Consider the following 72,089-nt stretch of genomic DNA (forward strand, 5'->3'; position numbering starts at 1 on the left):
GACAAGAAGAAGAAGAAAACTCGTCGAGCTCCAATGCAAGCGGATTCACAAAAAGGTAACATTAAATCTCAGAATTCGTATGTTTTTAAGAATTTTTATTACTGAGGTAATAAAGGGAACTTGCAAAGGGGATGCAATATTCGTAAGATGCAGGATGCACTTTCCTTTGCATCAAACGAATTGGCTAAGATTGCTCCCCAAAGGAACTCAGATCGACATTGTCCAAAGTTTAGGCAAAAAAATTAATATAACAATAAATCATGTTTTGCTCATCGCTCGACAAGGACATCTTATAAAAGACCCTATTATAGAAAAAGAGATGACTTTTCAAATACTATGACAAGATATGATGTTCCAAATCGGAGAAAGGTTGTTTCTCAAAATATCCAAAAGGAAAATGATCCTAATGGTATGAAGGAGAAAGATGCTCATGCGAAACCTAACTCTGGATGGCTCCCAAAGTCCTCCATATCCAAGAAGGGACCAAAAGTTAGTCACAAGAATGACTCTCAACTATTAATTTTTGGTGACAATAATTATAAGAGTTTTCTAGAAAGACTAAAGAAAGACATCATGTCTGAAATCTCTTGCACTAGTGAACGTTGTGATAATGACACTCTTCAGCACAAGTGAAAGAAGAAAAACAAGAGATGGAACAAGAGAAAACAAACCAAGAAAGAGGTCAAGAATGATGATTCTATCTTAGTCACTCGTGACGAACAAGACAAGGATCAACTCAACACAACCTATTTGTGTTGGAATGTGCATGCTCACCTTTGTGCTCAATCTTTTGAAGGGTGGGGAAGCACGTGAAACTGAGCACATGATCTCTCGGTTATTATATGACTAATTAACATCTTTAGGGAGATTTATTTTATTCTATACTCATACTTTCTCTATCTATATTTGAGATTTTGATAGAAACGGTGATTTTGATAGAGACGGTAATTTTGAGTTAATGATGTTGATATCTATTGATCATATATGTGTAGCTCTTGTTTTTACGGTTAAAACGAGCCAAAAATCATTGAATTCGAACATCGTATGCAAAAGTTATGTCAAAAACAGTTTAATGTTGTGATCCATCACAAGTAACTCTTGTAATCGATCCTAGTAACCGGTCCTACTGACTAATAGTGATTTTGTAACTTATCTTAGTGATAGGTCCATACGAAGAAGTGTAAAACTGTTTTTCCCATACTTCTTCGTCCGAACTCGGAATGACCTCATTCTTTTTGCGTTGGTTTCACAATTCAATTCCCTTCAAGATAGAGGTAATTGCAATACTTGATTCTTTGTTGAATATTTATGGTGTATTGCATTTGTGTTATGGGATGTTTGATTTTGTGTTCCATGACCTTAATATTAGATCTCATATTGTGTGAACCCTTATGGTTTGGGTGACTTTTTTATTCAGCGGGATTGAGTTCTAGCCCATGTTGGTAGGATTTATCAAAGGATCATAAGGGGTTCTGGTTGAAATTAATATGTGAAAAAGTCACAATATGTACAATCGTTTTTGGTTTAGCACAAAAGCATATGTGTTTCGGGGTTTCAAATTTTGCATCGCATTAGTTAAAACCGATTTTCAACCTTTCTCTGGTAATTGTTGCTCTTTGTTGTGGTTCTATTGTTTCGGCGGGAGGATGAAAACACAACGGGGGAGAGTTCTATGTGAACTTGCGCTTAATGATATATATTTCTGGGGTGAAGAGGATGCGGAGCTTGAGGTAACAAATTTGTTAGTTAATTGTTTTCCTGTTTAAGAAAAGCCTGACGTTATTGCATATTTTCACTGCTTTTGCTTAACAAAATTTCGGTACACTTGATGTTTATTCCATTATTGTGTATGGATGTGTGTGTGTGATTCAATTATTTTCGGTTAAGAAAATCTATTTTATATTTCTTTATGGTTTGGTATCAATTGTTTAGGATTACGAAATTTCGGTGCAATGGTGGTAATATAATGTCTATGTTTGTTGCAATTGCTTCCAGCTGAGGTAAATAATTAAACAAGTTGATTAATTTAGTTTATATGAATTGTTTATGGCTTAAAAAAAGGTTTACATGATCAATTGTTTAGTCCAATTCGAATCCGGATAAGAGAAACTAAGTTAATTCTGAACTTAGTTAGACTTATCAAAGTGGAGGTTTCGGTTATTCAAGTCTAATCGAATGCCTTAACAAGAAATGCGAGTTAACTAACCTAGTACTTGTCTTGTTTAAAAGTGAAAGGTCTAAGTTACTATTTAAATAATTAGAACCTGATGAGAAAAATAGAGTTAATTCTGATCTTTATTTTGGTCTTATCGAACAAGCTATTGTATTTGTACAATCGTTTTAGCAAAATAACTAAGGTGCTTAGTCAATTTTTTTGATTTGCTATACTATTAGGGAAAATTGCTTCGAGAAATTGTTTCCTTGGTAAAATATCAAAACAAAATTACTTTGTAGTTTCGGTTTTGATATTGGTTATCTAAAATGGTGTTTGGAAGCCTCGTGCTTAACTCTTATAGGTTTTGCAAGTCTTTTTTTAAGATTTGTAAGATTCTTTCGATTTGTCTTTTATTTGCTTGTACCTTTGTCATTTTGTGACAAAAAGGGGGAGAAATATATGGAGTAAAAAAGTGATTTGGTATCACTAAGGAAAAGACAATGGTGCTTAAACGTTATATCTAACGAAAGAGTAAAGCATAGACTAAAGGGGAGTAACATATCATATTCTTACTTGTGGTTATCTTAACTACAAAGGGAATAACAAAGACGTGTGGATTGAAAATCTACCTAACTTACCTTTAGGGGAGTATTAGCTTTGTATCAAGCGTATGTGTAATGAATTCTTGTAATTTGTTTATCCATATTATGTAAGAGTTTTGTCACAAAAATTGACAAACGGGAAGACTATTAAAGCATAGATTGGTTGAACCCACCAAGCGTTGAGTTATTTAGCGAATCAAAACTCATTTAAAGAGTCGCTTGATTATTTACTAGAGTCAACTTCGTATAGGTTAGCTAGAAAGTTACTAGGATATGAGACTTACAAGTATTATGTGAAGACTTCAAGAATGTGAAGAAGTAAAGAGATACAACGCCGACATCATCCTTCCACTTGAGGTTAGTAATATTTGACTTGGACTGTTTCATTCCTAACGTATCTTTCAAGTTGTGCATATTGAAAACATAACTGCGAAGCTGTGAATGTTTATACTCTAGTGAGACATAGTATTAAGGAATTATAATACCAAGTATAACATCTATCTTTTGAACTTTGTATGTAAGACATCGACATAATCGTATGAATGCTATTGTGATTATGTATGGGTATGGGTGAAGATTTCGTTCTAGGAAACAATGTTTTACATCGTATAAAGGAAGTACAATTCATAAACTTGTTTTGTGAATCAAAATGGAAATCGCTAGTCTTACTGGTATTGTTATTCATTGCAAATTTTTGGATTACCAATATGTGTATTTAATATAACCGCTCATAACTTGTTTATGTATCTTGGTAAAACTATTCACAATGCCTGACTTTTGTATTGGTATGACTTTTATTAGTGAAACCGATCTTAAGTAATCACTTGAGATGGTATGATCGATATTTTATAATTTGTATGACCAACTCTAGATATTGGGGAACCGGTCCTAGTAAGCAGTGCAACCGATCACAAGTATGTGGAATCGATCATTGTAAGAGGTGCATCAAGTCTTAGTAATTGGTAACCGATCATATGACTTGTGCAACCGATTACAAGTTATATACCATAGATATGTGGTAATCGATCCTAGTACCTAGTCAACCAACTTTTGGTAACTAGTGTGACTGATCCTAGTACCCACATGGAGGTAGAACCGAAACTTGTTTTGGTAGAACCATTAAACCCATGATTGGTGATTTGATAGGATAATCAATCACATAGTTCATGGAAGACCGATGAACCAATTCTAAACTTGTTTGGAAGTGTGGGAAATAGGGTCAAAGGATGTAAATATGAAAAAGGATTTGCAATGTAAAGATGTCGACATACTTTGAACATGTGCAGTAATTCTTATCTTTTATTGTTCAAAGCTATTCCTTAATAACTAAAGGAGATTCCTGGATCGAAATAAATTGAGAATCTTTTAATTAAGGCTTTTAGTTTTATATGCTTTTAATTTTCAGCAATTAAATGCATATCTTTAGAAAATAAAATTGGTAATGTGCGTTCACTAATTGGAGATTTTCTACTAAGATTTCGGTCAATATTTTGACAGAGCATTTCCAGGAATTATGAAAACCGTATTTGGACTTTATTGCATATCTTTGAGAATAGTCGGTTTTGGAAATTCCTTGGGGTCCAAACTTCCTTGGTCTATAAATATTGAAGTTTGCATTTCGAGCAAACTAATCCTCAGAGCTAGCAAACTACCTAGCTGTGTTGTTACTAGTGGAGCCGTCTATTCGGAGAGGAAAGTACCCTAATTAGGAGAAATCTCTTACGACCCCTCGTTTTAAAGACTTTTTATGGATTGAGAAGTTGTACGAGTACCGTTGGTGGGAAGCTAGATAATTGCAGTTTATTATTAATTTTCGACTGATTTGATTGACTAACGGTTGTTGAACTTTGATTGCACCTAGTTTATTTATGCTTGATAATCTTCTCTTCTAATATAAGATTCACTCAAACTAGATCTAAGTATCGACGTGGATCTTTAGAATTGTTTGTAGATCTAAAGACGTCTTGTGATAATCCACCATTAACAGATTCCGTTCTGTATGTGATTGATCACAATAGATTCAAGTTGTTTGTGTGGAGGTGTTTATTGAAGATCTAAGAAGATTTGAAGATAAAGAAGATTTCTTATTTGAGTTCACAATCTTTGGTGTGCACAAAACTTGATTGGACGGAGGGATCAAACCATAATCGGTTTATCTTTGTGATAACCTTGATTGAGTAGTTGAGTAGATCGGCATCAATACATTTCTTTGTGATTCATAGTATTGATTGCATAGTCTAAACAATTACTTTGGTAGTTGTTGAAGAGATTGATCTAAGAACCCGACAAAGGAGTTTATTGGGATAAACGGAAGAGATTTTTGTCAAACTCAGATCACATTGTTTGAAAAGAGTTGTTACCGAACGGATTTTTTATTCCTTTACTGTTCGGAATACGAACCAAAGTAATTGTTCCAAGTGCGTGACTTATTACAAGTTGGAGGCACAGGGATACTGGGGTAACTATAGGTTTAGTTGCTTGGTCTCAACTATACGAAGTTGGTTTAGATTTTGTATAGCGGCTTAATTCTGAGAATATTAAATTCTGGATAAGGTCTCGGGATTTTTGTGCATTTTCGATTTCCTCGTTAACAAAATCTTGCTGTTTCTTTTACTTTTCTATTTCCGCAATTATAATTGTTTTTTTTATTATAATTAGAAGTAAAAATACACAAATGTTAATTCTGAAATATACTTGATATCAATCCTATAGAGTTTGATTAAGTCCGAACCTATTATCAAGTATCATATTTCGTTGTTGTATTGTCTCGATCTTGTATCCATAGACGATCACACGAAGTGTGAACCGATTCGTTATATTTTGTTGACCCAGTCCATAGACAATCACTTTCAGTAAAGGATTTATAGGTGGAAATTTTTAGATTGAGGTATATTTGGGTACCCTCGTCTTTTCACTTACATATTACTCAATAGTTTATAGTATCCTGCTTTTGCAGTCTTGAAATTCCAGATTGAAGACTGCAGAGTTCACCGTGGATGTCAATTGTTGTTCGTACTTTGCCTTCACAGCTGAAGCATGAAAATTTGTGATGTCAATTTATTTGTATCTCAATACGTTGTTGATCGTGTAAAGGTAAAAGAAGAACCCAACCATGAAAATGACACATCACAAATTCAAAATCTATTTGCTTATAAACAACTTAATTTAAGGCATATTTTAGGTAAACAAATTATTTTTATTTTTATTTTTATGGGCAGATTACCCAAAATGGTTAGTAGAAAAATATCTTTTTAATTTCCGTCTATTTAAACAGTATCAAACTTTACATGTCTTTTTCACAAAAAAATTGTTATTTTAGGATAAATTGACCAAATTTGTGTAACTAATTGTGGTAAAGATAACCATCGCTGATAAAGATAACTAATTAGTGGATAAAGATTATCATCCACAATGAAGATAACTAATTAGTGAGATAATATAATTGCAGAGCATCTGTAAGAGAGAAATTCTCTGATATTCTTTTGAATGATTTTTCTAGGATCAGAAAGGGAGATGATACACCCATTACCCACCCAAAAATTCTCCAGATACACATAATCCGTGTGATCCAACACCGTAGAATTATAAGGGAATGGGTTTTGCCGTTTTGGGTCCCACTAATTTATGTGGGGCGGGAGAGTTTTCTATAGAAACTCTTCCGGACGTGAGATTAGAAAAACAAACGCACGAAAACAAACGAGAAAATTCAGGGTCATGAACTTTGAGTCAACGAGGTGGGACGAGGTAAAATTTGAGTCACCGGTCTTTCGGATCGAGACGATGGTGGATTTTGTATTAAGCTACTTTGTGTTGAACATTCATGATCAAATGGGACTTTGACGTCGATTTATTCGACCATCAGCATGTGGTAGTTTCTTAATGGATTACAGTCGACTTAAGATGGAATCATGTGGTTGTTTCTGGATTTAATGATTTTACTATTATAATCCCCACCTGCTACCAACCAATACTTATACTATATGGTACTAATATTTAATCACCAATTCCTAATTTATGATTCTGCTGCTTCCAAATTCACGCGGAGTATTATATAGAGATGAGCTCTTACTACTAATTTTCATCAACATCAAAACAAAAAAATCAAGCTACATAACAACCTGTCATCGGAAACTACATATCCGGTTTCCAACAATTTCGTCACCGGAAACAAAACTAACGACAATATGAATATTGTTGACAACGATATTACTGTTACTAAGCACACCAAGGCACTTGAATTCATCGAAGAGGTTACAACAAACACAGACACAGTTCAGAAACAAGTACTCTCTGAAATTCTATCTATCAGTTCACATGTTGAGTACCTAGAGCGTTACGGTTTAAATGGTCGTACAGATCGTGAAACCTACAAGAATGTCATTCCGGTTGCCACCTACGAAGATATTAAACCCTTTGTAGAACGAATTGCTAATGGTGATATTTCACCGATCCTGTGTGGCCGTCCTATCAAAGGTTTCTCGGTCAGGTAAGTTCTAGGCCTCTATTATTCTTAGTTTTCTGTTCTAAAATTTGTCTATTTTCCGTTTGGGTCTTTGACCACCGGTTGTTTTTTGTTTCAGCTCTGGAACTTCAGGTGGCGAAAGGAAAATATTTCCATGTATAGAAGAAGAGATGGAACGGATATGGTTTACTAGAAATCTTGTAATGCCAGTGGTGAACAAATACATACCTGGTATGGACAAAGGAAAAGCTATGTTTTTTATGTTCACGAAGGAGAGAGCTTATACTCCTGGAGGACTACCATTCTGTTCAGCTTTAACGGTTTACTATGAGAGTTCACAATTCAAGAACAGACCTTACGATCCATTCGAAGATTATACTAGTCCAGATGAAACCATTTTTTGCAAGGATTATTACCAAAGTACGTATTCTCAGTGTCTTTGTGGACTCTACCAAAGTAAACAAGTTGTCCGAGTTGGATCGGTTTTTGTTAACGGTCTAATTAGGATTATACTTTTCATTCAAAAACACTGGTCTCTACTCTGTAATGACATCCGCACGGGAACTATTAATGCCCAAATTATCAAGGATGCATCAGTCCGGGAAGCTGTTCAGAAAATACTAGTAAAACCCGATCCGGAACTCGCTGATTTCATCGAGCTTGAATGTAAGAGAGATGAATCATGGAAAGGTATTATAGCTAGGCTATGGCCTAATGCCAAGTACATTGATTCTATCATATCAGGGTCTATGTCTCAGCATATTCCTTCCGTCGACTTTTACAGTAATGGACTCCCATTTGTTGGTGCTAGGTACGCATGTTCAGAATGCTTCTTAGGTATAAATCTCAACCCTCTCTGTAAACCAAATGAAATTACCTATACCATTATCCCTACCATGGCCTATTTCGAGTTCTTGCCAATATTTGATAAGAATCAACAGAATAAGAACAACCAGCAGGAGCAACATGATGCGCAAGAACTAGTAGATTTAGCTGACGTTAAGCTCGGATATGAATACGAACTTTTTCTCACCACTTATACCGGTAACTTTCTTCTTCTCTTATTTTATTTTTTTTTTGAATTTTTTTATACTGGAATATATTTCGAAGTTCTACTTATATTCCATTTCATCATGTCGAAAATTCCAATTATAATTTCCGAAATATCTATATGTGTGCAGGACTTTATCGGTATGGGGTTGGAGACGTGTTAAGGGTCGTTGGTTTCAAAAACACTGCTCCAATATTCCAATACATATGCCGAAAGAAAATACTTCTGAGCGTTGATAGTGAGAAGACAAGCGAATTGGAGCTTCAAAATGCAGTTCAAAATGCAATGAAACATCTCGTGGCAAAGTTCGATGTATCCCTTGTCGATTACACCAGTTATGCCGATACAAAAAGTACTAGTAACCAAGGCCACTATGTTATCTACTGGGAACTTCGACATCACAGCTTGGACAATGCAACAACTACAACTTCAACTACGCCATCATCATCTATTATTCCTAGGTCGGTGTTCGAGGAATGTTGCCTAATATGTGAAGAATCACTGAACTCTGAATACAAGGAAAATCGTACACTAGAAAAGGCAATTGGACCTCTAGAAATAAAGATAGTCGAGACGGGAACTTTTGACAAATTGATGGATTATGCAATTACCCAGGGTTCATCAGCTAGCCAGTATAAAACACCCCGATGCCTGAAAAACGTTGAGCTTCTAAACTCTTTTGTTGTTTCGAACTACTTCAGTCAGGAATTCCCACACTACACTCCTGGCTTCTGAATTTTGAAAAAAATATAAAAATAAATCGATATCGCAAGAAAATTTTAGGTTTCTAAACTAGATTTTGTACTTCTTTTCCTTGTTTTTGGGTTTGCTTTTTTACCTATTTATGTGCATCGTGGCGCCTTCTCTTCTTGTACTTGTTTTTACCTTTTCAATAAAACTACAGCCATTTTAAGTAAAAATGAAAGGAGCACATTTACCGTCGATGTAACTCAGAATATGAATATTGGAAGCCAAAAGTGGAAAAAAAAAACCTTTGCAGGAAGTATTCAAGCCACAAGGGCCACAACAACCATTTAAGACGAACAAAGACTTTAAAGTTTGCTAGGACTAGTTTCAGAAACAATTTACGTATCAGAAACATTGCATATGAGAATCAGGAATTGGTGGAAAACGAGGGCCAGCCTGTTGAAAATTATCCTCAACTTTTTTTTCTTCTTTGGGAAATAGAAAATCATAAAGTTCTTAACACACCTTATTTTTGGAATGTCAGGGCCAGAGAAGAGTTAGAAAAAATTGGGAATACGTCCCATTTTCACTAATTCGTTTAGGAATTTATCCTATAAGGAAGAAGAATTAAAAATCTATTCTAGAGCGAAAAAAGAAACTGTTGAGTGTTTCATATCCAACATGTGTGGGCTTACACATGCAGGTTGACATTTCTACCCTCAATATATGGATGAGCGACACATCACTTACAGATCCGACGAGCAGCACGTCACCTACATATACCTGATGGGCGGTGCGTCACCATGAACTCTTGCGGTCAAATTGTTACCATAGTATTTGAAATGACACTTATACCCTCATTTAATAGAAAATTCACCAAAAAATACTGTTAAATCATTTGTGATCTTCATCAGTGGCGGAACTAAAAAGGGGCTAACCCTGGCTGTAACTCCCCATTTTTCTCACAAAATCCTACTTGTTAGCCTTTCAGTCGAGTAAATTCGTTAGTTAGTCCACCACCTTTATTAAGGTTGTGAATAGTGATGAAAAAAAGCAAAAAACGACCAATATTATGAACCCGGAGGATGGTTGATGACTTGTACTATCACATAGTAGACTTCATTACTGAACCTGGCTCATAAAATTTTGTCGTAAAATTTTGCAGAAGTGAAATTTTTTTTGTAGAAGTGAAATTTTTTTTGCAGAAGTGAAAAAAATTAACCATCCGTTACAAAAATTGAACAGAAGTGCATTGTCATTATAAAATGTCTGTGATTGTTTACAGAGAAGGTTTCGCGCTGTTTGCGGCTCAGGTGACTGAGCCTTATTTTTTAACATCCTATTTTGTTATTACAACTCTTATAAAGGTCGTCAAAGGTTGACATGAAGTTCGTATAAAAAAAAAACCACAAACCTCATAGAATTGTGATAGTGTAGGCATGGTTGATGGTTGGACTTGCACGCAGGAGGCTCAATATCAAATCCCTGCAACCTCATTTTCCAACATCCTATATTTTACTTAACAACTCTTATAAAGGTTGTTATACATTGACATAAGAAAATAACATAAAAAACGAAAACTTGTGCAGTATAAGGATGGTTGATGGGTTAGACTAACCCATGGTTGGCTCATGTACGAAGCCCCTCAATACTATTTTTTATTATCATATTTTGGTTGTCTTCAACAACTCTTATAAAGGTTGTTATACATTTCCATTAAAAATAAAAGGCATAAAAAATCCAAACTTGTGAAGTGTAAGGATGGTTGATAGGTTAGATTAACGCATGGCAGGTTCATGTTCGAATCCCCTCAACACTATGTTTTATTTTCATATTTTGGTTGTCTTTAACAACTTTTATGAAGGTTGTTGTACATTTTCATACATAAACAACACAAAAACCCCAAACTTGTGAAGTGTAAGGATAGTTGATGCCAAATCTTTTTCTTAAAGACTTGTCGTTTGTTTTCTGGTCGCAATCCTTTGGTTCTAGGGGTGGGTAGTGATGCCATTTTACAACACTTCATTTGAAAAAGGTTGTAAAACATGGGACGTACTACGATCTTTAAAAAAAGGTTGTTTTTTTCCAGTTGTAGATGTTTATTTTTCCTATAGTGATTCCGTAATAAGAAAATGACATTGAATGAAATCCAAGAAATTCATACATCATGCGTTAGCTAAATCATAGTACGCAGAAACTATCCCGGTTGAAACTAAATATCCAGCAAAATAACATTTTAGGTCCACCATTGGCATTTATATTTCTGGTTGTAAGGGTGGGCCGATGTTTTGTGTCCGCCAAAACTGTGAACAGAAGTTCTGTTTCCAGCTATATATAGACAAGGCCGACTATGATTGTGTTTTTCTTGAGAGCCCTGGCTTGCCTACAATCTATTTAAGTATGTTTTTCATACTCATGAACAAATACATTTATGAATTATGGAATGCAATCTTTGCAAACCACGGCTTAATGTTCATGAATTGATTCTTGTATAAGTACTTTGTACAATTACGAATCAATCCGATTTTGATTCAATTTGTTCATATATATTTCTACGAGATAGTGAACAATTGAAAAACTCTATGAAATACAATTAGATTCATTTGATTATCATTCATGTTTGATTGATCATCATATTTGATCTATAAGTGTTAGATGAATGTGGTTAAGACAAAAGTGTTCATATGGCTAACTTCGGTTAACTGTTATTGAGCCAACTCAATATACACATTAAGGTACGGTTACCAATATCTAAATGAAGGTATATTTCATTTGTGTGTAACAATCTAAGACCATCTAAAGGTGGAGATTAATTGCTTTATTTCTAAGAAGACTTAGCTTGAATCTTAAATCAGGATTTCATCTAACGGTGAATATTGAATGCTTTGTTACTAAGCTATCTTAACTTTGATTGAAAGCAAACCCTGATTTGAAAGACTATATAAGGGAGAACTCTAGCAACTGGAAATCTTTTTCCCGACACTTTCTTGTGTCCTAGTTTCGTACTAGATTCGATTCTCCTTTAATTAATTTAGGTTTTTCCAAAACCATATTAAGTTAACGACTTGAAGACTTCATTTGGGATTCGTGAAGACAGATCCAACTATTTTCTCTGCAATTGCGTATTCTAATCTTAATTGTTCTATCATATTGAGTACTATCTTCTCTAAGACTTGCTCGAGATTTATCTCCGATAGGTAAGATATAAAAAGTAATCACAAAGTTCTTCGTCTCAGAGTTTGTGGTTCCGCAATAACTTTTTCTACTACCATATAGTTAAGTTATTTTGAGGTGATTGATATTTCTAGGATGCTCTTCGGGAGTATAAGACCAGATTATCAATTGGTTCCTGTTCACCTTGATTTATCCAAAGACGGAACAAAAACTTCGTAGGTACTTCTGTGGGAGACAGATTTATTTATCATAATAAACTTATCTGTGGGAGACAGATTTTTTTATAAGTCTTTGAATTTTGTTTGTAGCAACTCTTAGTTGTGGGTGAGATCAGCTAACGAAATCAGTACGCTGAATCCGGGCGTGGTTCTAGAGGCGTAAGGAACGAGATTGTACCTTAATCGGTGTGAGACTTGGTTAGGTCTCAACTAAATTCCAGTCCGAAGTTAATTTGTAGTAGGGTAGTGTCTGTAGTGGCTTAATACGGTTTGGTGTTCAAATCTGGACTAGGTCTCTGGATTTTCTGCATTTGCGGTTTCCTCGTTACTTAAAAAAACTTATGGTTCCGTCCAAGTAAATTGATTGACACTTGGGCATTGGTCTTTGGTACCGTTCGAGTATTTCTCATATCAATCAGGCTCATAGATTTCTATCTGTTTGATTTGCTAATTGATTTGAGAAAATGAGAAATAACTCTTTGATATCTTTCTTGGTTGAGTTCGATTTATAAGATGGTGGTCTCGAATAATATTGGATTTAGTCCATACAGATTGCCGAACGAATTATTGGGTGTAGTGGTTATACCCCGCTTTCTCAGACTCGGTAAATTCCACGGATGACCCATATGGAAACGTGCCTTGAGTATAGTTTTGAAGATGGGAGTCAAACTATCTAGATAAGTTCTACCAAGCTCGTGACTTTCTAAACTCATCCTCATAATCTTTATCATGAGCTCATAAATAGGAGAAGCTGGAGGAAAATTCCTTTCACTATGGATCCATCTATTGAAATATTCTGCAATACTTGATAAGTGTGTCCCATTCCTACATCTTACGAATAAAGCATTTTCCCAGTGCTTGGGATCGATATTTCTCAGGTACTTGGCAACCCAAACCACATCCAATAATACACATCTCATTCAAATAAGACTCATATTTAGAAACGCTGTAACAGTATACAGCTTTATGGAACAAATCCAGTACTTTTTTATACTTGTCATGTCCTTTCTTGATAAGGAGGTTATTCTTCGAATGATACAACAATAACTATGATGCGAGTTAGGAAAAACCTTAGGAATACTTTGCTTCAGCCCTTCATGACGATCAGTGATAAATGTGATAGGACGAGAGTGGACACAATACTGCAAGGTTTCCATGAACCATTCCCAACCTTCAGTGTCTTCTGAAGGAACTAAAGGGAACGCGAAAGGAAAAAAAACTAAAGAATGAAAGAAAACAAAAGAACTAAAACTGTCATTTCGATGAGAAAACATGAGTTGAAACTGTCAGTTAATTTAGAAAACTATCAGTTCATTTAAAAGTATGAACTAAAAGTTGTCAGTTCATTAGGAACTATGAACATAGCAATATGAACTAATCAAGAAGAAAAACAATCAGTTCGTTAAGAACTGTGAACTAGCAATATAAACTAATCAAAAGGAAACAGTCAGTTCAGTAGCAACTATGAACTAAAAATCAAAGAATGTAGTCAGTTCATTTTAGGAAATATATAAAACAAAAATGTGAGTTATAAAGAAAAGAAAGAAATTTACCTTGGTTCTCATTCACTCTAGTGGCAGCCATCAACGTTCCCTTGAATCTCCCAGTGGGTGAATGAACTTGTATCCTTCGATTCAGGCAAAAAAACAAATGAAAAGCCTCTCAAACCGTTTAGTCTCTTAATTAAATTCAAAATTAACATAGATTCCAGGATTGGTAGCCTTTATTGCTTCAACATACCAAACAAGATCTGTATAACTTTTTACATCATCACCATATATCTCTGGCTGAGATGCTTCCTTCCCTTTATATTAATGATGGTATTTTATGTTAATAGAGTAACAAGTCTTCACCTGAGAAACGATATCCAAAGGATTTATTGACGGATTTGACTGTATTTGATCCTTGAATAGATGTTTAATAAATTTCTTCTTCACAGGGGGATCCTTCAGCTTATGAGCACCACCTCATGTATGATTCCCACTGAATTCCTTGATAGCAAAGACACTTTTAGCGGTATCAATTGGAATAGTGTGCAGATACCAAGGATAATTTGCATTCCTACCACACTTGACTGTGAACCTAAGTTATATCATTCTTAACCTTTGCAACTTTATGACTAGTCTTACTGCAATATTTGTCGGCAGCTAAGCGCACCTCATCAACAACACCATGAAAAACTTGACCAGCACCTTTAAAAATATCCTCCCAACCGTTAGACAACAGTGGTTTTAATTTCTCATGACCTTCCATCAGGTATTTAATCTTTGAAGTCTCATTAAACTCACAACATGATTCAGTGTCACTGAGCGACTGCGTGGAAATACCAGATGAAGAGCTATAAGCACCACCATTAGAAGCCTCCTCAACTAACAAATCAAAATGTGACAATTGCTTTGAACAAGAAACAACAATTAGACCTTGAAGAGCAAAATCACAATTGATGAACACTTTATCACAACCTTCGCCATGACTAAATATTATGTTCTGAGGAGTCAAGGATCTCCAATAATCACAAACATATATTTTCAGGTCACGAAGCATCGACTGTAAAGAAACTTCCAATGGAATCCCATGTCCATTTTAGTACATAACTACATAACAACTTGAAAGAGATATACTGAACCAGAAAAATGAAGTACATAACTACATAACCAGAAAAATGTAGTTATATAGTTATGTAGTACATAACTACACACACCAAGATCAACTTCATTCCAACAAATGAACACCTAAAAATTCTTAATAAAAAAAGGAGTTCATTCCGACATATGAACAACTAAAAAACTTAACAAAATAAAGGTTCATTCTTAAAATGAAGACCTTCTTCTTAAAAAAATTACAAAGTAACAGATAAACAAGCAGCAAGAATACTTCTTATTTAAAAAAGAAAGAGTTCATTCTAAAAATGAAGCCTTAACAGAGAAACTACATTCATTAACATTGCTCTTAAAATCAAACGACAAACTAATCTACAATGCGTAAACTTAAACATGATTCGTAAAACACATTAAGCTTCGTTAGTTCATTAAACCTAATGAACTCCTGATAAAAACAAAAACACGGCCGATCTACAAAATTAGTTCAAATAAAAATATAATCAGAAAAGGAATTAGTATGAATACTCACCTGAAACGAGAAAAAATTCAAATCAACTCCAAATCAACTCCAATCTTCAAATATCAAATCCAATCTTCGTAAATTTGAACTGTAATTCCAAAATCAACTCTGTAAAATCAAATAAATTTTCGAAAACCAAAATCAACTCCGTAAAATTCAACTCAGATTTGTAAATGCCAAATCATTTTCGTAAAAATCGAATCAGTCTTTTAAAACCAAAATCAACCCCGTAAATCAAATCAGTCTTCTTAACAATGACTTCCTTAGTAATCTGCTATAAATCGAATCAATCTTCGTATCAGAAACAAAATCAATCTTCGTAAACCCTAGAAAAAATTGTTCTGCAGCAGCAGAAAAAAAAACACAGCATCAGATTTCGTAGGAGAGAGAAATTAAAACTGAAACTGATTCTGTTTTTCTGATTATATATGGTAGTGAAAGAGTATTTTAGTAACAAAAAAAACATATTCCGTGTGGGTGGACAAAATCGTAGGACCAAACGTTAATTTGCAGGACCAAATTATAAAATATATTTTTAAAATAGACCAAACACACAGTTGACTCAGTCAACTGAACTAAACTAACTTTAATATATTATTTCTAGGATTAATTGGTATTTCCTACTTAGCGAAAATCAGGTAATATAGAATTACAAATGGAAGTTCTCTATTGGTCCCCACAACCCCTTCCAAAATCGACCCCATCAAAAAAAGTTATCGTCTAATTATAGGTTCTACTTCAGAGTAAGAATAAGGTCTCACTTGATGCAATTGCATGGTGTTGTTAAACCTAATTTAAGGTTGCATATGGATTTGAAGGATCGGGAGTTTTGGAAGACGAATATGCCTGGTGTTCTCTAGTGGTAGTGGTGAGGGCCAATTCTGGAGTGCCATGTGGCAAACATATGGTGACGTGTATTGACGATGATCTGTACAGATCGAACCGAGTGAATCAGGAACTCAGCTATCTGAAGTAACCGAGTTACGCGAAAACTCAACGATTTTAAGGAATGAAGGAATAAAACGTCTTTTAAGATGAGAAGTTATGGACGGCTGGCAGATAACTTTCTGTTTAGCCATTTTTCATAATAAAAAACAGTCAAAACAGGCCTAGTTTAGTAAGAGAGAAAAAAACGGGCCTAGGTTTGGAAGCTGCAAAAAAAAGGCCTATTTTTGTAAATAGTCCTAAATTACTGTTAAATCTTCGGCAAAAAAACCAAAAAAAATAAAAAAAATATTCCATAATTATAATGGGAAGCGGAAAATGGATCATTTGTCCAAATATTTTTAAATCACGGTTCAAATGGACGAGTAAAAAATAGTTTGGGTGAAATGGACAAAAAAAATTAGCAAGGATGAAACTGGATTCATCCTAGCTTAAATTTAAAAAATAGCAAGGATGAAATTGGATACATCCTGTCTAAATTAAAAATAAGAAAAAAATATATTTGAAAATGGGCATGATGAAACTGTTTACATCCTGCCTATTTTTACATTTTTGTCCAATTAAACAGTATCAAAATCTAACTTTCCTTTTCACCCAGAAATTATTGATTTTGGTCTTTTTAACCAATTTTATGAATGGGAAATCGTTGTTCGAGTCTCTTCCAGTAATTGGTGTTATTGGTCACCCACCGTCTCAGTCGGTGGATAGTAGTGAAAATGAAGTTGGCATAAAGGACGGAAGGATAGAGCAAATGAAGTTGGCATAACCAGCACTAAGTAAGAAGATGAGAGGAGCGGCTTGGTAAGAACCTTGCATGCATAGACCAAGAACTCCCTGGCCTCTCAACATGACTTGTTAAAAACAAAGGTTGATTCTGCCAGTTCAATTCCACGTAGGAGACCAGCAGCTTTATTTTCACACTCCCTTTGCTCCCGATCAGGGTCACTATCTGCTACTATCCCTGATCCTACTTGAAAATGGGCTATCCATTCTCTTCTCATCTTCGGCGTACTATTATCATTGTCTTTGTATCCGTTAATCCCAGGAACATTGGGGAATACAATGGTACGTTTAGCAATTGCAATGTCCATATCCCCGGAGAACGAAACATATCCAAATCCACCACTATAAGGACCCCGTCTTGTGAACTCCAACTCATCTATTATTTCCATGGATTTCACCTTGGGGGCGCCAGTAACTGTTCCTAGTGGCAATTCAGATTCTAATGCATCCCAACAATTTTTACCATCGAGTAACTCTCCTGTTACCGTGGAACTGATGTGCATTACATGTGAGTAACGCTCAACATTCATAAGTCTTTCCACTTTCACAGACCCTGCCTTTGATACTTTACCAATATCATTCCTTGCCAAATCGACAAGCATAATGTGTTCAGCGCATTCCTTTTCGTCAGCAAGAAGTTCCTTCTCTAGCATCTTATCTTCCACTTCTGTCTTTCCTCTTCTAATTGTCCCAGCAAGTGGTCTGCTAATGATCTTCCTCTGTCCAAAGAAAAGCAAACAGCGAAACAGTTCAGTCGTTATGATTAGTTTTCTAACAACACTTTCGACGCATGTATTAATGCTTACTTGCGTCACGCGCGTGAGAATCTCAGGACTTGATGCAGCAAGAATACATCCGCCAGCCTGTATATAACTCAAATACGGGCTGGGATTGACAACTCTTAGTGATCTGTATACTTCAAATGGATCAGCCAAAGTACGACGTTCGAAACGCTGACTTAACACAATCTGAAAAATATCTCCGGCAACAATATGCTCTTTCGCTTTAACAACTGCATCCTTGTATTCTTCTGGTTTCATTGATGATGCAACTTTGAAAACCGGCACAACATGTGGAGTACTTAATTTCACTGAACCTGCCGAAAGCTTTGGTCTAATAAGAAAAACAAAATCGAAATTAAAAAATGTTACCGTGTCCCCAATAAATCTATTTTTTGCCCAAACCATTACGCGTTTGAATATTATAAAATCGTGGCACTATATATATATATATATACTCACGGTTCGATGTTGAATACTTTAGATGTTAAATCTTCGAGTTTCTCCATACCATCTTGGTAAGCTTTCTCAGTAGAGGAGTAATGATCTAACCGTACCCAATGAACTGCATATATTTTCTGAGTGGGATAACAATTGTTTAGATGCCAGTACAATATCTCCATTAGCCTCTAGTAAATAAAATTCAAAAATCATTCAAAATAAAATAAGTGGAAGAAAATTAATTTCTCTTTACCTTTTCAATATGATCAAAAATAATGACATCGTCATAGAGGCCTAAACTGATGTCTGGGAGGTTTCTATCATCTTTAGGTGCAGCGGAGAACGGAAGTTTCTTCTTTTCGACATATCTCACCGCATCATATGAGAAAGGGTTAAAGGACAAAATGCCCCAAAATCGACCCCCCAGGTTTGAAAATGCCCCGGACGTTAGGCAAGAAATTAAAATGCCACATTCTGTTAGTTTTCAAATTTTGGTCAAAATTGGGGCATTTTCACTACCTTTGACCAGTCAACTATAGTGTGATTTTTCATTTTTGCCCTTCGCAAGAAAAAATACCCGACACGTACTGATATGGTTCTCTTAACACGTGGGCATCTATTTCAAGGACACGTGGTCAAGGACTGACACCTGTAGCAAATGTGTGTTTCGTACGTGTGCTACAGGTATTATCTTCACCAAAATCGATTTTCAGCCACAGAAAGAAATCGAAAGTTCAGAGAGCGATAGGGTTACAGGCGAGAGAGATTGAGAGATTGATAGACGGGAAGGACAAAGGGAACTGCAGATCGATAAGATAGATGAGACGGAGTAGATAAGAGGCAGGTTTTCTCTTCCCGGTGACGAACAGGTAAGTTTTTTGTTCAGAAATTTGATGTTTTAGGGTTTGTGATTAACCATGTGATGAGTATCTTTCTACATTTGATCTGTTTGATTTGGTATATGCTTTACGATTTGGGGTTAGGGTTTGTGAAATTGGTTTGCGATTTAGGATATGTGTTAGGATATTTATGATTTTTGATTTTTCGATTCAGGGAATGTGATTATGAAATTGGTTTGAGATGATGTTGTTATAATCTGAAGTTAGGGTTTGTGACGATTTGAGATTTAAACTGAGTTGGTAATTGCTGCAGGGTGATTTGAGAAAGTAAAAATTAGGGTTTGTTTGTGAAACTGAAGAAAATTGGTATGATTATGAAATTAGTATGATTATGAAAATTGGTATGATTATGAAATTAGTATGATTATGAAATTTGATTGTGTTGTAATTTGATTCAGGGAAAATGAAATTAGTATGATTATGAAATTTTTGGTATGATTACTGTAATCATTAGTATGATTACTGCAAAACATTTCTGTAACTACCATGGCTGCTAACACCCTTGCTGTATTATTTTGTTTCATTACTGTAAAAAATTTCCTGTAAAAATTTGTTTCATTACTGTAATCATATTATTCAGTGTTTTGTTTCATAATATTTGTTTACAGTAATGATTACTGTAAACTTTGTTTCACTACTGTAATAATTATTGTTTTTTGTTGGGGAGTTGTTACAGAATGGGTAGCAAGGATAGGAATTTCTGGTTAACTGATATAGGTGGCCGGTTTAGAGACTTGCATATTCTTGGTTGTAAAGCTGGTACCAGTGGAGATGCTTTTATGGCTATGGTAAAGACTAGGTTGGTGAATGAACAAGGTATGAATTCTACACTTGAACTGTTTTTATTTAATGATGAAGAAGGGAATGCATGTGATAAGTGTGAATCAGAAGAAATGTTTATTTCATTTTGGAACAAAGGGAAAGTAAATAAAGATAATTTGGTCAGACTGTGGTTCACTCCAATTATACCTACTCCTTCAGTGAGAGAATGGGGTTATGTTTATGATGCTTCCAGTGTTAGTGGGGTAAGTGGTGTGACTAATTATATCAGCCCAGTGAGGAAGAAAACTGTTAGTAAAAGGGTAGAGGTTAGGAGGAGTCCAAGACTTAATAAGACTGCTACTGTTAGTGGGCTTAAAGATATGAACCAACAAGACTTGATTTTGAGCATGAAGAGCAAGTGGAATTGACACAAGCATCTGTTGCTGACAACCATGTTCATGAATCTCAAAGTATTCCTACACAGTCATCTGTTGCAGCAACCATGTACAGGGGTATGAAGATGACCAGGTGAATTTGCCTAATGTACATCAAGATGAGTGTCATCCTGATGACAAGCCTGACTTTCTCTTTAAGGACTATGATGAGGAAGAGGATGGTGAAGATGAAAGTGAGGATGAGAGTGGAGATGATAGTGAAGAAGAAACACAAGAACAGATGAATTATGAAGATTGGGTTTCTATGTGTGCTAGGGGTATAGATGTTGGTAATGACCCTGATGATTGTAATGAAGATTTCAATGTAGGTGGCTTTTATGAAGAGCAGAGTGCACCAGTGAATGCATCTTCAGATGAAGATCTTCCCAGCCAAGAAGTCACTCAAGAGGAAGAAGCTAAGTGGGAAGAAGATTTTGGTCAGCATTTAAATGAACCACAACGTCTAGAAATGATAAATGAAGATACTCCTGAGGTCACACCTGGTGAAATAAGTACTGGTATGGCTTTTGGAAGTATGCAAGCTTATAAGGATCATTTAAGAGAATATGCAGTGTTGAAACACAGGGATTTTAAGGTGAAGAAAGGAGATAAAATCAGACACTATTCTTACTGTGCTTACAGGGATGCCCAAAAGTGTGCTTGGATGGTGAATGCAAGAAAGGTACCAGAGAAAGATGATATGACAGTCACAGTCAGAGAATGCAACATAGAACACACTTGTAAAAATCCCAATGAAGACTACAGCAGAAAATGCAATGCAAAATTTGTAGCTAAGTACTTGTTGAAGACGATGGATGTTGCTTCACCAGTGGAGAAGGCAGATGATATAGCTAAGAAAATCATTAGACCTCAGTTGCAAACTGAAATACCAAAATGGGTTGCTCGTCATGCAAGGGTATCATGTTTATGCTTTGTTTTTGTTACCTTTTGTTTGTTTATTTAATAAATTTTGGTATATTTGAATTGCTAATTTTTTATCTGTGTGTGTACACAGAGATTGGTGCTAGCAGAAAGGGATGGAACATTTGAGACTTGTTACAAAAAAACACCACAATTGGTCATAGCTGCTACCTCATTGAACCCAAGGAGCATAGGTCATTTCAGCTGGTCCAGAGATGATAAAGATAACAGATTTGAGAGTCTCATTTTGGCGTATAATGCACAGATAAAAGGTTTTATGAATGGTTGTAGGATGGTTATTGGGTTAGATGGAGCTCACCTAACTGGTAAGTTTGGTGGTGTGATGCTTTCAGCAACAGGTATAGATGCTCAGAATGGGGTATTTCCTTTATGTATGATGATTTGTATGGGTGAAACTGAAGAAAATTGGTTTATGATGTTAAAAGAAATGAGAAAAAGGATACCAGATATGGCTGGACTGACCTTTATTTCTGATAGAATGAAGGGAATTCTTGAATCAGTAAAAAGATTGTATCCTTTGTCAAATCATAGATACTGCCTAAGGTACATTTAGTTTTGACTGGTAATTTTGTTTAATAATTTTTAAAGATAACAAAAAAATTTTAACAGTGAAATTTATTAATATTTGTCCTTGTTTATTATCTATTTTTTTCAGGCACCTATACAAGAATTTCTTGACCAAAGGATTCAGAAATCCAAGACTTGTACAGCTTCTTTGGCAGGCTGCAAAGGCATACAAATATCATCATTGGGAGGTAAGAAATGTTTGATTATATTGAATGTTCATTTTTTTAGTCAAGCCTTATTACATCAGATTATTTAACTTAGACACCTATTTGTAGGAGGCCATGCAAGAAATAGCAGAGATATCTCCAGATGCATACAAATACCTGATTGATGCAGAACCGAAGTCTTGGGCAAGGTCATGGTTTCCTCATGATGTTGCTTGTGAGCACATCTACTCCAACTTTTCAGAAAGTTTTAACAACATGGCCCTGAAATTCAGAGGCAAGCCTCTCACTCAGTTGGTTGATATGTACACACACTTGGTGATGGTGCTGTTTTCAAATAGAAGAAAGCTTGCTGCAACTTGGCAAGCTGGTGACCTTGTTCCTGCTGGGAAAGATCTCATTAAGGTGATGTGTGATCTTAGAGGTAACTATGAATGTGATCCTTCTGTAGAACACAAAGTGTATGAGGTGACCAACAAAGCTACTGGCAAAGTTTTTGTGGTAAAAGTAGAAGAAAAAAAATGTACATGTAGACAGTGGCAATTGAGGCAGTTCCCTTGCTTGCATGGTGTAGTTGCATTGTTTAAATTGAATCCTAATTGGTCCAAGTGAGTAAATCTACTACACCTACATAGTTGAATGTGGTTATGCAATAAATGAATGATGACTGATTCTATCAATTATTTGTGCAGGTACTGCAGTAAGTACTACACTGTAGATTACTATAGGACAGCCTACCAATGGTCAATAACACCTTTGGGAGACATTGATGAGTATCAGAATAAGGTTTGATACTCAAAAGGACAACCTAGATTAACTTTTAGCCCTTTACTTTTTCCATTGTCTGATTTCAAAAAAAAAAATTTGTTTTGAGAATCTTTTCATTGAATAATATTATCTACTTTTGTACTTTTACTTTATTGTATTATTATTATGGATTCTTTTTATTCTCTAGATCTGTGCATTTAAAGTTTACTAACTTCTATTTTGTTTGCAGACTGGTATCAACATTCTACATCCACACAGATTGAGAGATAAGGGAAGACCTTGTGTCAAGAGAAAGAAGTCTTGGTATGAGAAGAACAAGCAGCCCAAAAGAGTAACAAAGTGCAGTGTATGTAAAGGTCTTGATCATAACATCCTTACCTGTCAAGGTCCTCCAGTTGGTTCTAATCCAAAGAAGAAAGGAGTTAGAATGGAATGTTCTGTTAATGGAGATGAGTTTTGTATTACTGCTGCACCAACAAAGAAGATGAGGAAGGCCTTGTCTGCACCAACTACTGCAACAACATCTGCATCAAAGACTGCTACTGCTGATGTACCACCATTTTCAAAGGGTAAGGAAGCTGCTACTACACCATCTTCTTCTACAGCTGGTTCCCAGAAAAAGTGTAAGGCAACTGCACCATCCTCCTCCGCTGCAGTTGATGTTGGATCTAAAAGGAAGGTACCATCTACTTCTTCTACACCTTCTAGTGCCTGTTTTAACCAGATTTTTAATGGTACTGTTAACATTTCTAGCCAAACAATCAACATTACCGAACCATCATCAAAAAGGGTTAGAAAACCTAACTCCAAGTATCAACAATAGAAATGTTGGGTTCTTATTTTATGTATTTTTATGTCTTTGTCTTTTAGCATTTATAGACCTATGTCTTTTAATGGCATACATACTACTAGTTAGTTTATGTTGAAAGTTTTAGCAGACTTTTATTTATGAATCTATGGATTTCCAATATGATAACATTACATTAAGCTTTTCTGACATGAGTTTTGGTTGTGCTTTATCTTCTAATTGTGCACTTTATCTTTAGTTGTGCACAAATTTGATCTTCAATATTATCTAATTGCTTTTGTTTCTTCATAAACATTGCATCAGAAACCCATTGGAAATCTTCACATTCTAGGCATTTTAGGTAGCCAATACCATAATTCCATGATGTTTGAGCTATGTTTAAGATCCTCACCTTTGTTGAATTGCATTTGGGGTTGATACATCTAGTCTGTGACCAAGGACAATCAGAAAATTTGTGATCACCAAAACAAGCTTTACAACCTCCATTGTACTGAGGTGCAATGGATTTAATTGCATCATCAAACCATTCGAAGTATGAACACATGGGATTAGAGCAAGAGAAGAATTTCTTCCCTGAATTAGCACCATCTTTGACCTTTAAAAGTTTACGAATACCATTACAAGGAACTAATTTACACCTTGTGTAGATCCAATGACAATCAATTGATTGATGATTTCTTTCGTTGCACATCTCACATTCCTGGCTTGATGTAGCAGCCATTATGAAGAAGGAATTTTTTTTACTGATTTTTGGTTGGATCATCTTCACAATTTATAAGTCAGGGGAGACAAAAAAAAATGACCGTTATTACAACGGTCGGAATATCACAACGGTCGGAAAATCTAGCCGTTGATTAGCTAGGATGTTCCACGTGTCGCGATCCTAGCTAGTCATTTAAAAAAAACGGTACATGTAATGCCCCAAAACAGGACCCTAGATTTTCATCTTGGCCATACATAAGGGTATAAATGTCAAACGATTTCCACGTGCGGGCCACATGCTTACGCATTTGACCACTTAACGCTCTGAAACGGAAAACATAACAGAATGGGGCATTTTGATACGGTTTTGGGGCATTTTGATTTCTTGCCTAACGTCCGGGGCATTTTCAAACCTAGGGGGTCGATTTTGGGGCATTTTGTCCTTTAACCCTATGAGAAATATCCTACCCATCCACCTGTATATATTTGGTTTAACAGGAAACCTCCATAAATTAACCAACCATACATCGGCCGAACTTAAATAACAATGATTTTTTCGTTCTAAAAGATCCGCTACTGTAACTCCTTTCAGAAATGGTGCTCAGCTTTGTAGCTCGTTTACCAACTAAATCATGGTAAGAATCCTTATTTTTTTTATAAAGTGGGCCCAGGGGGCATTATAATTTTTTTTAAAAAAATGCTACTAATATACTATCAATTTGGAAATCAAAGTAAATACATACCGCAAAAGGCCCGAGGAAGTTCATCAAGTAGCTGTGGAGACCATTCTTCCATTAATGTCTTTGGGATTTCCATTGGATTCTCAACTATCTTCTCTGTTTTGATCCCTTTGATATGATTCATTATAGTTACAGAGGTCTCTTTAGCTACTATCTCCATTGTTGGCTGAGCTCCAACATAACTATATCGCCCCTATTAACACAAACGAACATTATTAATACTCCTAACTTAAATTATTTGATCGAACTTAAGAGATTGGATATCAGATAAGCAAACTATAAATGAAGCTTACAACTTGTGTATTTTCATAACCCTGTTCGACAGATTCCATAATGAAACTAGGAGCATCCCTGTCATCTTCTTCTTTAACTAGACATCTGTAAGCCTGTACTGGAGTCAATTGATCCGAGAATATACAGCGGTGGAGCGGTATCAAGTTGCCTTTCTTTGCCGCTTCCATAAACTTGAACTTATCATCATCATCTATTGCTGGAGGAGAAACAATAGTTGAGACACGGCATTTTAGTACGGTTGATGAACGTTGGTAGTGTCGGAAGAGACTCGGTTGATTATGAGAAGTACTAAACCCGGTAACAATGGGAACGGAGTTTGTAACTGGAAATGATACAGGTGATAGTCGATGACAATGACTATGAAGAGATGACGGATGAGCTGATAATGTCGTTGAAATGATTAGAGATTTCATTTCTTGTGTAAATGGATTTGCAGGGCTATTCTATTTTTCTTTCTTTTCGATGTTTTTCTTGTGCCACCTTCTTCAACTAATTTCAGAGCTTATATAGGGCTTACATTGTAAGTAGTGAGCGCGTGCGTTGCATGTCGGTAATACTATTTTTTCTGTTTTGCAAATAATTTGGTGGTTCTTTGACACCATATGTTATATTTTTTATCCCAAATTGATCGTGGTACTGTTGAATCAATTTTCTTTATAAAGTATTTCAATTTTTTTTGAAGGTATAAATCTTTTAAATTCATTTTAAGCCATGTCTAACATTTTAAAAGGAAAACATATAAAAATTTGGAGAAGCATAAAAAAATTAATTTTTTTTTATATTGTTATTTATGTTCGTTGCGTAGATAATTTAAAGGGCTTTTCAAATATGTAAAGTTCACCATAATATGAGGTACGGTTTGGAAGACGTGGAATTTTTAAATATTTATCTTTATTTTTAGGAAAATGACATTTTCGTAAATATAGAATTTCACGATAAGAATATTTTTGTAACGAGAATCTTTTTTAAAATATTCAGAGATTTAATGGCTAAGAATTAATATAGGAAAATTTAACGGTTATGAAAGATAATACTTCTATATTCTCTTATTGCCATTAAAAGGGGAGAGATATCAAAACGGGAGAGATATAAGAGATGATGGTCACTAGGTACGAGTTTATGTTGTCAAAGGCGAGCTAGTCACCCGTAAATAAAGGTGTAAAACGTGCCGGTCCGGCACAACCCAACCCACGAAGTCACGTGCTTAGCGTGCTGCGTGTTGTGCCGGACTATGTTAGAGATTTAGACGTGTTGTGCTGTGTTAAATGGCGTGTCGTGCTGTGTTGTGCCAGAAAAATAAACATGATGTGCCGTGTGTGTGATGTGCTGTACTAGCACACTTATTTTATGTTCTCCAAAATAATTATTTTTTGAGATATTTTAGTTAGTACATGTATTATTATAGAATTAAATTAACATACCGAAAATAAAATGTCAGAAATTGACTAAAACAATGATTTTTTTGTGAAATATGCATCAAATGTGATGTATTGTGTAGTATTTTATGCATGATGTGGCGTGCTTTCTTCGCGTGATTTGTTGTGTTGTGACGCGTGCTGTGTTGTGCTGCTGTGCCTATTTGTCCGGCACAACACATTAAACAAACATGTTGTGATGTGCTGTGCTCGAATTTTAACGTGCTTTGTTGTGCCATAAACGTGTTGGCCCGTCCCAATTTACACCTCTACCTGCAAAGGCGCCCAAAGCATACGATCTGTAAACTGGCGCTTCGGCAGTAATGCGCCTTAGGCACGCCTAACTAGGTGCCTGCTCTGTGAGGCGTCCGACTTGTATTAATCTAAATTAAATTTTCAATACTCCTTCTGTCGCTATATACTCAAAGGTTTAGGTTTATTTTTAGCCCAAAAATAGATGAAGGTTTTCATATTTTTTTCCTATCCTGCATTAAAATCAAACACTAGATACAAGAAAAAAAACTAGGAGATTTAAATAATTGAAGGATCAATAATAATTAGGCGATAAGATGACTTATAAGGGCGAAGATTGAGACTCATGAGATGAGCCGGCTCTGTACTTGTCAGAGGCATATTCCGTGCTAACGCATACCAAAGGTTGCAGCCCACCACAGTTATAATTCTTTCGTCCAGCACCAGCCAACCTAGATTAATTTGTATGCTTTCTAGTAAGTATACGAATGTGAAGAGTTCTTAAAGCGCCGAAGAAAAACTTCTTTATGCCTTGCTTGTTACGCTGATGTCATCGATTTTGGGCCTACTTGTGTTTTTGGGGAGAATTAGCGTCTGTCTTCTTAATCTGTGCCAAAATACCTAAATCTTCAACTAAATTTGGACGAAAGAAATCGTTTACGAAACTAAAGTTTATTATTAAGACCTAAACAAGGATTTTTAATTCAGATATTAAGTTTTTACGATTTTGGTTGCCTGTGATTATATTTAAAAATAATAGGAAAAAAACTTAATCACATGGAAATCTTAAATAAGGACCAGTTTTTTTTACTATGTATGTAGAGAGTTAGGCCAGGTGAAATTTAGTTCACCACTGGGTTGGATGCCCGTATTCTAACGTGATATCAGAGCATGTTATTTGCGATGAGTCATTTGACTGCGCTTTTACTCTGCATCACCCAATTTAATTGGCGTGTTAGACCCAACAAGATAACGTGTTCCAACTCAATTTTATTTCTTTTATTATATTCTATTATTATAATCCACATAATCTTCAAACGCCACTGCTTCGAAATTCTCAAGAAGATTGGATTGTGGATGAAAGATTGGATTTTAGACTGAAATCTGATAAATAACAAGTTAACAACCATTTTCTGATTATAAAATAGCTAAAACGTGTCGAGCTGTTTCATTTATTCATTGGCAGGCTGATCATGTGATGATTTTTTTAGTATCAGAAAATCAAATCTTTTGCTATACGAGTAGTTGTTGACCGAAAATCAAAACACATCGTGTGCCCAAACCTGAACGTCTTTTTCTCTGCGCTCATTGCTAATCGGTTTTGAGTTGGATACCCATATTCTAACATGGTGTCAGAGCATGTTATTTGCGATGAATTATTTGACAGCGCCTTTACTCCGCATCATCCGATTTAATTGATCACGTGTTAGACCCAAAGAGATAACGTGCTCCAACTCAATTTTATTTCTATTATTCTATTCTATTATTATAATCTACATAATCTTCAAACGCCACTGCTTCGAAATTCTCAGGAAGATTGGATTGTGGATGAAAGATTTGATTTTAGACTTTGAAATTTGATAAATAACAAGTTAACAACCATTTTCTGGTTATAAAATAGCTAAAATGTGTCGAGCTGTTTCATTTATTCATTGGCAGGCTGATCATGTGATGATTTTTGTAGCATCAGAAATCAAATCTTTTGCTATACGAGTAGTTGTTGACCGAGAATCAAAACACATCGTCTGCCCAAACCTGCACGTCTTTTTTCTTGTTCTTGGTTGTGATCAACAACAGTATTGCTGGAAAATTTTTGAGGCCTGATCGTTTCAATAATCCAAGGAGATGATGACTTAAAGTGTCTAGAGACAGACATACGGTTACGACAAGAACTAAACCCAGTATGCTGTATTAGAAGAAGAAAAATTTAGTAGCTGAAGTAACAAAAAATGTGGTGTATCTCATTTCGAAAGGACCCTAAAACCTTATCATATCACTCAAAAGCCAAAACATCCGTTCAGGAGGGGTGCATCATTTTCGTGAGATGGGACGACGGCAGTGCTATTCACCTCCCTATTTTTCTACCTATAATTTAAACCCCATATTAGGGGAATAGTGAACCTCACCTGGACCTGAATGCAAATCTCGACACATATGTGAGGCTTAAATTATAAGAAGATGAACAGGGAGGTAGACACTGTGGAGCTAAATAGCATTTTCGACGAGACAACACTCTTTTTTTTTTTTTTGTTATATATGGTTTTCAAGGTCGTTTTTTTTTTTTGCTAAAATTAAAATAAATAAGAAAACGATAAGGCAAGTCTAAGTCTATATGATATTCGCATTATCATCGATTGAAGATTTGATTTAGACTCGATTTTCATGTCAATACAAGAAAATAAAAATAAATTTTTACATAATCGTATAACGGTTAATTGGTTATAAGATACAACGTGGGATATTGAGTTCTTTCATCAGTTGCCAGCTTGATCATGTAATGATTTTTCTGACGTTTTGTATTAGAATAATCATAGGAGCGAACGTGGTTGACACGTTTCTTTTATGAATGGTTTGTGATAGACAACCTAACACCACTTGTGCCCTCCAGCGCAAAGATCGTGTGGGATAGAGAATGACAATGTGATGTTAATACATAAATATGAATGATTGGCTCAATTCTTATGAGCCCAGTAAGGTTAGAAATAAGTGAAAACTACTACCACATCCATTTTTCAGATTTTGATTACTGTCCAATCCACGCCCAGAATATTTCAGGCGTGCATCCATTTTTTCGGAAGAAATTTGTCACAGACCCATATTTTTTCAAAATTACGTTTTATCAAAGGAGACGAGATAGAGAGTGCAGAATTTCCAAAAAACTTTGTATCATCGCAGGGCAGATTTATCTTCAACCTTCTCTCGCACCATAAACACATCAACATCCCAATTTTCTGCATCACCATCACCACTGTGAGATTGATGGGGTTTACAGTGATTCAGTGAACGAGTTATATTGATTCGTAGGAGGGAGAGATTGATGAGGTTTGAGGTTGAAATAGAAAATTAGGGTTTGTATGTGATGCTCGAATTCAAAAAGGAAACTGTGTTTTCTGTTAAGGGTGTTAGAATTGGTTTTGATATGGTTTCGCTGTTGAAAGAGGAAATTCAAGCTTTTGATTGTTGAATCGAATATGGGTTTTGCTTGAAATCGAAGTATGAAAGAGGATGATGATTGAAATCAAGTAGGGTTTCGACAATGGTGTTTTGCGGAAGAGAAAAATAGATTTGAATGGGGTTTCGGTTTTGTAGATGATGATTGTGAATCTGGTAATATGGATATTGATTGCTAGACAAAGATGACGAAGTAATTGTTGTTGTTAGTTTTGATCAGTGGAGAAGGTGGTGGTTCTGCAATGGATGTTTAGATGAAGAGTTGGGTTTGTTGGTGTTGCAGTGAACAAATGGAAGTGTTGGAGAAGAAGATAAAGAAGATGATGGTGATGAGTAGGTCAAAGTGATGGAGGTTTTGTGGATCTGCGGTGTCTCTAGCAGAAATTTAAGGTTTATGGATGACGTGGTGTTGTCTGGTGGCTGAGATGTGTATGAACTAGATGAATGCTTAGGGTTGCAGGATATGAAGTTGAATTGCAAGAAGATGGAGTTGGTTCAGTTGGCTAATAATGCTTGTGTAGCTTCTATGTGGTAATGGGTTTGTTGTTCTGGTGTTTGTAATGGATTGGTTGAGCTGATGTCGAGGAATGTGCTGAAATGATTGGACTGGTGAAATTCATTTGAGCGTGCATTATTACCAAATGGACCAATTCATTTAGTTTGGGATAATGTTGGAGGAGGCTTAGTACTTTCTGTAGATGCTCGTAATCCACCTGGTAGTAGTGGATCGAAAAGTTACGGATGGAGGATAATGGTTGGTTAAGCTAAGCTTGAGGAGTTGGTGTTGTTGGTTGGAAAGCTATGGATGTATTGGTGTTGGTCATAATGGTTGAATAATCCGTTATGCATCTACGAAAATGGTTGCATAACATGTTATGCATCTACAAAACTTTTTATGCAGTCCCGAAAATGGTTGCATAACACGTTATGCAGCTATTATCTTAGGTGCATGACAAGTTATGCACCGTTTTTTTTTTCATAACGTGTTATGCAACTACGTTTTTGTTAGTATTGAAACCAACAAAAATAAAGGTTGCATAAGGCGTTATGCGCCTACAATAATATCTGCATAACATGATATGCAGCCGAAAAAATGGATGCATAAGCATTATGCAACCATATTTTTGTAAGCACTGAATTAAAAAACACTACAAAAAAAAGAAGGCTTCTTGGGACGGCCAGTTTTGAAAAAACCGTCCCTAAAGAAGGATATTTGGGACGGTGATGGCCTGACCGTCCCTAATAGTCATAAAATATTTAAATCAAGGCTAAAATATGTCTGTCCCAAAAAGAAAACATGACCAAATAGTATTAGTGACGGTGGAACAGGGGACGGTACATAAACCGTCCCTAATACCTCTTGGGACGGTTTTTTGTCCTCTTGGAACGTTTTTTGGCCGTCCCAAGAGGCCTTCTGTTTTGTAGTGAAAATTGATGCATAATCTTTTATGCATCCAAGGACATGGATGCATAACATGTTATGCATAAATTAATAGATGCATGAACCAAAATATGGTTGCATAACATTTTATGCATCTTTTGTTGTGTCTGCATAATGCGTTATGCATCGTTTTTGGTGGCTGCATAAAGGTTATGTACCAAATTTTGGAAAATTTTGCTTAAAAGAAAAATCACCTCTGATTTTTTCGCAAAAAACTTAAATTTGGTATTGTTGTTTGTACTTGTTGTGTAACTCTCTTAAAAATCTTTCCAACGATATAAAATTTGTAAAATTCCAAGGCACGGTTTTTTAGATATTTTATATCCAAGTTGAGTTTCCAATTATACCCCTGAAAAATTAGGATGCGTAACCCGTTATACAAACATTTTTCAAAATTTATATAATTATGGGTTTCACAGAATCTAAAATTAATTGTGGGTAGGGCTGGCAACGGATAACCGATATCCGATATCCATTTCCGAAATCCGACATCCTATAGGATTTAATCCGACATATCGGATATCGGAATCGGATATTCTATCGGATATTTCCTCTTAACGATATCGGTATCGGAATAGGCTGCTTCCGTTAGGTTAATATCCGATATCCGATAAGAAAGTTAATATTCATATTCATAAAACTGATAAGCTAGCCTTGGATTATAAACTCCACTTAGTATTACGCTCAAGAGAGTTGTCAAAATCTTCTTCTTCATCATCGTCGAAATATTCTAACTGGATGGAATGCCAACTAGGTGTCTGATTTCCTCTGGAGAATGCTTGACTGCGAAGAGGGATTGTGTTTCTATAAGGAGTACGGGATGGTGTTTTGACTTTACGAATTGGAGTCGCTGTAACTTGATCAGGTTCCATTCCTTCACTTTGGTAGAAAATGAGAGGATCTAGCCCAATTGTGGATTCATCATACTCTTTGATCACATCCAGAAGATACTCCATACTGTTCTCACTGTCAGGAACTGGCCTGCCGATTCCAAAGAGGTAGTTGGGCTTCCCATATACACCAGCCTACCCCTGCAAGTACATATAAACGCAAAATCATGTTCTTATAGCTGTAGTTCAAGAAAACCCAGTATTGGTTGCAACTTTAAAGTGCTGAGCATTTATGATTACCTTGAGAGAACAGTAATCCGGTCTAGGAGCATCTGAATTCTGAAAGAGGGTTGATGGATAGTCATAAGCACAATACTTCTACCTCGAGCAATGTCTTTCACCTTTTCGACTACACTGTAAGCACTGGTAAAGTCAAGACCTGATGTGGGTTCATCAAGGAATAACAATGAGGGTTTGTGAATTATGTCAACTCCGATAGAAACCCTCCTTAGTTATCGGATTTTATCGGATAAATGTCTGATATCCGATAGCTTATCCTTAACCTTATCGATATGGAATTTTTGATATCCGCCGGATATTATCGGATATCCGATAATACTTAACCTTAACCTTATCGGTACTTCCAATATCCGACGGATATTTATCCGTTGCCAGCCCTAATTGTGGGTCTGACAATGACGATATTATTATTTTTGGGCCTGCGCCTAATTTTCCCTAGAAAAAAAGTCGTGCAAATCAAATCATTTTGTCCTGCGAAGCTGTCAAGGTTGCGACAACGAAAATCGTCACACAGTTTGTTTTAGTGGAAATTTCTGAGAAACCAATGTTTGGTTACCCCCTCTTCTAAAAATCCATCATTACAAAAGTATATATCTAAAGCTCAAAACACAAGACTTACCCAGATTAAATGCGGTATACTTTTAAATGAACCTAATGCCCTTGCTAAAGGGTGGTCAAAATTGGTAATTTGACTTTAATACTCTTGAACTAATTAACTTAAAACTAAACCCTAAAATTAAAAACTAAAAAACTCTTAATCTTCCCTAATCTCTCTGCTCTTCCCTTTCATCTTCTTCCATTTCTTCCATCAACCGAAAATCTTCAACTTTGATTTTCCAAAAACATGGTTGATTCTAAACGATCAAGCAGCAAAAAAGATTCAACAGGTAATACCAAAAGATCAAATCAGAGGAAAAAGGTAAGGGAAAAGCAATGGCCAGTGAAATATGTGAACCCAAAAATGCAATCCCTGAGAATGTTATTCGGCAAGGTCGTAACATGCATATCTTGCCGACTTTTCATAATTGCCATGGCGACTGTATATTTTTTCAACAGCCGTCAGGGTATTTTTTTGAAGACCTTGCCGACTAAAATATGATTCCACATTTTTCTCAACAGTCGGTATGTTATTTTTTTGTAGACCTTGACGACTAATACATGATTCTACATTTTTCTCAACAGCCGGTAAGGTATTTTTTAACAGCCGGCAGGGTGTTTTTTTGTAGACCTTGCCGACTAGTATTACTCGTCTCCTGTGTGGCAAAAATAATAAAGTCGGTATTGTCTTCATTTAAATTCCTTTCCGGCCAAAGTTGGTCGGCATCGTCTTCATTCATCGACCTTATCGGCCAAGAACGTCAGCATCTTTTGCATTCGTCGACCCTGCAGACTTTTCATAGTTTTAGAATTGAAAGTGTTGATTTCTTCTTTAATTTTGAGTATGATTTCATATAAAATTAAAAGTGTTTGGATAGTATGCTTTCATTTCCGTTGCAAAAATTTCTCACAACAAATTTTTTCATCATAAATCTTTCCACATGAGTTCAGTCAAAAATAAAATTTCATAAATTTTAATCTACTTAATTATATTGGGGTCCCTTTATTTTTATACATGCATATTTTCCTGCCATGCTGGCTCCAGGGTTATCTTATATTGGGATACCTTGGTGCATTCTTATTTTGGCATGACTGTCTCGTACTTTAGTATGTATGGGGATATATGATACAAACAATTTTATTTTCGCCAGGCTATATCTTTTCCTATATTTTACTCCGATAGCAAGTGGTTGGAGGATGTTTTGCCTGGTGATATTTCACTCTCATCCCGATAATAGATGATACAGGATGTACACATCTAATTTTAAAATCGAAGCAGTATTTGTAGCCAAGGTGAAAGGTTGCATGACTTTGTTCAAGTTGAATGGATTATTTTAGACAGAAGCAATATTACTCAGAAATAAGAAGAATGTGAAGCCGCATCGTTCATAAGGAGCTGTAATCCACTAATGGCGGACGTATTATCTGTGTGACAGTCTGGCAGCTTCAAAAGCAATATCACTTAGAAATTGATAGAAGATAGAATTCACTAATATGTATCCAGCATCACAAGAAGATGGAATTTAGCAATGACAGAGTCATAACATCCGTGCAATAGTGAGCAGATTCAAAGTCCAAGGACATAAACTGCCTACACCATGAGAGGGACTTGAAGTAGAGATTGATATACTGACATATGTCCAAAGTTCAATTTTGTTTGCATTAAACCAGTAAACCCTCCAACTGGGTAAACATATATTTAGTTTATTTTTACCAAAATTTGCCCCGACCATTGCAGTTTTTTTTTTTAATTTAAAAGTCTAATGCAATGGAAATGTTTAAGTATAATGGAAATAGGAGACAAACATAATAGAAGCAAAAGTAGAGGAGAAGGAGAATTAGAGTGTTTCATTCATTAACCATTCTCATATAAATACAAGAAGGGGGAGAGCTTGTATTAGTACACTTGTAACAAAGAACAAGAGAAAGAGCTACATGTGTCTAGTAGCAAAGGACTAGTTCTACATGTGTCCAACATAAAGACATGTGTCCAACTTAAAGACATATGTCCAATATAAAGACATGTGCCATGCACTTATCCATAAGGAGTGGTCATCCATACCATGGACCATTTTATTACAACACTCCCCCTTGGATGACCATCACCACAAACTCATTGCTTTGTCAAAACCTTGCCAGAAAACGTTCGTTGATGAAAAACTGGTCGAAGGAGAAAGACATTTGAACTTCTGAGATGGCGTAGTTTTTCAAGATTTTTCTCCTTTGTGGAACCGTGTCAGGAAAAATATTTTACACAAAAACCTGAACATTTGTAAGGAGAAGAAGAACCTCAGCCAGAGTTGTATTAACAGTGTTTTTGTTGTCTCATTAAAAACCTTGCCGAGTAATAAAACCCTGTGGGAAAAAGTAACCTCGGTGAAGAAAAAGAGTACAACACACTTTGATGTCAGCAGTGCATTGCTAGATGCTCCCCCTGATGTCGGCATCTCCCCATGATTTGCATTTATGGTACTATTGTTGTCTCACTAAAAACCTTTCCGTGTAACAAAACCCAGTGGAAAAAAGTAACCTGGGTGAAGGAAAAGAGTTCAACATACCATCAGATGCTCCCCCTGATGTAGGACAATTTATTTAGTCTATATGTTCATGGGAGTCGACAGTTCCTTTAGTCCTATGGGATCATGGGAAGTTCAGAAAATTTCTTTAGTCCTATGCTTCTCACATGTTTTTCAAACGTGGCCTTAGGTAATGACTTAGTAAATAAGTGTGCCATATTTTTGTCAGATTTTACTTTACTGACTTGAATGTTTAGAAGACATTGTTGTTGCTGATTGTAAAAGAACTTCGGTGATATATGTTTTGTATTATCACCCTTAATGTACCCTTGCTTCATATGTTCGATGCAAGCTGCATTATCTTCATAAATGCAAGTTGGCTCTTCAGTGGTAGAACTCAAACCACAAGTCCCTCGAAAATGTGTAATGATAGACCTTAACCATATACACTCACGAACCGCCTCATGTAGGGAAATGATCTCAGAGTGGTTCATGGATGTAGCCACAAGGGTTTGCTTGGTCGATCTGCAGGATATTCCGATAGTGAACACGTATACAGTTTGTGATCGACCTTTGTGTGGGTCTGAGAGGTACCCAACATCAGCAAAACCAACCAAAACATTATTTGGGGTTCCGGTGTAAGTAGTCGCAATTACATTAGCATCTCTTCTTTCGTCTTCGTAGGGATAAAACAAACCCAAGTCAATGGTTCCCTTTAGGTATCTAAAGATATTCTTTATACCATTCCAATGACGCTGCGTTGGCGCTGAGCTATATTTAGCTAACAAATTCACTGATAATGAGATATCTGGTCGAGTACCATTGTGCTAAGTACAATAATGCGCCTATTGCGCTTAGATATGGACATCCTTCTCCCAAATACCTCTTCGTCACTTTCCTTTGGACGAAATGGATCTTTATGTACATCTAAATTTCAACCATTCATGGGAGTGCTAGCCGGATGCACTTTATCCATATTAAATTTCCTGAGTATCTTATGGACATATGCATACTGGTGGATTAATATTCCACAAGCTCGATGTTCTAGTTCAAGCCCTAGACACAGTCGAGTTTTCCCAAGATCTTGCATCTCAAATTCGGATTTCAAATAGCTTGCGGTTTCTCTTAGTTCATCAAGAGTACCTACTATATTCATGTCGTCGACATAGACAGCTATAATAGCAAATCCGGAACTTGTTTTCTTTATAAACACGCAGGGGAAAAATTCATTATTTTTATATCCCTTCCCAATCAAATAATCACTTAGACGGGTATACCACATCCGCCCGGATTGCTTTAATCCGTAAAGTTAGCGTTTCAACTGAACTGCAAACGCACTCCGTGGTTTAGAGTTACTTGATTTGGTAAATGAAAGGCCATCTAGCACTTTCATGAATATCTATATATCTATATCCCCATATAGATATGACGTAACCACATCGATAAGTTGTATTTCAAGCTCTTCTGAAAACTGCCAAGCTCATACAATTAGCATAACATTATGATGTTGACTACAAATAAATAAGAGATCCAGGAGTTTGTGACAAACCTCGCGCCACAAGGTGAATCTTTTTACTTTAAGACTTCATTCCTCTCACTACGCTTTGTGACAAATAATATTATATGTCCCTCAAGCTTTACACTTGGTGGGTTAGCACTACCATACCAAATACCTGTATATTTGTCAAAGAACTAAGTTCTTCCTTGATTGCGAAGGCCAAATATGCTCTTTTTGAGATTAATCAATATAGAGCATGGTTCGATCTCATTGTGCTCTACTTTTGGAGCAATTATGTATGAATTATATCATCAACATCCATGCATGATCCTTCCATCGACTCATGCATATTCTCATAATCTAATAAGATTTCATTGTACTCTAAAATCATCAAAAACTTCGGAGCGTCCTCCAGTATGATTCATGGACATATTTAGAGACAATATCATGAGATGATTGCGGATGATATAAATATTAGATTGTGCCTTACTCACCCACTTCCTTTCTAGGTGAGCATTAGTCGAACCTGGTGGTCTCTCCAACTTCCTTTTTGGAGCCACGGCCTTAACCACACTTCCAAAAAATGTAGTTGAAACACCTAGTTTATGGTGCATATCCTATACTAAGGATTTTTAACCTTGCAGGCATGCTTTCAGTCGGTATGTGTGATCTCGTCACTTTAGCGATATCAATAAATCCATCATGCAATAGAATCTTCCACATTCATAATATTGATAATTCTTTTCACTTCACTCCCACATTGTGGAGTGCGGGGATCAAGATGAGACAACGTGGGAACACACCACGATAATTTCTGTCGTTCCCTTTGGAAGTCCTTTTCCATACCTCCCCCTAACGACAGGAAGGTTGTCTCATCAAAGTGACAATCCGCAAATCTAGCGGTAAAGAGATCGCCTGTCAAAGGTTCTAAGTAGCGGATAATTGTTGGGGATTCGTATCCAACATAAATACCTACTCGTCTTTGTGGACCCATCTTAGTACGTTGTGGGGGAGTAATAGGCACGTATACGGCACAACCAAATATGCGTAAATGTGAAATGTCAGGCTCATATCCAGTTACCAACTGGTACGCAGAAAATTGTTGGGTAGCAGTGGGTCTAAAGCGAATTAGTAATGATGCATGCAATATGGCGTACCCCTAGGCAGTAATAGGCAGGTTGGAACGCATAACCAATTCTGTAGCTATCATCTGTAACGGTAGCTTCTGCGAGACCATTTTGAGTGTGTACATGGGGTACGGGATGCTCTACGTCAATTCCATTAGACATACAAAAATCATCATATCCTTTAGATGAAATTCTCCAGCATTATCAAGTTTGATAGACTTGATTAGATAATCAGGGTGGTGATCCCTTAATCGTATAATCTGTGCTGGGAGCTTTGCGAATGCAACATTTCTTGTGGACAACAATGTGTGACCAACGGGTCAAAGCATTATCCAGAACCATAAAATACCTGAATGGTCCGCATTCTGGATGTATAGGTCCAAAAAATCGCCTTGTATTCTTTGCAAAAATGGAATATTTTGTTTGGTATCTTTAACATAGGATGGTCTCAATCCTGTTTTTGCTAAAGAACAAGCTTTGCAGAATGAGCGATGTGCTTTCGATAAGGATAACGAAGAAGAATGGGACAATGGGTGCGCTTCAATTACTTTTGAAGACGAAGGTTGCGCTTCTCTTACTTTAGAAGGCATAAAATGTGCATCATTTACTTTAGAGTGCACATTGTTACTTTGCACTGTAACAATCTTTTGTCCCATTTTATTTTTCATTCTAAAGAAAGGATGTCCGTGTGAGTTCTTCAAAACGCGGATCATCATATCACGACCTGGGTGCCCTAGTCACTTCCAAATCTTATATAAGTCACTGGCCAACAGTTCATCGTTGGCAACCACATGGGATTCAATAATCCTAATAGTGGTGATATACAATCCACTAGAGTGACTCATTAGTTTCTCTAAGATGCGCTTCCTTCCGCATTCACTAGAGGTCACATATATGTACTCAATTCCATTTTCACAGTGAGTTTCCCAGTGATAACCATTTGCACGGATATCCTTGAAACTTAACAAAGTGCGGTGAGCTCTTGGTGCATATAGAGCTTCTGTGACTTTAATCATTGTGCCGTTTCGCAACAAGAATTGAGCAGTACCTCGCCCAATTATTACTTGCGATGATCCAATCATCGTAGTCACACATGTATTATAAGGAGTAAGATCGACAATAATTGTCTATTTCTTTGGATAGTGTGGGTGCTTCCACTATCACCTAGACATTATATTTCCCCGTAAGACATTCCTACAAGTACATTATGCAATAATGTTTATAAAAATGAACAATTTATCTCACTTTCTTTAGAGAATCTTGTTCTACTAGAATAGCGTCCTTTCCATTCTAATTGATATGCTGAACAATAGATTATCATAAACAAAGTAAAATTCTATAGAATAGAAAATAAGTACTTATAGATAATTCATACACATAACATAAAGATAGTAAAAACATGTTTAGAAATAACAACACCTACTTAAACCATGAAACAAACGATAGTCTAAGATAACATAAAAAGAGAGAGTCTAGCAAGCCATAAAACAAGAAACTAAATTCTTAGGCCCAAGCAAAATCAGGAACATCCATTGTTGGGGCAAAGTCCTCATTGCCCAGGGGCTACATCATTTTCTTCCACATAGTTAGCCTCTTTTTCGAGAGTTTCCCGGTACTTTTTGTAGCTCGCAGCTACATTGGCACTAACCTTGCAATGCTTATACCAATGTTCGGTAGATCCACACCTAAAACAAGGCGCACTTTCATCTGCGGCCCTTTTGTTAGTGGAATTTTTGGGTGTTTTCTCGAACTTTGGATCACCACCACTATGGCCAGAAGTTCCTTCTCTATGCCAAACATTAGAGTGACCGTTACGTCCTCGACCTCGATTATGTCCCTTACGTCCTCTTCCACGAGAGGTGTTCTTTCCACGTGTGTATGGATCATGGGGATGTGAATCAGAATGTCGAGCCCTCTTTCCTTTGGGGCCCTTTCCCTTATTTACCTTGCCATGGTTAGCTTCGGGAACTTTCTTTTTCCCGACAGCTCTGGCATTATTATTGACAAGAATCTCATTGTGCCTTTCGGCCACTTGCAGTAAGTTTATCAACCTACTGAATGTGGTGATTCTCTTGTTGTCCACCTCTAAACGATACTGGTTCGCTAGTATCATGGACGAGGTGGGAAAGGTCGATAGGGTTTTCTGAATTATTTCCTCATCAGTTAGTTTCTTTCCACAAAAATCCATACGTGCCTGAATTTGCAGCATGTCTTTTTGGAAATCATTAACTTTTACATAATCGAGGAAGCGGATTTCGTTCCACAGGATATTCAATTGTGGTATTAAGGAATCATGAATGTTCCCAAAATAGGGCATCCCATAGATCTTTTGGTGTCTTCAAGTGATGATAACCCAGCGTAGGTTAGGATCGATATGCCTCTTGAGGAACATAAGAGCATGAGCTTTGTCTTTCTCAGTTGCCGGAGCAGCGTTGGCAGATGGATTGATAGTGGAGGTGTAGTCCTTTTCCACGAAGGTGGTTTCCACATCAGATACCCAACGATGGTACTCAAGCCCTGCTGAGTCCAAAAGTTCGAATTCTGGTCGAATTGGGTCCATCTACATAGACAAAAATAAAGGACATTAATATGGTGCTCAAGTCCTTCTGAGTCCACGAAAAATTCCGGTATCATTTTCCCGTGACCAAATTTCTTTATGGTCAAACCAAATTTCTTTATGGCTTTGTGGGTAATGCGAATATGTCATATAGTCCAATCTCTGATCATAACGTAGTCCTCAAAATTAATTAACCAAGCTTTTTTATGGTTTTAACAAAGGGACTCTGTTTGCAAACCAAATTTCTTTATGGTTTAAAAATTGCAAACAATTTGGTGACAAGGTTGATAAAATAGTCAACTGAACATAGGTATGTACAAAAAAAATAAACTACATGCCCATTTATCATTTATATACGTATATAAGATTATTGGAATTTAAGTCGCAATTCTTTTGCAAATTTAATTAGTAGCAAGCCGTTTGCGGAATAAAAATAAATTTTGGTTAATATTTGTGACATGCATGAGTAATATCAAATTAAGATATAATACTAAGTATAAGGTCCATGTCAAAAATTTACAATTTTGAGGAAGGTCTAAAAAAAATAATATAACATATTAAAAGAATATGTATGGTAAATTATAACATATGGTGGGGGTAACATCATGTATGTATATATGATGAATATTTGATAAAAATAAATTACTAGCATATTCATGGGATAAAAGAAAAATAATTAACATATATACATATACATTATGGGTATAATATGCTAACAAGTAGAATGATATGATATCCTTCAAAGGTAATATCCATGCATGTATTTATTTATTTTATTTTTCAAAAAAAATGAAGGAGTGCTTTGAGTTATACCTTCTTTTGGAAAAAATCCTACTTGATTAGAATGAAGCCAACAACTTTATTTTGATTTGTGTTTGAAGGATTGATACTCAAATGGGTAAGCAAGGTGCTGATAACGTGTTTAAATATAATGGAAATAGGAGACAAACATAATAGAAGCAAAAGTAGAGGAGAAGGAGAATTAGAATGTTTCATTCATCAACCATTCTCATATAAATACAAGAAGGGGGAGAGCTTGTGTTAGTACACTTGTAACAAAGAACAAGAGAAAGATCTACATGTGTCTAGTAGGAAAGGACTAGTTCTACATGTGTCCAACATAAAGACATGTGTCCAACTTAAAGACATGTGTCCAATATAAAGACATGTGCCATGCACTTATCCATAAGGAGTGGTCATCCATACCATGGACCATTTTACTACAACAGGAAATATTTTTTCATAATTTATTTAGCACAAAATGGCATATGTCACATGCATCAGTTTAGTCGGTAGATGGAATGGAAAAACCAAATTGAGCCCGTGCAATGCACGGGCGCACCACCTAGTCAATAATGATTTTTCCCATTAATGGTTCTACAAGCCGAAACAAAGCAACTATCAGAGTTGACTTCCCGCTGCCGGTTCTCCCGACAATCCCAATTTTTTGTCCTCCTTCGAATGTGCAAGCTATTCCTTGCAGAAAAATTGGGGCGTTGAGCCTATATCTGATCTGCTTGACATCAGAGTTTTTTTAGTCCTATAATCTTCGTTAGAGAAAAAATTTAAACGTTATATACAAATTTCCCATGGCATTGCTTCTTATACCTTCAAATCATGGAACTCCACTCTACCCACATTAGGCCAACTTGGTACGGGCGGATTTCCTTCTATGACTTCTGGAGCTTTACTAGGAATGCTCATGTACTGGATTAACCTTTCCACAGAAACAATGTTATCTGATAGTTGGCACTGACATCCGATAAAAGCAACAACAAACTGACTCATGGAAAGGCCATATGACAGTGTCATGCCGACAAATCCTGCAAACAGAAAGATCAATTGGAATATTAGACAACCCTCCTAGTAAACCTGTTGCAGCTAAGCGTCTATGTTATTTTTTCCACTGTGACAACTCTAGATTATAAGATGTAGGATCGAGCAAGAGAAAGGAGAGCACACGCGGAAGCATAAAACGACTATATTGATAATCAATTCGGTGTACAAATTCTCATGGCTCAACAACCTATTTATATTGTTCACAAACTTGACGACCACTCAAAGCACTTTCTTAATAAAGATCAAACTCTAAACAAAGTCACTTTCCTAACATAAATCAAACTCTAAAATAAAACTCTTCTAGAACTCTCTAGAACCAAACACCTTGTTTCTCAAGTAAACTCGATTTCCAAAACCAAACTTCACCATATCTTGGTTTAACTTCCAACATCCTCCCTTAAACCAAGATATCATTCAACAATAATTCCATAACCCTTTTCTACTCCTCATCTTCTTCCATTAATCGACGTCAACACGTCTTTGTCCTTTCTCATTTTTCTGTTCCTCTTCTGCCATTGATAAACGTTAACATACAACACTATTAGAATTACTAATAGTGGTAGTAGCACATTATTGTCTTTTCTCATCTTCAAAGATACCACCAACTAAACCTTACTCATTGATACTCAATTATAGCTTATCCCAATTTCATGATCCCACCGGAATTCCGTCATCATTATCCAATCGACATACTCAATTCACAAACCGCAACACCAATTCCAACTCAGCTAACAACCCAATCTTCTTCTTTTGCTGAACAACAATCATCAAACACTCACTGCTAGAAACCAAATTTTGTAACTCATCACTAAGCATTGTAGCTCATCTTCTACTGTTTTTTTACCTACTTCACCCTTTGTCACTACTTCAATGATCCATCTCACCTCATTTTCTGATATTTCCCGGTATCATTGGCATCTACAACTCACGGGATTTTAACCCACTATTGTTGTTCTCTACAACTCATGGGATTCTAACCCACTATTGTTGTTTTCACTTCTCAAATTCCACACTGGAATTGATTCACTTCTCTTCACAAATCCCCACACTGGGATTTCTTCACTTTTCACAACTTTTTGTTGTTTCTTCTTTTATTTTCTTCTTTGTTTCTTCATATTTATTTCTTTGTTCCAGTCACTTCACACTTTTTTACCCTTCAAGATTCTCTCACAATCTTGTCGTCACGCTTCTGCCACAAGCGTACTTCTTTTACAAAGTATTCCACACTTTGTAGGTACTCCAATTTTCTGCCATAAACTCTTCAACCACCATGTTTGAGCTTAACATGATACCAAATGTAGGATCGAGCAAGAGAGAGGAGAGCACAACGGGAAGCGAAAATGACTACATTGATAATCAATTCGGTGTATAAGTCTTATGGCTCAATAGCCTACTTATAGTCTCACAAGCTTGACGATCACTCAAATTAAACTTGACGATCACAAAGACCAAACTCTAAATAAAGACTCTTCTAGAAACACAAATAAACTCTAAACATAGTAAAACTCTAAAACCGGCAAGCGGCACAACTTGCTTCTCAAGTTAACTCGACTTCCAAATATGACACGCTGTGTCAACTTCTCTTGTTGATCCAAACTGACTGCGTCAAATGCAGTAGTTGATCCCAAATCTTCTTCATACTGCGTCAACAATACTTGTTAATCCACTAACCAAATCACCATATCTTGGTCTAACTTCCAACATCCTCCCTTAAACTAAAATATCATTCAACAAGAATTTCGTAACCCTCTTCTACTCCTCATCTTTTCTTATTTTCTATTCGTCTTCTTCTATTGATAAACGTCAACGTACAACACTATTAAAATTATTAATAGTGGCAGTAGCACGTACTCGTCTTTTCTCATCTTGAAAAATACCACCAACAAACCCTTACTCCTTGATACTCAATTATAGCTTATCAATTTCATGATCCTACTGGAATTCTGTCAAACACTCAGTTCGTACTGATATCATACCATAACAACCATCACAAACTTCTTTTCACGTTCTTCTTCATCGCAGCAGAATACCATATTTAACAAGCTAGAAACATTATTGTTGTGATTTTTTCAACTTGCTAACCAAACAAAAATTCCTCACTGGAATTTCTTCACTTCTCACGATCACACCCTTGTGACGCCTCTTCTCTTCATTCTCTCATCACCTCCTGATGATAACTTCTCTTTCTTCACAACCTTTTTGTTGTTTCTTCTTTTATTCTTTGTTTCTTCATATTTATTTCTTTGTTCCAGTCACTTCACACTTCTTTACTCTTCAAGATTGTCTCACAATCTTGTCATCACACTTCTGCCACAAGCGTAGTTCTTTTACAACGTCTGCCAAACTTTGTAGGTACTCCAAGTTTCTGCCACAAACTCTTCAACCACCATGTTTGAGATTAACATGATACCATCCTCCCTTAATCTCAAACATAACCATCCAACATTCCTTGTCATTCTAAGTTTCTGAATTCGATCAACTTAATCAAATTATACCAGTCCTTCTTGACTGCAGTCACAAATTTGATCTTCTAATGCGTTTATTTAGAATTCATAACCTAACCCTTTGAATCAACCACTCACCTTAAGCTTATTTACCTTACCTTCTTAAAGAAACCAATGCTCTGCCACAACAACCCTTGTTTACTTCCACACTACCAATCACAGCATCATCAATTTCCACAAGAACCATAATAGTTAACTTTTTTGTTAATTGTTGAGCAATAGTATTTCATATCTGTTTAGGAAACACACGCAGTATTACATTACCGTGTCCATTTCCCATCTGTACATACTTCACAACATCATCTTCATCATTTTTTTTAAAGCTCCACCATCAACTTCTGGTAATGGTAGCATCTTCATTCGTTCAGGTTTTGTCCCATGTGGTTTTCCTGACAAGGTTTTAATGAGGCAACATCTCGTTGATGTTTAATTTTCTTTCAAAATATCGATATTTGTGCTCTTTTTGTTTCGTCCAAACTTTTCCCATTGGGTTTTATTGGCAAAGACTTAGTGAGGAAATTTATTTCAACATGGTAGTCATCTCAGGGGGAGTTGTATCAATTTTATTTGTTTGGTGGATTCTCACCATTAACTAGGTCATTTTGTTAAACCAAATCGACATAACAATCCCTTGGGAATTTGGAATTCTGATCCACATTAGGTATGACCACAAATAAAGTTCGTTCACTTACGAAAATGTATCCATATCTTGGCCCATTGTTGAAGAAACTACATCAACTACGTCTCCGAATCATCTCCGAGAAGCCAGGAATCTAAGATACAAGTCCACAATGTGTTTAAAGAATCATGAAGACCCGAGAACACTATTATTGGAAGAAAATACCAGTTGTGATACATAAAAGAAGACTTCATCAACTAGCAGATTCTTCACGAGAGAATTGATATCTCCTACGTTCAAGAAATTCATTCAACGAAATTGGGAAGTCTCGATTCAAATATTTGCAAGCTAAGAATTTTCTAAAGTACTCATCATGGGGAGGACCATCAAATAAGGTGCATTCTATTGGACTTATCGAGTTGTACTCTATTTCCTTCATCAAAGTTTTTTCCGTTGGGTTTTTCTTGTCAAGGTTTTAATGAGGCAACATTTGTGTGTCAAAATATTTTCTAAGTTTATTCAAAATTGTACTATTTTCCTTTCGATCAGGTTTTGTCCCTTTGGGGTTTCCTGACAAGGTTTTAACGTGTCAATTAGCTTAGACACAATGTCATCAGGAGGGAGTGTTATAAACATGTAATTATGTTAAGAATATATAGGATGAATCTCGTTTATTATTGGGATGCCCTTGTGTCTAGTCCTATAAATAGAGGCTCTAATGTTTGTCTATGATACACATCTAATGAGAATTCTTTCTATCTCTTCTCCCTATTTTCTGTCTCCTTATCTTTTCACAACAATTGTGATCGTAGTTTTGATGTTATACCAATATGTAGGTTTCCCACCCCCGAAAATTAGCATCATACTTAATTCTGCAGCACTATCTTGTTATTTGACAACTTGAAACACGAGATCCATGTTATTATTTTTTCATTGACAATATTTACAACCTAAATTTTGAAAATGTACCTTATTTGACAACTTTAATGTTACTAGAATTATGTTGCATATATATTGTTCAATGGTTTTTAAGCGCCCCTCAGCTTCCTTGCGATGTTCATTTTGAGGTCTTGTGGTTTAAAATGGACTTGACGCTTTCAAAGTGCTCTATATTCCATCAAGTTTGGAACATGGAATGTGGAGTCACCATGACTAAACTTGTTCTTACAGCCATCAGACACCGCAGTTATCTATCAATCCTTTGAATATCCTGAAATGATTATTCTATCGAGTCGGATACCTGTTTGAGTGTGTAAAATCTTCACCGAGTCGTTTTCTCGTTACGTAAACATATACATCCCCATCATCGTTAACTAGTGTCATCTTACATTTCTTCATCAAGGAATTCCAATTCATCCGGGAAACTAATCCTTTGGTAATCCATTTTGTTCATGTCATTGATTTTCTTTTTGATCGACCAATTTCATTGATATTGAAAAATTGTCTACATCATGTTAAGATACGTCAATAAAAAACTTCATAAAATGCAGATATTTTGTACCACAATAATACGTAAATTGGAATATCAATGTATTAAATACATGAATTTCAACGTATTAATTTCATAAAACTGCAGTAATTGGCATGGAATTGCATGTTCCATTATAGCCTCTCGTGTCATTTCCATCGACCTTCGGAACAAAGAACTTGAACATTATTTCCAAGAATTTGATTATGATATTTCTGATGTATGTGATCCACCACTAAGTACTTCGCTAACCCGTAAATATTACTTCCTTCGTACTACATATATAGGCGGAGGGACCAATTCTCTTAGATTAAGAAATCTTTTTTGATTTCACAAATATCTATGTTTTTTCCTTGTTTTGCTCTTTGTTATATCTATGTTTTGCTCTTTCTTAAGAAATCTTTAAGACATAAATTCAATCATGATGATAACCAAACAACATAAATAAGGATAAAATAGTTAAAAATCATCTCCGAATTGTCATTCCGCCTACATAGTAATAGAAGGAAAAAGTAATATTCCTCCGATAAAATAGGTATGGAGGGAGTATTATTAATTTATTATCCATGTTTAGATAGTAGAGGTGTTTTAGATTAGAGATTTGGGAGGGAATAGCACCTGTTAATGAATTTTCAATATAGACAACCACAATTAAGGCAAATCGTGTGGGAAACTGCAAATTGAAAATATTGATTCGTTCCCCGCAAAATCATATATATGCTTCATAAAGTTGGGCCCCACTCGAACAGAATGGATACCGCACTTCGCGTTTCCCATGTTCAACAATTTAAGGCACAATGAGATTCTTACTCAAAGAAATCATAATAATTATTAATTCTAATCAATTATCCTCCAACTGCTACCATGTGACGTGCCATCACATCATATTTGGTGGGAGACAAAAATTATGAGTTGATCGTATTCACCAACAAAATCCTGAATACACCTGCTAAAATCTGGAATCGTGGATAAGTGTAGAGAAAGTTGGCAGTGTAAATGACAATCTTAAGATGATTTCATGAAAAACTCTTCGGGAAGTAAACATAAACAATTCCAATACCACTTCGTCAAACAAAAAAAAGAAAAGAAAAATCATTCTACGGGAGAAGTGGTTTTGGAGTTTTTACTAAACCCGTAGTAGCAGCATTTCAAACCACATCCTTTAATTAAGAAAAATATATGAAATTTATAAATATCCATCTATTTTATTGTTTTACCCCTTGTTTTGATGAAACCCAGAAGTTGGATGGGCAAAAAAACTTCCATTATATGTTGGTTCCCGATTAAATTTATTTTGTTTCTTTCTCGAAGGATTGTGTTGTTTGTGTCCCGGAAAATGATCAGATTTAAGTTGATTGCGTGACTTGAGTCCGAGGTGTAAATTAGGATGTGTCAGCACAAGTGTAGCCCAGTTCAATCCATCACGCGATTTAACACAGCATGGCCCAGCACATTAATTTCGTGGGTTGTGTTGGGTTAGCCTTATCGGCGCAGTAGCACATCACAACACGTAGCATGGATAGGCACGTGGTCCAGCCCAGCACAACACGTTAATAAAGCATGTCATAACATGCACAAGTACACCATATAGCAATGCAGAATACATCACATTTTATGTATATTTCACAAAAGGATTTTTATTCTAACTAGCTTTTGACATTTTATCGTTGTTACGCTGGCTTATTTTTATAACAACACATATAATACCTAGATATTTGGAAAATATATTTCAATACCGTTGTTATAATATTATTCTTTGATACTAAACACATATAAAAAGAAGCTGGTCATTTTATTGGGACATAATGACGCATTAGTTCCCGATAACTGCCAGCTTCTTATGAGGGTCTTCCTGAGTCGATGCAAGTCAACCATTTATCAAATATTCAAACGCAAAAAAAAATGTCAAAGGCGTAAAAACAGAATGGAAGAAACTAAAGTGAGAGTATTATAGTACTGACTCGAGGATAAATTTTGTAATAGGACGACCACATCGGATTGGTCAAGTATCACTATAAGCAATGACGGTGACCAAATACAACTGTAACGTTCATATTTTTCATATGACAGATGCTCAAAGATGTGTCGTCATTTAAATGAGAAAAAGTTTCCTTTGAAAATTGTGTTGTGCGTTTAGAAAAGGTTGTCCAAGACTGAAATTACACCATTATAGTACATTACGCTTGTGGGATGCTGGCCTCGTGAAATATTACACCATTATGTTGCTAGTTCGCCAATGAACCAAAACTGGATAATGCACCACTATAGTACATTACTCGAAAGTCATTGTAGCAAAAGCGATTGAATTTGTCCTATGGCAGAGCGCTCCCCCATTTGAAATTATAAAAATGCCAATAGAACATGTATATGGAGGGGTAGTTGGTTGAAGGTACATTTGAGGTTCGTATAGCTAAACGTTGCACTCTAAGAATCTCAAGGGTGTGTGTGGATATCATAATTAAAGACGCGCCACCATCAACGAAGGCTCTCCTCAGTTGTTACCGATTGATAGTTACCGTAAGGTAAAGGGGTCTAAGGTGATCTTCGGTGTAGCAGATATCCTCTCCTGTGAATACGATCGCTCCCTTAGGCAGAGGATCATAGGGTTTTTTCTGCTGCGATTGCTGCGATTTCCTTTGTCGCCTCCCTAACCTGGTTTTCACTGAACCACATTGAATCGAAAAACTGTTGGGCTAGTATCTTCTGGCTACAACGTCTGTGGTTTCAAACGCCGGGATTTATGCCTCTTATACTTCCTCGGTATCCTCCCATGGCATCCATGTATCTCCGCTTGGGTAATGCAAGAGCATCATAACATAGTGTTGGTTCGATCCATTGTTTACTTGGTTATTCAATTCAATTTCTCCAGTCGCGTGCTTTCTATGGAAAATCCATCGGAGGTTGAAACACTTTGTGTCGGATGTTGTATCCTGCAGTGGTAGTGGAAGTATCTAGCATCATTCTGATCAACCGCACTGGGTTCTCCTTTGTTGGCGGCAATTGGATTTCCTTATTTGTTACCCATTGCTCCAGCAACCCTACGATTTGCTCTCGAATACATGGTAAGCGAGGCGGTTTAACGAAGTCTCTCTTTCCTTCCCGATTGTAGGACTAGATTGATTGCACTGTACATCCTTCTTGACCATTGTTTGCGCGAGTATTGTGTGGGGTCGTTGATATGGTATTGACTGAATGACGCCAAGTATAGTCTGTGTTGGACTTGTTTACACAAACAATGATCCTTGTTGTTGCTTCTTCTAACTCGACAAAAGTCTGAAAGCGGAAATTAACTAGGTTTCTTTTGAAATCGGGTGTCATCCCTCGTATGCATATGTCTACCAATGCGTCTTCATTGATGTCCTCATGACAGTGTAATGCATAGTGACAGAACTTGGTGATGTATTTTCCTATTTCTTCTCATATCCGCTTACTGCATATGCTCAGGTCTATTGATGTGATTTTCCTTTTGACTGAATAGAATTTCTGAGAAAAAGGGTTGACATGGCCGACCATGAGTCTATACTTCATGGCTTCGGGTTATCGTACCAGGTGAATGTTGTATATTTTAACGTCTTCGAGAATTACTTTAAACATATCTTCCCGACGGTTGCTCGATCGTTCATGGTCGACAGGAATCGGCTAAGGGGTTCTCGCGCATTCCCTTGCCCGCTGTATATTTTGAACTTTTGTAAGGTGTAGTCTTTAGGGTATTGATACCCCGCGACTTGAGAAGAATATAGACTGTCCATGAAATCGTAGTTATCCTATTTTACCACTCGGTATTTTGTTTCCATATAGTTTTTTATCGCGTCTTCTGACATGAATATGACCGCTTCCACCCCATCACTCAGATCCTCTGTCATTTCATGTTATTTCGTTCGACTTCAGCCCCCTTCAACAACTTCCTTAATTCTTGATATTTCCTAGTATGATCCCTTCAGAGAAGGTCGCGCGGGTGGCATGCCTCCGGCTGCTTGTTGCTTTTCCTTCTCTTGTAGCGCCTCCGCCCTTCTTCAATGTGTAATCAGCTTTGTTACTATTCCTACTCTCTCGTCTTCAAGGTTGACCGGTTTATCGAATGGATGCTTCTCCAGCGCGCCTGTGCTAGTGCCTTTTTGGTGTGTCAAAGACTCAAAGTGGACAATAGACGATCCTTCAGGTGTGGTCGCGAAATTTTGAGGGGTGAATATGAGATTGGTCTTACAAGTCCTGGTCACACAATGACAACACATTTTCCTAGAATAGTATGAGAGAGATCTTACTTTACATTGTACTATGTCCTTCGTTATATATGTTTTTCCGAAAATCCTTCTTCCCATGACCTTCTTCTTCTCTATTAATTCCTCCCTTATCCTCCCTACTCTATGAGTTCATTCTTTTGGACTTGGGCTTTAGTCCCCAAGTCTCCCTACTTTATGGATTCATTCTTTTGTACTTTGGATTTAGTCTCCAAGTCCCCATGTCTTATAGTGGATTTATCCTCCTTTTAAAGGATCCCTATCTCTATTAAGGGGTGATTATTTCATGTATCAACATTTACGATGCATGGTTGGAGAAGGCCAATGTAATACTTTAGTTTCTGCCAATTTTTGACAATTGATTAAAGTAGACCAAATAATAGGATTAGTGCTATGTAATATGCGGTTAACCTTTGTATGGCGTGAAATTAGTTGATTAAGGTAGACAGTTTCCGGAAGCCCATAAGCGTAATGCATTGTAGTGGTGTAATTTCAGTCCTGGGCAACCTTTCCCTAAAAACTGGATAATGCACCACTATGGTGCATTACTCGAAAGTCATTGTAGCAAAAGCGATTGAATTTGGCCAATGGCAGAGCGCTCCCCCATTTGAAGTTATAAAAATGTCAATTGAACATGTATATGGAGGGGTAGTTGGTTGAAGGTGCATTTGAGGTTCGTATAGCTAACCGTTGCACTCCCAGAATCTCAAGGGTGTGTGTGGAGATCATAATTAAAGACGCGCCACCATCAACGAAGGATCTCCTCAGCTGTTGCCGATTGATAGTAACCGTAAGGTAAAGGGGTCTAAGGTGATCTTCGGGGTAGCAGATATCCTCTCATGTGAATATGATCGTTCCTTTGGGCATTGGATCATAGGGTTCTGCGATTGCTGCGATTTCCTTTGTCGCCTCCCTAACCTGGTTTTTCACTGAACCATATTGAATCGAAAAACTGTTGGTCTAGTATCGTCTGCGCAAACTGGCTGGCTACAACGTCTGTGGTTTCAAACGCCGGGATTTATGCCTCCGATTCGTATACTTCCTCGGTATCCTCCCATGGCATCCATGTATCTCCGCTTGGGTAATGCAAGAGCATCATAACATAGTGTTGGTTCGATCCATTGTTTACTTGGTTATTCAATTCAATTTTTCCAGCCGCGTGCTTTCTATGTAAAATCCAGCGGAGATTGAAACACTTTGTGTCGGATGTTGTATCCTGCGGTGGTAGTGGAAGTATCTAGCATCACTCTGATCAACCGCACTGGGTTCTCCTTTGTTGGCGGCAATTGGATTTCCTTCTTTGTTACCCATTGCTCCAGCAACCCTACGATTTCCTCTCGACTACATGGTAAAGGAGGCGGTTTAACGAAGTCTCTCTTGCCTTCCCGATTGTAGGACTAGCTTAGTTGCACTGTGCATTCTTCTTGACCATTTTTTGCGCGAGTATTGTGTGTGGTAGTTGATAAGGTATTGACTGAATGAAGACAAGTATAGTCAGTGTTGGACATGTCTACACAATCAACGGTCCTTGTTGTTGCTTCCTCTAAATCGACAAAAGTTTGAAAGTGGAAATTAACTAGGTTTCTTTTGAAGTCGGGTGTCATCCCTCGTACGCAGATGTCTACCAATGCGTCTTCATTGATGTCCTCATGACAGTCTAATGCATTGTGATAGAACTTGGTGATGTATTTTCCTATTTCTTCTCATATCCGCTTACTGCATATGTTCAGGTCTATTGATGTGATTTTACTTTTGGTTGAATATAATTTTCTGAGAAAAAGGGTGGACATGGCCGAGCATGAGTCTATATTTCATGGCTTCAGGTTATCGTACCAGGTGAATGTTTATCTGTTAGCGGCTTCGAGAATTCCTTTAAACATAGCTTCCCGACGGTTACTCGATCGTTCATGGTCGACGGGAATCGGCTAAGTTGTTCTCGCGCATTCCCTTGCCCGCTGTATATTTTGAACTTTTGTAAGGTGTAGTCTTTAGGGTATTGATACCCCGTGACTTCAGAAGAATATAGAATGTCCATGAAATCGTTGTTATCCTATTTTACCACTCGATAGTTTGTTTCCTGATATTTTTTTATCGCCTCTTGTGACATGAATATGACCGCTTCCACCCCATCACTCAGATCCTCTGTCATATCATGTTATTTCTTTCGACTTCAGTCGCCTTCATCAACTTCCTTAATTCTTACTATTTCCTATTATGGTCCTCCAACTATTTTTGTAATTCCTGCAGACAAGGTCGCGCGGGTGGCATGTCTCCGGCTGCTTGTTTCTTTTTCTTCTCTTGTAACGCCTCCGCTATTCTTCCATGTGTAATCGGACTTGTTACTATTCCTACTCTATCGCCTCCAAGGTTGACCGGTTGATCGAATGGATGCTTCTCCAGCGCGCCTGTGCTAGTGCCTTCTTGGTTTGTCAAAATGGACAAGAGACAATCATTCTGGTGTGGTCGCGAAATTTTGAGGGGTGAATATGAGATTGGTATTACAAGTCCTGGTCACACAATGACAACAACTTTTCCTAGAATAGTATGAGAGAGAGCTTACTTTCCATTGTACTATGTCCTTCTTTATATATGTTTTTCCGAAAACCCTTCTTCACATGACCTTCTTCTTCTCTATTAATTCCTCCGTTATCCTCCCTACTCTATGAATTCATTCTTTTGGACTTGGATTTAGTCCCCAAGTCTCCCTACTTTATGGATTCATCCTTTTGGACTTTGGATTTATTCACCAAGTACCCATGTCTTATAGTGGATTTATCCTTCTTTTACAGGCTCCCTATCTCTATTAAGGGTGATTATTTCATGTATCAACATTTACGATGCATGGTTGGAGAAGGCCAATGTAATACTTTAGTTTCTACCAACTTTTGACAATTGATTAAAGTAGACAGAGTAATAGGATTAATGCTATGTAATATGCGGTTAACCTTTGTATGGCGTGAAATTAGATGATTAAAGTAGACAGTTTCCAGTAGCCCACAAGCGTAATGCATTGTAGTGGTGTAATTTTAGTCTTGGGAAAACTTTCCCTAAAAACTGGATAATGCACCACTATGGTGCAGTACTCGAAAGTCATTGTATCAAAAGCGATTGAATTTGGCCTATGGCAGAGCGCTCCCCCATTTGAAGTTATAAAAATGTCAATTGAACATGTATATGGAGGGGTAGTTGGTTGAAGGTGCATTTGAGGTTCGTATAGCTAACCGTTGCACTCCCAGAATCTCAAGGGTGTGTGTGGAGATCATAATTAAACACACGCCACCATCAACGAAGGCTCAGCTGTTGCCGATTGATGGTAATCTTAAGGTAAAGGGGTCTAAGGTGATCTTCGGGGTAGCATATATCCTCTCCTGTGAATACGATCGCTCCCTTAGGAATAGGATCAGAGGATTTTTTTCAGCTGCAATTGCTGCATTTTCCTTTGTCGCTTCCCTAACCTGGTTTTCACTGAACCATATTGAATCGAAAAACTCTTGGGCTAGTATCGTTTGCACAAACTGGCTGGATACAACGTCTGTGGTTTCAAACGCCGGGATTTATCCCTCCGCTTCGTATACTTCCTCGGTATCCTATCATGGAATCCATGTATCTCCGCTTGGGTAATGCAAGAGCATCATAACATAGTGTTGGTTCGATCCATTGTTTACTTGGTTATTCAAATTCTCGTGTCACGTGTTTTCTATGGAAAATCCATCTGAGGTTGAAACACTTTGTGTCGGATGTTGTAAGCGGTGGTAGTGGAAATATCTAGCATCACTATGATCAACCACACTTGGTTCTCCTTTGCTGGCGGAAATTGGATTTCCTTATTTGATACCCATTGCTCCAGCAACCCTACGATTTGCTCTCGACTACATGGTAAAAGAGGCGGTTTAATGAAGTCTCTCTTGCCTTCCAAATTGTAGGACTAGATTGGTTGCACTGTCCATCCTTCTTTACCATTGTTTGCGCGAGTATTGTGTGGGGTCGTTGATATGGTATTGACTGAATGACGCCAAGTATAGTCTGTGTTGGACTTGTCTACACAATCAACGGTCCTTGTTGTTGCTTCCTCTAACTTTACAAAAGTCTGAAAGCAGATGTTAACTATTTTGTTTTGAAGTCGGGTGTCATCCCTCGTATGCATATGTCTGCCAATGCGTCTTCATTGATGTCTTAATGACAGTCTAATGCATAGTGACAAAACTTGGTAATGTATTTTCCTATTTCTTCTAATATCCGCTTACTGCATATGCTCAGGTCTATTGATGTGATTTTCCTTTTGGTTGAATAGAATTTTCTGAGAAAAAGGGTGGACATGGAAAACCATGAGTCTATACTTCATGGCTTCAGGTTATCGTACCAGGTGAATGTTGTATCTGTTTGCGGTTTTGATAATTCCTTTAAACATACCTTCCCGACGGTTGATCGATCGTTCATGGTCGACAGGAATAGGCTAAGGTGTTCTCGCGCATTCCCTTGCCCGATGTATATTTTGAACTTTTGTAAGGTGTAGTCTTTAGGGTATTGATACCCCGTGACTTCAGAAGAATATAGACTGTCCATGAAATCGTAGTTATCCTATTTTACTACTCGATAGGTTTTTTCCAGATAGTTTGTTATCGCCTCTTGTGACATGAATATGACGGCTTCCACCCCATCACTCAGATCCTCTGTCATTTCATGGTATTTCGTTCGACTTCAGCCGCCTTTAGCAACTTCCATATCTCTTGCTATTTCCTAGTATGGTCCTACAACTCTTTTTGTAATTCCTGCAGAGAAGGTCGCGCGGGTGGGATGTCTCCGGCTACTTGTTGCTTTTCCTTCTCTTATAACGCCTCCGCTCTTCTTCCATGTGTAATCGGCCTTTTTACTATTCCTACTCTATCGCCTTCAAGGTTGACCGGTTGATCGAATGGATGCTTGTCCAGCGCGCTTGTGCTAGTGCCTCTTGGTGTGTCCAAGTGGACGAGAGACGATCCTTCGGGTGTGGTCGCAAAATATTGAGGGGTAAATATGAGATTGGTCATACAAGTACTGGTCACAGAATGACAACACCTTTTCCTATAATAGTATGAGAGAGAGCTTACTTTCCATTGTACTATGTTCTTCCTTATATATGTTTTTCCGAAAACCCTTCTTCCCATGACCTTCTTCTTCTCTATTAATTCCTCCCTTATCCTCCCTACTCTATGAATTCATTTTTTTGGACTTGGGCTTTAGTCCCCAAGTCTCCCTACTTTATGGATTCATCCTTTTGAACTTTGGATTTAGTCCCCAAGTCCCCATGTCTTATAGTGGATTTATCCTCCTTTTAAGGGCTCCCTATCTCTATTAACGGGTGATTATTTCATGTATCAACATTTACGATGCATGGTTTGGAGAAGGCCAATGTAATACTTTAGTTTCTGCCAAATTTTGTCAATTGATTAAAGTGGACAGAGTAATAGGATTAGTGATGTGCAATGTGCGGTTAACCTTTGTATGGCGTGAAATTAGTTGATTAAGGTAGACAGTTGTTGGCATCCCACAAGCGTAATGCATTGTAGTGGTATAATTTCAGTCCTGGGCAACCTTTCCCTAAAAACTGGATAATGCACCACTATGGTGTATTACTCGAAAGTCATTGTAGAAAAAGCGATTGAATTTGGCCTATGGCAGAGTGCTCCCCCATTTGAAGTTATAAAAATGTCAATAGAACATGTATATGGAGGGGTACTTGGTTTAAGGTGCATTTGAGGTTCGTATAGCTAACCGTTGCACTCCCAGAATCTCAAGGGTGTGTGTGGAGATCATAATTAAAGACGCGCCACCATCAATGAAGGCTCTCCTCAGCTGTTGCTGATTGATAGTAACCGTAAGGTAAAGGGGTCTAAGGTGATCTTCGGGGTAGAAGATATCCTCTCCTATGAATACGATCGTTCCCTTAGGCATAGGATCATAGGGTTTTTTTGGCTGCGATTGTTGCGATTTCCTTTGTCGCCTCCCTAACCTGTTTTTCACTGAACCATATTGAATCGATAAACTGTTGGGCTAGTATCGTCTGCGCAAACTGGCTCGCTACAACGTCTGTGGTTTCAAACGCCGGGATTTATGCCTCCGCTTCGTATACTTCCTCGGTATCCTCCCATGGCATCCATGTATCTCCGCTTGGGTAATGCAAGAGCATCATAAAATAATGTTGTTTTGATCCATTGTTTACTTGGTTACTCAATTCAATTTCTCCAGTCGCGTGATTTCTATGGAAAATCCATCGGAAGTTGAAACACTTTGTGTCGGATGTTTTATCCTACCGTGGTAGTGGAAGTATTTAGCATCACTCTGATAAACTGCACTGGGTTCTCCTTTGTTGGCAGCAATTGAATTTACTTATTTGTTACCATTTGCTCCAGCAACCCTAAGATTTGCTTTCGACTACATGGTAAGGGAGGCGGTTTAACGAAGTCTCTCTTGCCTTCCCGATTGTAGGACTAGCTTGGTTGCACTGTCCATCCTTGTTGACCATTTTTTGCGCGAGTATTGTGTATGGTCGTTGATATAGTATTGACTGAATGACGCCAAGTATAGTCTGTGTTGGACATGTCTACACAATCAACGGTCCTTGTTGTTGCTTCCTCTAAATCGACAAAAGTTTGAAAACGGAAATTTACTAGGTTTCTTTTGAACTCGGGTGTCATCCCTGATATGCAGATGTCTACCAATTCGTCTTCATTGATTTCCTCATGACAGTCTAATGCATAGTGATAGAACTTGGTGATGTTTTTTCCTATTTCTTCTCATATCCGCTTACTGCATATGCTCAGGTCTATTGATGTGATTTTCCTTTTGGGTGAATATAATTTTCTGAGAAAAAGGGTGTACATGGCCGAGCATGAGTCTATACTTCATGGCTTCAGGTTATCGTATCAGGTGAATGTTTTATCTGTTAGAGGCTTAGAGAATATCTTTAAACATAGCTTCCCGACGGTTACTCGATCGTTCATGGTCGACTAGAATCGGCTAAGATGTTCTCGCGCATTCCCTTGCCTGCTGTATATTTTGAACTTTTGTAAGGTGTAGTCTTTAGGGTATTGATACCCCGTGACTTAGGAAGAATATAGACTGTCCATGAAATCGTTGTTATCCTATTTTAGCACTCGATAGTTTGTTTTCAGATAGTTTTTTATCGCCTCTTGTGACATGAATATGACCGCTTCCACCCCATCACTCAGATCCTCTGTTATTTCATGGTATTTCATTCGACTTCAGCCACCTTCAGCAACTTCCTTAATTCTTGCTATTTCCTAGTATGGTCCTCAAACTCTTTTTGTAATTCCTGCATATAAGGTCGCGCGGGTGGCATTTCTACGGCTGCTTGTTTCTTTTCCTTCTCTTGTAACGCCTCCGCTCTTCTTCCATGTGTAATTGACCTTGTTACTATTCCTACTCTATCGCCTTAAAGGTTGACCGGTTGATCGAATGGATGCTTCTCCAGCGCGCATGTGCTAGTGTCTTCTTGAGGTGTCAAAGTGGACAAGAGACGATCCTTCGGGTGTGGTCGCGAAATTTTGAAGGGTGAATATGAGATTGGTCTTACAAGTCCTGGTCACACAATGACAACACCTTTTCCTAGAACAATAAGAGAGAGAGCTTACTTTCCATTGCACTATGTCCTTCCTGATATATGCTTTTCTGAAAACCCTTCTTCCCATGACCTTCTTCTTCTCTATTAATTCCTCCCATATCCTCCCTACTCCATGAATTCATTCTTTTGGACTTGGGATTTAGTCCCCAAGTCTCCCTACTTTATGGATTCATCCTTTTGGACTTTGGATTTAGTCTCCAAGTCCCCATGTCTTATAGTGGATTTATACTCCTTTTAAAGGCTCCCTATCTCTATTAAGGGGTGATTATTTCATGTATCAACATTTACGATGCATGGTTGGAGAAGGCCAATGTAATACTTTAGTTTCTGCCAACTTTTGACAATTGATTAAAGTAGACAGAGTAATAGGATTAGTGCTATGTAATGTGCGGTTAACCTTTGTATGGCGTGAAATTAGTTGATTAAGGTAGACAGTTGCCAGTAGCCCACAAGCGTAATGCATTGTAGTGGTGTAATTTCAGTCCTGGGCAACCTTTCCCTAAAAACTGGATAATGCACCACTATGATGCAGTACTCGAAAGTCATTGTAGAAAAAGCGATTGAATTTGGCCTATGGCAGAGCGCTCCCCCATTTGAAGTTATAAAAATGTTAATAGAACATGTATATGGAGGGTTAGTTGGTTGTATGTGCATTTGAGGTTCGTATAGCTAACCGTTGCACTCTCAGAATCTCAAGGGTGTGTGTGGAGATCATAATTAAAGACGCGCCACCATCAACGAAGGATCTCCTCAGATGTTGCAGATTGATAGTAACCGGAAGGTAAAGGGGTCTAAGGTGATCTTCGGGGTAGCAGATATCCTCTCCTGTGAATACGATCATTCCCTTAGGCATAGGATCAAAGGTTTTTTTCGGCTGCGATTGCTGCGATTTCCTTTGTCGCCTCCCTAACCTGGTTTTCACTGAACCATATTGAACAGAAAAACTGTTGGGCTAGTATCGTCTACGCAAACTGGCTGGCTACAACGACTGTGGTTTCAAACGCCGGGATTTATGCCTCCGCTTCGTATACTTCCTCGGTATCCTCTCATCGCATCCATGTGTCTCCGCTTGGGTAATGCAAGAGCATCATAACATAGTGTTGGTTCGATCCATTGTTTACTTGGTTATGCAATTCAATTTCTCCAGTCGCGTGTTTTCAATGGAAAATCCATCGGAGGTTGAAACACTTTGTGTCGGATGTTGTATCCTGCGGTGGTAGTGGAAGTATCTAGCATCACTCTGATCAACCGCACTGGGTTCTCCTATGTTGGCGGAAATTGGATTTCCTTATTTGTTACCCATTGCTCCAGCAACCCTACGATTTTCTCTCGACTACATGGTAAGGGAGGCGTTTTAACGAAGTCTCTCTTTCCTTCCCGATTGTAGGACTAGCTTGGTTGCACTTTCCATCCTTCTTGACCATTGTTTGCGCGAGTATTGTGTGGGGTGGTTGATATGGTATTGACTGAATGACGCCAAGTATAGTCTATGTTGGACTTTTCTACACAATCAAAGGTCCTTGTTGTTGTTTCCTCTAACTCGACAAAAGTCTGAAAGCGGAAGTTAACTAGGTTTCTTTTGAAGTCGGGTGTCATCCCTCGTATGCATATGTCTACCAATGCGTCTTCATTGATGTCCTAATGACAGTCTAATGCATAGTGAGAGAACTTGGTAATGTATTTTTCTATTTCTTCTCATATCCTCTTACTGCATATGTTCGGGTCTATTGATGTGATTTTCCTTTTGGCTGAATATAATTTTCTGAGAAAAAGGGTGGACATGGCCAACCATGAGTCTATACTTCATGGATTCAGGTTATCGTACCAGGTGAATGTTGTATCTGTTATCGGTTTCGAGAATTCTTTTAAACATAGCTTCCCGACGGTTGCTCGATCGTTCATGGTCGACAGGAATCCGTTAAGGTGTTCTCGCGCATTCCCTTGCCCGCTATATATTTTAACTTTTGTAAGGTGTAGTCTTTAGGGTATTGATACCCCGTGACTTCATAAGAATATAGACTGTCCATGAAATCGTAGTTATCCTATTTTACTACTCGATATGTTTTTTCCAGATAGTTTGCTATCGCCTCTTGTGACATGAATATGACCGCTTCCACCCCATCACTCAGATCCTCTGTCATTTCATGGTATTTCGTTCGACTTCAGCCTCCTTTAGCAACTTCCTTAATTCTTGATATTTCCTAGTATGGTCCTCCAACTCTTTTTGTAATTACTGCAGAGAAGGTCGCGCGGGTGGCATGTCTCCGGCTACTTGTTGCTTTTCTTTCTGTTGTAACGCCTCCGCTCTTCTTCCATGTGTAATCGGCCTTTTTACTATTCCTACTCTATCTCCTTCAAGGTTGACCGGTTGATCGAATGGATGCTTCTCCAGCGCGCTTGTGCTAGTGCCTTCTTGGTGTGTCAAAGTGGACGAGAGACGATCCTTCAAGTGTGGTCGCGAAATTTTGAGGGCTGAATATGAGATTGGTCCTACAAGTCCTGGTCAGAGAATGACAACACCTTTTCCTAGAATAGTATGAGAGAGAGCTTACTTTCCATTGTACTATGTCCTTCCTTATATATGTTTTTCCGAAAACCCTTCTTCTCATGACCTTCTTCTTCTCTATTAATTCCTCCCTTATCCTCCCTACTCTATGAATTCATTCTTTTGGACTTGGGATTTATTCCCCAAGTCTCCCTACTTTATGGATTCATCCTTTTGGACTTTGGATTTAGTACCCATGTATTATAGTGGATTTATCCTCTTTTTACGGGCTCCCTATCTCTATTAAGGGTGATTATTTCATGTATCAACAGTTACGATGCATTGTTGGAGAAGGTAAATGTAATGCTTTAATTTCTGCCAACTTTTGACAATTAATTAAAGTAGACAGAGTACTAGGATTAGTGTTATGTAATGTGTGGTTAACCTTTGTATGGCGTGAAATTAGTTGATTAAGGTAGACAGTTACCAGCAGCCCACAAGCGTAATGCATTGTAGTGGTGTAATTTCAGTCTTGGACAACCTTTCCCCAAACACACAACACAACTTTGAGATGAAAAATTTAAATGACGACACGTCTTTGGACATACATCATTAGTGAAGTATAGGTGTTACATTTATATTTGGTCATCGTCATTGCTTATAGTGATACTTGACCAATCCTATGTGGCCGTCCTATTACAAACTTTATCCTTGAGTCAGTACTACGATACTCTCACATTGGTTTATTCCATTTTGTTTTTACGCCTTCAAAAAATTAATTTGTTTGCGTTTGGATATTTGACCAACGGTTGACTTGCACCGACTCAAAAGACCCACGTACGAAACTGGCAGTTATTTAGAACTAATGTGTTATTGTGTCCCAATTAAATGACCAGCTTTTTTTTGTTTCTTTATCAATGATTGGTTTGTAATTTCACCAGAAGACCTGCGAGCCAGGTGATATCTTTTCAAAGTTGTAATGATAGTGGTAAACACGTGGTTCTTTCGAACTTGTGAAGGGAATAATTTTTTTAGATTTAAACATATTTTATAAATGAAGTGAAAATATTGCAAAATTGATTTCAAGATATGAGAAAATAACCAAGACTCTGATTTCACTATTACGCATAAATGATGATGATAATTATTCAAAACTCTAATTATCTTTTAAGTCCCTTATTTCTTAATCCACATATAATCAGGCAAATTCTCAAAAATTAATTGTATCCCCTAAGCATAGATTATCTAGTCAAAGTATAACCTATCTAATTGAATAACAACTAATGACGAAAATTATGCAAACAATTGAGAACTCTGCACAAACAGTGATTGAGTGAATTATATATTATAAATTAGAGAAAATAAAATGGTTACCACTCATTCATGCGTAAATAGCTTCCTCATTGCCTTGGTTGTGGGAGAATTAGCTCATCATGGTGCAATTCATCTCAAAATATATTATTATTGCTCCAAAGTTGATTACAAATGAGTAAACAATGCAACAGAGAAATCGCAACAGCAGTTCCTGTTGCGAAGACGATGTTGGACTGTTACAAAGAAACAAATGTTGACGGAAACTAAAGTTCTGTGGCTGAATATGCTGTTGCAAATCGGTTGAAGAAACTGTTGCGAAGATGAAGAAACCGTGGCCGATTCCTTGTTCTTCAGAGCAGCAGCAGCAGCAGTTTCTCTGTCAATTTTTCTCTAAATTCTTACGGCTTCTACACTCCTCCAAAGACTCCCAAACTCTCGACAGACCTTCTTACTCGACCCAAGGGGTCCTTTTATACCCAACAGTCGCGTTTAATCTCGCCATAACTCGAGATAATCTTCATTATTGCCGCTGTCCAAAAATAGGGAATAATTGCCAAAAATAGAAGATTCTTACATAATCTTGCATCCTGCACACTCCCAATTTCCTTCTCCACGCCTCAGCACTCGTCCAATGCTAGTAGAACTCCTCCATGCACGCTATAACTCCAATTTTGCTTGCTTAGAGTGCGTGTTGCTCTGTTTTGGCTTAGTAAATCGAACCAGGAATTCTAGCCAAAATTGACCAATTCTGTCACCCATACTGTGTTCCTCAACCTATATCACATCTCTATACCAAAATTCAGCCATTGAATCGACCTACAACTCCTTCATTTTCTCGATCGAAATCTCTCCTGAACTGTGAACATTTTCCCGCCAATTTTCAGAATTTGAATTTTGAAGAAGGGTGTCCCCCTATCCAGTTCTGGTGTCCCCTTAGTAATTTGGGCTGAAATAGTAATTCTTGGGTGGAAATAGTAATTTTCCTGGGTTCTTCCGGGACATTTCTGGGACGATTCCGGTGCATTTCTGGGGTGCCTTTAGTACTTTTCTCCGGGGTGTAAATCATCACTTTTTGAGCAACAAGGGTATTTTCTCCAAAAACACCTAAACAAACATAAAAACACCATAATAAGAACAAATGGGTACTAGCAAAATACACAAAAGAGATGAAAATAGACACATAATGCGTCTATCAAATACCCCCAAACTTATTATTTGCTAGTCCTCGAGCAAATTTATTCTAGAAAGGAAAATCATTTGAACCCCTAGGTGGCCCTAGTGGCGGAGTGTTGTCTCCGGAGGGTTTACCGGAGGTGTACCCACAAAACCTTTACTCCAGACCCTAACTATCTACGCAAAATCTTGGAAAGCACTAAAGAACCTCCTTGGTTGGCATACTTATTAATTACAGGAGGAAGTACCCTGATGCGAAATTCCAATTACTGTACACGAGTTTTCACTCAAGCATACTAAAATTCATATAAGTGACAGATCTCTACTAAGATAGTTTCACGATGGACATCATACTCGGAGTCAGACTAATCACATGAAAAGATTAAGAAGATGGAAAAAGAAAAATGTAGATGGTTGAAAAGTGAACGGTGTTTCCCATATCTGTCTGAAGGCCTCTGCCAAGGTGAACCTAACCTAAATGACTGAGATACCGGTCTGACTAATATTAACACACTGGCATATACAAGGGAACCAGTGGTCAATAATCCTAACTCTAGGTCAACACAACTGGCATATACAAGGGTACCAGTGGTCGACTTTATTAAACACACATTTATTTAAGAACTAACAACATGATTGGACCTTGTGGACCCAAGCGCATGTTTCTTGTCAGTAGATTACATGGTAATTCACGTGGATTCTGCATTCCACGCTTTTTTAGGCGACGGAGACAGGGAGAACACACACATATTGCTATCCAAGTGTTAGTATTTATTCTGGTTGGTCTACTGGTCTGGTCTAATTTTTTTTTTTTTTAATTTTTTTTTTAAAAGGTAACTCAGTCACTCTATTTCACCCTAGCAAAGGTAACAACTTGAATCGTGTGCCCCACCAAATCACTTGAAATAAAAGAAAACTAAAAATAGAAAGTGAAAAGGACTCGACAAGATATGGCGAAACTACCATGTTATTTCTAACACCTGAGCTCTGTGCTTTTATGAATAGAATCTATAGATGTTTCCATCTAGTCAGATTGGTTCCTCAACTCCTAAAACAAAAATGTTTCCATCCACTTAGATTGGTTAGTGCTATCCTTAATAGGCGTAAATTTCTAGGCTCTGGAGTTTATTTATTGCAACTTAAAACTAACAAAAAGTTTCTTCCCCACCCCCAAACTTAAATCTAACATTTCCTCAATGTTTCTAATGAAAGAGAAATACCAAAAGAATAATATCACGAGGAAAAGGTAAAGAGTGAAGTTGGAAAGATAGTACCTGGGTGAAGAGAAAAATCAAAAACTAATATACAACATACAATCCGCCTCGATGGTCAATCAAGGGTAAACAGGTTTCTCCAGAGGGACCCCCTCAACATCACCTGTAGGCAAGGGCTCTAAAAAGGGTTTCAATCTCTGACCGTTAACCTTCGAAGAACTACTACCATCCGGTGACTCAATTTCAACCGCTCCATGAGGAAATACAGTGCGAACAATAAAAGGACTCGTCCACCGAGAACGCAACTTCCCAGGGAAAAGATGTAAGCGGGTATCATACAGAAGAACTTTTTGACCTGGAGAAAATGTCTTTCTTAGAATATTACTATCATGCACAAGTTTCATTTTGTTCTTATACTCCTTCGCACTATCATACGCATCTCTACGAATCTCTTCCAACTCATTGAGATGGAATTTCCTATGGGCTCCTGCTTTGTTAAGTGAAAAATTTAGCTGTTTAACAGCCCAATAAGCTCTATGTTCTAACTCAACAGGTAAATGACATGCCTTGCCATAAACAAGCCGATAAGGCGACATTCCAATGGGAGTCTTAAACGCAGTACGGTAAGCCCATAAGGCATCAGTAATCCTAGACGACCAGTCTTTCCGATTAGGATTAACTGTTTTCTCTAATATACGTTTTATCTCCCTATTGGAAACCTTAACTTGACCACTAGTCTGTGGATGATACGGGGTAGCTACCTTATGAGTAATACCATATTTCTTCATTAAAAGCCTAAAAGGTCCATTACAAAAGTGCGACTCTCCATCACTATTTATAGATCGCGGTGTACCAAAACGTGTAAGTATATTTTCTTTCAAGAACTCTATCACAACCTTATGGTCATTGGTTTTACACGCAACCGCCTTAATCCACTTAGAGACATAGTCTACAGCGACAAGTATGTATAGATTACCAAAAGAATTAGGAAATGGACCCATAAAATCAATACCCCACACATCAAAGACCTCAACAATCAGAATCGGGTTCAAGGGCATCATGTTCCTACGGGAAATGGTTCCTAATTTCTGGCAACGTGCACACGTAACACAGTAATTGTGGGAGTCTTTAAACAACGAAGGCCAATAGAATCCACACTGCAATATCTTAGCAGAAGTCTTCTTAGCACTAAAGTGACCCCCACAAGAATGATCATGACAAAAGGAAATAATACTGTACTGGTCACTCTCAGGTATACATCTCCTAATAATCTGGTCTGGACAATACTTAAACAAATAAGGATCATCCCAAAAGAAGTGCTTAACCTCGGCTAAAAACCTAGAACGATCTTGTTTACCCCAATGTTGGGGCATTCGACCAGTAACAAGATAGTTCACTATATTTGCGTACCAAGGCGATTGGGTAACAAAGAACAATTGTTCATCAGGAAAGCTATCCCTTATAGGAAGGGAGTCATTAGGGGAACTGACAACTAGTCTAGACAAGTGGTCTGCTACTACATTTTCTGCGCCCTTTTTGTCTTTAATGTCTGGGAAAAATTCTTGCAACAATAGGATCCACCTAATCAATCTAGGTTTGGCATCCTTCTTAGAAAAAAGGTATTTCAAAGCAGCATGATCAGTATAGATTACGATCTTAGAACCTAAAAGATAGGGTCTAAACTTGTCTAGAGCAAACACGATGGCTAAAAGTTCCTTCTCTGTAGTGGTATAGTTCAACTGGGTCTCGTTCAGAGTTTTGCTAGCATAATAAATCACATGAAGTAATTTGTTTTATCGCTGACCTAACACAACACCAATAACATAATCTGAAGCATCGCACATAATCTCAAAGGGTAGGTTCCAGTTGGGTGCCTGGACTATGGGGGCAGTAGTGAGTAAATTCTTAAGCTTCTCAAAAGCTTCTAAACAAGCGTCATCGAAGATAAACTTAACATCTTTTGCAAGAAAATTGCAAAGAGGTCTAGAAATTAAGGTAAAATCTTTGATGAATCGACGATAAAAACCTGCGTGCCCTAAGAATGACCTAATATCTCTTACGGTTTTTGGGACCTGTAAAGTCTTAATAAGGTCAATTTTGGCTAGAATTCCTGGTTCGATTCACTAAACCAAAACAGAGCAACACGCACTGTAAGCAAGCAAAATTGGAGTTATAGCGTGCATGTAGGAGTTCTACTAGCATTGGACGAGTGCTGAGGCGTGGAGAAGGAAATTGGGAGTGTGCAGGATGCAAGAGTACGTAAGAATCTTCTATTTTTGGCAATTATTCCCTATTTTTGGACAGCGGCAATAATGAAGATTATCTCGAGTTATGGCGAGATTAAACGCGACTGTTGGGTATAAAAGGACCCCTTGGGTCGAGTAAGAAGGGATGTCGAGAGTTTGGGAGTCTTAGGAGGAGTGTAGAAGCCGTAAGAATTGAGAGAAAAATTGACAGAGAAACTGCTGCTGCTGCTGCTCTGAAGAACAAGGAATCGGCCACGGTTTTTTCATCTTCGCAACAGTTTCTTCAACCGATTTGCAACAGCATATTCAGCCACAGAACTTTAATTTCCGTCAACATTTGTTTCTTTGTAACAGTCCAACATCATCTTCGCAACAGGAACTGCTGTTGCGATTTCTCTGTTGCATTGTTTACTCATTTGTAATCAACTTTGGAGCAATAATAATATATTTTGAGATGAATTGCACCATGATGAGCTAATTCTCCCACAACCAAGGAAATGAGGAAGCTATTTACGCATGAATGAGTGGTAACCATTTTATTTTCTCTAATTTATAATATATAATTCACTCAATCACTGTTTTTGCAGAGTTCTCAATTGTTTGCATAATTTTCGTCATTAGTTGTGATTCAATTAGGTAGGTTATACTTTGACTAGATAATCTATGCTTAGTGGATACAATTAATTTTTGAGAATTTGCCTGATTATATGTGGATTAAGAAATAAGGGACTTAAAAGATAATTAGAGTTTTGAATAATTATCATCATCATTTATGCTTTATAGTGAAATCTGAGTCTTGGTTATTTTCTCATATCTTGAAATCAATTTTGCAATAAGTTTTATTTACTTCTAAAATTTATTTAAATCTAAAAAAAAATTATTCCCTTCACCAAGTTCGAAAGAACCACGTTTTTACCACTATCATTACAACTTTGAAAAGACATCAAGTTTTTGGCGCCGCCGACGCGGACCTGTGCTTAGGTAGAATTTTTTTTTAGGTTTATTATTTTTTTTTAAATTGTTTGTTCCTTTTTACGTTTCTTTTTGTCTTTATTTTGCAGGTTCGAAGTGAAAACTAAGGACTTGGAGAGGAAAAAGCTTAAAGCGAAAAGAGAAGAAAAAAGGACAATTTTAGGAGTTAATTTTTATTTTTTTAGAGTGTGTGAGGAAAACTGTAAATTTATTATTATTATTATTATTTTTTCTTTTTGAACTTTAAATTGGACTTGGACTTTATTTTTATTTTTTTTAACCCTACGGAAGGGTCTTAAAAAAAATATTAAATTGTGTGCAGAGAAGGACGATGATTACAATATCACCTCGGCCCTCGGGTTCGCACACGGCATAGGAGTCGTGGCCCGAGTCGACGACAACGGTTCATCCCCCGTCTGGTACGGGAGGTAAGTCCATACGAAACACTCGCGAATCCCCTGCTAGCGAGTTACCGTATTCCTTAAGGTGCTAATTGTTTGAGGACGAATTGGACTGTATTTATTTTCCTAGTAAAGGGCAAGGCCTGGCCTAAACAAGATAAGGGTTCGGATTTCATCACCGCTCCCTTCTTGCCCGTCTTAGGAGAACAAAACCTAATGCGAACCCAAGCTTTAAAATCTGATTAGAAAGAGACCTATAGGGTATCGAGCTTGTTAGGAAAATTTTTCGAAGGATATTGGTTATTCTTTTAGCACACTTCGAAGTTCATGACGGTTTCTGTGAGTTGAATGCGTGACTGCGCCGCCTTGTACTGCGGTGAGGCCTTGGGTATCAAAGCTCTTAAGCTTCCCTCGCCTCGATTCAACTTACTTTGACTCAGATTGATTCCAGAGGGGTTTGCTTAAATTGTAACGAATTCCCCTTCGAGAGATAGAAGCTAGTCTAAAAACAATTTAAGTGAGCCATCATGCTTGTTGTTTGCTAGAAATCTCTAGGTTTGTTGTGGTAAAGTCGAGTCAGCCTGCTGTGTGATTGCTAGAACCTTCCTGTTAGGATTTTTGTTTCTTTTTGATTTTTTTTTAGTGTATGCCCGATTTTGTTAATAGGGCTTGGAAAAGAGATACTCTAGGTCGATTGATTAGCGAAAAACCTAGTAGTTCTTCTAATATAAGCAGGGAGCTCGAAGATTTTTCTTTTGAGAGCCCTGTTTTTGGAAACTTCAGTTTTGAGAATCTGTCTCTTCGTGAAGAAAATACCCCTAGTACTTCTGTTGTGCCAGCGATGGCAACTTTGAAAGATTACATGTTCCCAACTAGGACCAACCGAGCTTCGTGCATTAAATTGCCAGCCACTACGGCTAATTTCGAGATAAAACCTAGTATTCTCCAGATGAGTTTTCTCCAATTTTGCTTGCTTACAGTGCGTGTTGCTCTGTTTTGGTTTAGTGAATCGAACCAGGAATTCTAGCCAAAATTGACCAATTCTGTCACCCATACTGTGTTCCTCAACCTATCTCACATCTCTATACCAAAATTCAGCCATTGAATCGACCTACAACTCCTTCATTTTCTCGATCGAAATCTCTCCTGAACTGTGAACATTTTCCCGCCAATTTTCAGAATTTGAATTTTGAAGAAGGGTGTCCCCCTATCCAGTTCTGGTGTCCCCTTAGTAATTTGGGCTGAAATAGTAATTCTTGGGTGGAAATAGTAATTTTCATGGGTTCTTCCGGGACATTTCTGGAACGATTCCGGTGCATTTCTGGGGTGCCTTTAGTACTTTTCTCCGGGGTTTAAATCATCATTTTTTGAGCAATAAGGGTATTTTCTCCAAAAACACCTAAACAACCATAAAAACACCATAATAAGAATAAATGGGTACTAGCAAAATACATAAAAGAGATGAAAATAGATACATAAATGCGTCTATCACCAGGATTGCAATAGATAACCATGCACTGGGACGACTCAATCACGCAATCAACTTAAAGCTGATCATTTTGCGGGACACAAACAACACATCCCTTCAAAAAAGAGAAAAAAAATAATTTAGTCGTGAACCAACATATAATGGAAGTTTTTTGCCCACCCAACTTCTGGGTTTCATCAAAAGCAAGCAGTAAAACAATAAAATATATGAATACTTATATATGGGGTGGGATCCGTTGACATCGTTATATTAACATAATTTTCATATTTTAGCGCTATTTTTTCTACTGAGTCCAATCGGCAATGAATTTGAAGTTAATTTTTTGGTGACATGTTCTTCTTATAAGTCTCTACATTCCGACCAAAAATGAGATCATTCCAAGATGTATAAAGCCACCATCTACAATTTTGAATATCAGCCTTTGAAGATTAACGGTTGAAATTAAAATTTGTGGATGGTGAAGTTTCGTATTTCAGAATACTTTCATATTTTTGTAGTAATGTATAGTTTTATACGAGGAACATGTCATAAAAAAATTAGCTTCAAATCCATTGCCGGTTAGGCTCAGTAGAAAAAATGAAGATAAAATGTGAAGATTATGATAATATAACCCTCTCAACAAATCCTATCCTTAATAAATTTCGTATAATTTTTTTAATTAAAGGATGTGGTTTCTCGGCTTATATAACTTGGCCGGAGAGTCGGAGAGAGTAGATTCGAATCACATGAAATACTAATTAAACTGCTACTACGAGTTTAGTAAAAACTCCAAAACCACTTCTCCCATAGAATGCTTTTCTTTTCTTCTTTTTGTTTGACGAAGTGGTATTGGAATTGTTTATGCTTAGAGCCCGAAGAGTTTTTAGTGAAATCATATTAAGATTGTCATTTACACGTCCAACTTTCTCCACACTTATCCACGATTCCAGATTTTAGCAGGTGTATTCAGGATTTTGTTGTGAATACGATCAACTCATAATTTTTGTCTTCCACCAAATATGATGTGATGGCACGTCACATGGTAGCAGTTGGAGGATTTTGCCTAGTATTTTGTTTGTCTCCTTGGGAATAAATAATTATTATGATTTCTTTGAGTAAGAATCTCATTGTGCAGATCTCCCGAGATAATTGATTAGAATTAATTAGGCCTTAAATTGTTGAATATGGGTAGGGATGTCAATTTTCCCCACCCAAACCCATTTTCGTGGGGACCCGTCTCTATTGGATAGGGTTTTACCCAAATAAATAGGGAACGGGACGGGGTACGGGTAATCTCTGAATTTAATTATTTAAGGATGGGATGGG

General features: G+C 37.2%; 4 protein-coding genes across 9 annotated transcripts; 2 read left to right on the forward strand and 2 right to left on the reverse strand.

Annotated features, from left to right (window-relative positions):
* The first annotated feature begins 6,657 nt into the window (after nt 1–6,657).
* Nucleotides 6,658–9,190, forward strand: LOC113339963 (indole-3-acetic acid-amido synthetase GH3.6-like). The gene is made up of 3 exons (XM_026585178.1): nt 6,658–7,243; nt 7,338–8,263; nt 8,401–9,190. The coding sequence occupies exons 1-3, from the start codon at nt 6,942–6,944 to the stop codon at nt 9,003–9,005; spliced, it is 1,833 nt and encodes a 610-aa protein (XP_026440963.1). The 5' UTR covers nt 6,658–6,941; the 3' UTR covers nt 9,006–9,190.
* Nucleotides 9,191–16,977: 7,787 nt separating this feature from the next.
* Nucleotides 16,978–19,788, reverse strand: LOC113339967 (anthranilate synthase alpha subunit 1, chloroplastic-like). The gene is made up of 4 exons (XM_026585181.1): nt 18,671–19,788; nt 18,439–18,554; nt 18,004–18,310; nt 16,978–17,916 (listed from the first exon to the last, which is right to left on the reverse strand). Exons 2-4 carry the CDS (start codon nt 18,483–18,485, stop codon nt 17,257–17,259), a joined length of 1,014 nt encoding a protein of 337 aa, XP_026440966.1. The 5' UTR covers nt 18,486–18,554; nt 18,671–19,788; the 3' UTR covers nt 16,978–17,256.
* Nucleotides 19,789–19,993: 205 nt separating this feature from the next.
* On the forward strand, nt 19,994–22,035 carry LOC113340134. Its single transcript, XM_026585342.1, has 3 exons — nt 19,994–20,440; nt 20,589–21,428; nt 21,528–22,035. Exons 1-3 carry the CDS (start codon nt 19,994–19,996, stop codon nt 22,005–22,007), a joined length of 1,767 nt encoding a protein of 588 aa, XP_026441127.1. The 3' UTR covers nt 22,008–22,035.
* Nucleotides 22,036–22,321: 286 nt separating this feature from the next.
* Nucleotides 22,322–25,960, reverse strand: LOC113339969 (anthranilate synthase alpha subunit 2, chloroplastic-like). Of its 6 annotated transcripts, none has more exons than XR_003355203.1 (4): nt 25,497–25,960; nt 25,207–25,396; nt 23,332–23,664; nt 22,322–22,449 (listed from the first exon to the last, which is right to left on the reverse strand). XR_003355203.1 is itself a non-coding variant. In XM_026585185.1 (3 exons), exons 1-2 carry the CDS (start codon nt 24,522–24,524, stop codon nt 23,335–23,337), a joined length of 702 nt encoding a protein of 233 aa, XP_026440970.1. In that variant the 5' UTR covers nt 24,525–24,889; the 3' UTR covers nt 22,500–22,630; nt 23,332–23,334. The 6 variants fall into 6 exon arrangements, 2 of the variants coding, with proteins under 2 accessions (XP_026440970.1, XP_026440969.1); XR_003355204.1 differs by lacking the exon at nt 22,322–22,449 and adding an exon at nt 22,500–22,630 and having other exon boundaries at nt 25,500–25,960; XR_003355201.1 differs by lacking the exon at nt 22,322–22,449 and adding an exon at nt 22,500–22,630.
* Between the last annotated feature and the right edge of the window lie 46,129 nt (nt 25,961–72,089).

The sequence above is a fragment of the Papaver somniferum genome, unplaced genomic scaffold (genome assembly GCF_003573695.1).
Source record: "Papaver somniferum cultivar HN1 unplaced genomic scaffold, ASM357369v1 unplaced-scaffold_21, whole genome shotgun sequence".
Lineage (NCBI taxonomy): Eukaryota > Viridiplantae > Streptophyta > Magnoliopsida > Ranunculales > Papaveraceae > Papaver > Papaver somniferum.

Bases quoted from the DNA above. Each gene is read 5' to 3' on its own strand.
- LOC113340134 (XM_026585342.1), top strand. From the start codon at position 19,994: ATGGGTAGCAAGGATAGGAATTTCTGGTTAACTGATATAGGTGGCCGG. The intron at 20,441-20,588 runs GTTAGTGGGCTT...AACCATGTACAG, and splicing joins GACTTAATAAGACTGCTACT to GGGTATGAAGATGACCAGGT. The intron at 21,429-21,527 runs GTATCATGTTTA...GTGTGTACACAG, and splicing joins GGGTTGCTCGTCATGCAAGG to AGATTGGTGCTAGCAGAAAG.
- LOC113339967 (XM_026585181.1), bottom strand. From the start codon at position 18,485: ATGGAGAAACTCGAAGATTTAACATCTAAAGTATTCAACATCGAACC. The intron at 18,311-18,438 runs GTGAGTATATAT...TTTTCTTATTAG, and splicing joins AAAGTATTCAACATCGAACC to ACCAAAGCTTTCGGCAGGTT. The intron at 17,917-18,003 runs GTAAGCATTAAT...TTCTTTGGACAG, and splicing joins TTCTCACGCGCGTGACGCAA to AGGAAGATCATTAGCAGACC.
- LOC113339963 (XM_026585178.1), top strand. From the start codon at position 6,942: ATGAATATTGTTGACAACGATATTACTGTTACTAAGCACACCAAGGCA. The intron at 7,244-7,337 runs GTAAGTTCTAGG...TTTTTGTTTCAG, and splicing joins ATCAAAGGTTTCTCGGTCAG to CTCTGGAACTTCAGGTGGCG. The intron at 8,264-8,400 runs GTAACTTTCTTC...ATATGTGTGCAG, and splicing joins TTTTCTCACCACTTATACCG to GACTTTATCGGTATGGGGTT.
- LOC113339969 (XM_026585184.1), bottom strand. From the start codon at position 25,910: ATGAAATCTCTAATCATTTCAACGACATTATCAGCTCATCCGTCATCT. The intron at 25,397-25,496 runs GTAAGCTTCATT...TTGTGTTAATAG, and splicing joins GTTATGAAAATACACAAGTT to GGGCGATATAGTTATGTTGG. The intron at 23,665-25,206 runs GTATGTATTTAC...TGGTTAAAACAG, and splicing joins ACTTCCTCGGGCCTTTTGCG to GCACTAGAAGGTGTAGAAGA.